General features: G+C 45.9%; 3 protein-coding genes across 4 annotated transcripts in view; 2 read left to right on the forward strand and 1 right to left on the reverse strand.

The window, feature by feature from the left end:
* Positions 1-3,268: 3,268 nt before the first annotated feature.
* Positions 3,269-6,908, reverse strand: LOC119383975 (AP-3 complex subunit beta-2). The gene has a single exon (XM_037652257.2). The coding sequence runs from the start codon at positions 6,737-6,739 to the stop codon at positions 3,572-3,574; it is 3,168 nt and encodes a 1,055-aa protein (XP_037508185.1). The 5' UTR covers positions 6,740-6,908; the 3' UTR covers positions 3,269-3,571.
* Positions 6,909-8,252: 1,344 nt separating this feature from the next.
* LOC119383976 (uncharacterized) lies at positions 8,253-29,157 on the forward strand. The gene is made up of 4 exons (XM_037652258.2): positions 8,253-8,375; positions 14,555-14,721; positions 17,532-17,888; positions 26,649-29,157. Exons 2-4 carry the CDS (start codon positions 14,555-14,557, stop codon positions 26,935-26,937), a joined length of 813 nt encoding a protein of 270 aa, XP_037508186.1. The 5' UTR covers positions 8,253-8,375; the 3' UTR covers positions 26,938-29,157.
* Positions 29,158-49,991: 20,834 nt separating this feature from the next.
* LOC119383977 (uncharacterized protein F23F12.8) overlaps positions 49,992-71,929 on the forward strand; it is a 22,590-nt gene continuing 652 nt past the window's right edge. Inside the window, exons 1-4 of one of the 2 annotated variants that reach the window (XM_037652261.2) lie at positions 49,992-50,126; positions 65,704-65,811; positions 66,631-66,929; positions 71,349-71,929. The exon at positions 71,349-71,929 is cut by the window's right edge and continues 652 nt beyond it. In XM_037652261.2, coding sequence (XP_037508189.1) covers positions 65,715-65,811; positions 66,631-66,929; positions 71,349-71,741 — 789 coding nt within the window. In that variant the 5' untranslated portion in view covers positions 49,992-50,126; positions 65,704-65,714 and the 3' untranslated portion in view covers positions 71,742-71,929. Of the gene's footprint in view, positions 50,127-57,152; positions 57,373-65,703; positions 65,812-66,630; positions 66,930-71,348 lie in introns of those variants that run through there. The other variant, XM_037652260.2, reaches the window with a different exon arrangement.

The following is a 71,929-nucleotide window of genomic DNA, read 5'->3' on the forward strand; positions in this document are numbered from 1 at the left end:
GTGCATCCTCTGTTTCAATTCATTCATCTTGCCTGGCTGGGCAAGATGAATAAGGGTACAAAAAAAAAACCAGTTTTCCCCATATTAGCAAATTACCCTCTCACAATACCAAAAGCACCACTCTTGCCACAAGGAGGCACTAGGCGAGCGAGAAAATATAGAAAAAGAAGATATACTATGCAGCAATGCCACCTTGACATTCCTGCCCCTACTTGCCGCAACATCATAGATTTTGACGGCATCTTTTAGAGACTACATACTTATTTATTGGTAAAATCAATTACACTGTGCCCTAAGGAAGGTGAAGGCATGGCAAGTTTTAGAGAAATTTTTTTAGCCCATGTATTTAAAATACATATACACCGAAATATGTGACATTACGCCGACATTCAGCCGCTCGGGTTTCCCGGCATGAAATTCAAAAACGAACCTCTGACCTTTTCTTATAATGAGCATACGAAGGTAAAATGATTAACAGAGTTCATAAAGAATAAATTATCAGCTCAACTGATGTAGTGCATCGAGCTTTGCGAGTCCAGACTACCACAGTGTAAGGGTTCTACATAATTAGCCCCCAGCCCAGTACTATTCACAGAGGAGGAAAATTGTGGATGGTAGCCAGTCGGGAGCAGAGTTTGCACTAGTACTGCTGTGTAATATGGAAGCTGCATTGAGGTTTTCATGCTCTCCACTGCATTTATCAAACTGTACGTCTTGTTCAGTCATACTTTTAGTCCCCCGACTTCAACAATGTCTTTAAGGCACTGCAGGTCTTCTCCTTAACAAAAGGTTGTTCTTTGCATGTGAAATTACAATGCTGATTGGAAAGCCCTGTTGTTCCTTCATGCAATTAGGCAGATTGAAATCAAAAGGCAGACAACCTTCTGCGCTGCGGCAGACTCCACTGAACACAGTGGAATCTCGTTGATACGATTCTGCATAATCTATTTTACAGAGAAAGCTGTTATGAGATCACAACAAGAGTGCCATAGTTGTCCACCACCGCCGATGTCCATAAGCGCTATCATGTGAAATAAGAAAAAATGAAATGAGAAAAAAATATCCAGGATCGGATGGGATTTGAACCTGGGCCCCCTGCGTGGCAGTTCAGTATTTTACCATAGAGCCACGCTGGTGCTTGAAACTCCTTTACAAAAAGACTCTATACAGGTGCCTTGTCAGGCAAGTAATCATGTTAACATATGTAATACAGCATGGTAGAAGAGTGAAATAACAACCAAGCGTCACACAATGCTAATTGCACAATGAGTGTGTGATTTAAAGCTTCCCGCCCACTACAAAGTGCTCAGCCATAATTCGTCGTCATCAACCACATGCAGCATCAACAAAGTGCACATAATGCCTCACAGATGTAATAATAATTGTTTGGGTTTAACGTCCCAAAACCACGATATGATTACGAGAGAAGCCATAGTGGAGGGCTACAGAAATTTTGACCACCTAAGCACATGGGCCCCTAGCATTTTCGCTTGCACCGAAAATGTGGCCACCATGGCCAGTATTCGATCTCGCGACCTGCGGGTCAGCAGTCAAGCATCTTGACCACTGTGGTGGGTGCCTCACAGATGTGTAGCGGGTACCTCGCTTATTCACAGAAAGACGAATAATGGCGTAGTGGGTGCTCTCCTGCTTCACAAAAATTATGATTTATGGCGTAGTGGAATCCTTGCATGTGTACTTGTATTAGTTGCCCCAAGAGAGTTTAGAACGGGCTCTAGAAAGGCCCCACCAGAGCATATGTCGGCGAAGTCATCACGCCGTCAAAATGGGAAGATGCTATTACAAGCTCCGGACTCTAAGCACAACTATGGGCAGTCCAACGGGCCCGCGATGCAGCAGAGAGACTTGGTCTTTCTGTTCTGACATAGGAGCGGCCCGCAACGTGCTAGGGCGCGTTCCGAGGGACCGAAATAAAGTTTATTCATCCATCCATCCATCTAGAAAGGCCGCTCTTCCAGCTTTCACTGCGACTGTGCTGCCCGTTCACTTTGCTGATGCTGCATGTGGCTGCTAACGATGAAGAATTATGGCTGAGCACTTCGTAGTGGGTGGGAAGGATTAAACCATACACTCATAGCGCAATTAGCATTGTGTGACGCCTGGTTGTTATTTTACTCTTCTGCCACGTTATATTACATAGGTTAACGCGATTCCTTGCCCAACAAGACACCTGCATAGGGTCTTTTTGCAAAGCTGTTTCAAGCACCACCGTGGCTCTGTGGTAGAATAATTTACTGCCACGCAGAGGGCCTGGGTTCAAATCCCATCCGGTCCCGGATATTTTTTCCATTTTTTCTTATTTTGCGTGACGGTTACGGACACCGGCGGCAGCGGACAACTACAACACGGTAGTTGCGATATAACGGCTTTCGCTGTAAAACTACCAGCCCGAAGGTGCTTGAAGCGGTGCAAGCCACACTAAAGAGTATAAATGTCTCATCTAAACTACGTGCTGGCTTTGACAAGTTCACTCCAAATTACACTGTTTAGGGCTTCTTTCTGTCATACAGCAATAACCTTGATCTGGCTTGCTTGCTATTCCTTTCCTGAAAACGTGGCACTTACTATGTCACACCGGTAATGCATATGCCATTCATGGCCTGGAAGTGCATGTTAAGTTTTACGTGCCAAAACTATAATACGATTGAGGCATGCCATTGTGGAAGGCTCCACAAATTTTGCAACTTGGGGTTCTTTGACGTGTACCAACATCACACAGTACATGGGCCTATAAAATTTTGGGTCCATCGAAATGCAACCTCCACGGCCTGGATCGTACCCGCGACTTTCAGGTCAGCAGCCGAGCACGTTAAAGCAAGGGAAGATGTGCAAGCCAGATAATGTTGTGCGGCAGAAAGAGGCTCCAAAGAGCGCAAGTGCTTTGAGTGTAGTGTTTCATTTGCATGCAAATGAAATGGTGGTTTTCCCATTTCCAACATCGTGCAAGACGACGTCTAAGCCAGTGAACATCACAGTTAGATTCACCACAATTCAACATCATTGCAATCTCTTGCAAAATATACAACTTTATATGCAATTAATACAGCTCGTTAGAATGTTCAAACTCCTTTAAGGAAAAATTCAGTCCCGTGCAGCCGTGGCCAAGAGCCCGACTGAGTTATCGGATAGATAAGTTGTGGCATTAGAAAGCCAACACCAGCCGGAGTCAGTCAGATTACATCCTCAGGAATGTGCAGCTAGCGATTCTTGCAGCGCTAGCAGAAAGTTACGACAGTTCGCCAAGAGATTCCGAATCCCAATTCAATGACAGAATACTTCGCAAGCAGTTACAGCTTCCAGGCATGTGCACCACTGTGAAGCAATCTTCCTTTAGCTAGAAGTGGTATGGATAGCAAAACCCAAGGCCACTGGAAAGCACTCTTAGGCTACAAGACATCACAGAACCCCATAGTGAGCAAAATAGGCCAATTCGTGTTTGATCAGCTCGTGCCTTGCCCGCTCAATAACCAAAAATTCTCAACACGTCAAAAATTTACGGTAAAAAAGTGCAGCTATTGCATCCGCCTGACCTAGAGCAAGGTGAGTGCACTCACGACAGGGCTGTGCGCAGCTCTCGCATCAGCATAGAGCCGACAACCATCTTGTCACAGTTCACAGTAAGAGTGGCCTTCGCCGAACCCTGCGCAAGGCATACAGTGACCAGCACCAAAGATCCCGAAGCCAAAGTCTGGCCTGCAAAGCGCACCCATCCGGGCTGTTCGTCTTCAACGGCCAGTACATTTGCAGCACGATGAATGCGCTGTCGCACTTCCTCCGCGGCCTCTGGCACTTTTTCCAGACTGCAACTGTGTTCATTCATGCCTCGCAGTTTTCCCTGCTGGGCAAGAAACTCGTCACGGTTGATACGCACTGGGCGCAGCATTTCACCAACAGGCGGCTGAAATGTCAGCGTGTGTCGTGCACCGTTTTCTATAACTACCTCCAAGGTCACCGGCTGCGTACTGTCGCCAAAATCAATGCCCAAGGTGGCGCGGCGTGTGGCACCGAGTGCCAAGGGTTCGGGTGCAATGCCTCGAACCTCCGAGACGCCGGGGCCGAGGCGGTCGGAAATGTGCACACCCGACAGGTCTTCGTCACCGTGGTTAGCCAGTGTCACCTCAACGGAAGCCATTTTGGGTGAGAAGAGGTGTGGTGTCCGGGTGAACCTGTAGTTGATGGCGAGGCCGGCTCCCGACACCTTGTTGAGGAGCTCCCTCCACTCGGTTGGCACATGAGCGGGTGTCGACACTGCAATGAAACGAGGTGCCTCTGTTCGTCCCACCACCGTTGCAGGTGTAATCGTGAGGGCATTCATCGGCTGCAAGGTGGCAGCAACGGGCACGGTGCTCATGTCATCCAGGTCCAGGAGAAGGTCGAGGTTGCTCCTCGATGCAGGCGGCTTTTTTGGCTTTGCCACTGGAGCTTCGCTGCTCGAAGTGGACGCATCCGACTCCTCGCTTTCACTGCTTGAACTAGTGCTTGAATTTTCTGCACTCTTGGCGTTTGCAGCACCATTGACGTGACTGCCACCAGATGCAGACTCATCTGAGCTCTCACCAACTCCGCTCTCCTCGGAATCGTCCGATTCGGTTTCACTTCCGGAAGCTGTCGCCTCGTCTGACGACCCATCGCTAGAACCCGAACTTGACTCGTCTGCCGAATGACTCGAGTCGGTCTCTGAGTAAAAGGATTTCTTCTTGACAACCTGCTTCTTCTTCTTGGAAGATTTGGTCTCCTGCCAAACCGAGGGAACTTCCACATTGCGCACCGATGCGTCTGGAGCCACTTCTGGAAACTCTGGGAGCTCCTGATAGCCATTTGCCTTGGCATTAATGAAGTGTGAGAGCGAACCAATCTGGTAATGGTCTCTGTCCTCAAACTTTGATTGCAGCACAGGCGCTGGCTTGGATGCAAGCAGAAACTTCTTGGCATGCTTGTGGAGCACTCCGCCAGTGTCGCCTTGAGGCATGACTAACTGACGCAGAAAGCGCACTCGGTCTCTGATGTCATAGTTTGGGTCGTACTTTGCGAGGCTAAACACATACTGCGTGATAAGCTTTGTCTGCTTCGAGTTGGTCAGGTACAGCTTCGAAGCGAGGTTGAGTGTCTGCAATTTCACAATGTCTTCTTCTTGAATGAACGTTTTGGCCACCTTCCGAAGCACGTCGGGTGCAATCTTGGGCACACGGTCTGCATACTCTCCCAGAAGCCACAGGATAGAGGCTCGTGCCATGGGGACCGTAATGTTATCCATGAGCTTAGCCATGTGGCCAATTATGTCCCGGTGCTCGGAAGGCTTCATCTGAAGTAACTTTTTAATAACGACCACACTTTCGGCAACAACAGCTTCGTTCCTGTTAGAGAGAAGCGCCACCAATCCGTTCAGGCAGGTGTCGGCCACCTCGGGGATGGTGCTGGCACAGCGTCCAATAGACTGGATAGTCGCCGCCACAAACTCGGTGTCGGAACTCGCCACATAGGTCTGAAACTCGCGCAATATCACTGGTACATTGGTCTCGCCAGCCAGATTGGTAAGAACTTCCAGCTTAAGCAACTTGATGTGCGTAGGGTCACTGGACCGCACAAAGAAGCTCCGCAAGAACGGCTCAAACAAGCCGCGACACCGAGTGGACATTGTGGCCACATTGCTCAGAACGACCGTCTGGATCTCGCGGTGGCTCCTCAGGAGACGAATCAAAGACTTCACCACTAGCGCTACCTCAGCGCGCGGCGCCAGGTGGTAGTAGAGCTGCGCCACCGCCATCACGACGGCCGAGTTGCGGCTCTGGAGCAAAGGCTTGCAGTTGCGCAGCAGAAGGCGCAAGTCTGGGTCGATGGCGGTACCGCGGTCGTCCTCGTCGTCCACCACCGACCGGCCGGCGTCGTCGTCGGGCCCTGCGGCAGATGAGGAAGCGTTGGGGTCGACGAACTGCGTCCTCGCGTAGCGCGTCAGCATCAGGATGATCTCGACCTGCCCCCACTCCTCGACGTCGACAAGCAGGTTGCACAGCTTGCGGTAGTTGCGATGCACCAGGTCGATGCGCTCGGGGCACACTTCGTCGAAGGCCATGACGGCGCTGCCCACCACCAGCGTCGTCTTGTCGGCGAGCAGCTTCTCGATCACTTCGACCAGCTGCTCCTTCTGGTCGGGATCGAGGCGGTACAGCTTGGGGATGGCGTGCGCCGCCGTCTTGCGCACGTACGGCGACATGTCGCTGACGGCGTCCTTGATGGCCAGCATCATGATGGGAACGATAACGGGCACGCGGATGCTGGACAGCACGCGTAGGGCGCTCGCCCGGATCAGCTGGTTGGGGTCGCGCAACGCCCGCTGGAACGTTGAGATGGAAAGTAGCGCCAAGTCCTGCTGCTCCTCCGCGTAGCGCACCAAGTAGACGTAGACGAGCTTTTTCACTTCGAGGTTCTTCGAGACAACGTTCTTAACCACGGCCGGGAACAGCTCGGATGCGTCTTTACCCTTGGCGATCATGCCGATGATGCGCTTCATGGCCTCCAGCTTGAGGCCGTCTTTGCTGCTGTCTAGCATGTTCTTAAGGTCCTCGTGCCGTCGCAGGTCCGAGGAGAAGAACCCGGGCACCGCCTCGGTCGCTGTAGCGTCGCCCGCCTCGTTGGGGTGTCTCGATGCCATGGCTGACACTTGCTGGCCGCCAGCAGATGGGGAGTTGAATTGATCCTTGTAAGCCCACGAAGCTATCATATCCACCGCCACGCAACACCACCGCGAAGCCCTGCGGGCGGGCTCCCAGCCTACGAAGGCAGCAGGCACGCCTCGGGTCAAAAGAAGTGCACGAGATACTACCGGTGGGAACAGCTCTTATCTGACGAGCCTACAGCCATGATCATGACGGTACGAGGAGTCTGAGGAATCACGGGAAAGTGACGTGTAATAGCCGGAAGCGGAAGTGATACTGCTTTATCGATGATCATGACGCTCACGCTGAAATTATGAGTTTTGTTTCGTAAGTTTCACGGTCAGCAGTGTGAGAACGCGGTCGATGCTTGGTCGATCTGTCAGCTCAACACTTTTAGAAGTGCACGTCTATGGGCTATGGGTTGACGGGTTTGACGTGTCCACAACCGGTGCAACCGGAGGTATCCGTTGCTTTCGTTTATCCCCCCCCCCCCCCCTAAAAAAGAAATGACACTGCGGTCTGAGCTTTTCATTTCTTCTTCTGTCTTCTACAATCCAGGTACTTCGGGCTCCATTCCATGCAGTTCTGAAGCACTGTAACTGTGTTACGTGGTTCTGCGCATTTTGTGCTGTGGGCTTGCACGTTTCAGCCTATCCTTTTTAGATCGCGTTGTAGAGTGAACTAGAGCGGGCACAATTGGAATCAATTTTTAGATGTGAAGCAGCTTTTGCTCGGGGCTGTGTCCGTAGTTCCATTGGCGACCGTCCGCTTTCTACCACCTAGCATAGACATCTGTAACATATCGAGCGCGCGCTGGCGCCGAGGAGAAGTCTTCTTGCTCTTGTTCTTCGACCGCCTTGATGATGGTACGTGCAGAGAACTTTAGGGGCCCGGGCTGCCGTATGCTGTCCTAGCTTGCAGTAACGCAGACAAAACCATGAGTGCTGCCACGTGCTAGCGCGTTCGGGCGTGTGTAAGGGGCTGGGTAAGACGCTGTGGCCTCTCCCCCACACTCTCTCAGCAATCATGTGATGGCGTCGGGGAACAAGATTCTGCAGAGGCGCGATTATAGTGTACTAGAATAATTTCTAGGCGCGATGAACCCGCGTGGCGGGCTCCAACAAGAGTTCGGGACGAGTAACAGCAACAGCAGCTACAGTGAATCCATGGTGTTCTCCACTTGCAAAGACGCGTTAATTAACACCGCTCATGCGCTGCTTCGCAGCCCCACATGGTTCCCTTTAGTGGGAGATGGTGTAATTTTTATTATTATTGTCATGCGTTCTTTGCGTTACGCAAGCTGCGGTCGAAAAAAAATTCGATCTCGATAGCGGGAGAAAGATCAGGTTTTAGTGTCAATTACTGTATTTTCATTTATTGGTACCTCATGGCTATTTCATGCCCTTTTAGACAACAATGTGGTAAGACAACAATATGGTTACAGTGTAATATGCTGGTGTTGCGGCGAAATCAAAGCAGAGTGCCGTTATTATACTCAAAACCAACGCCTCCTGTCAAAACAAGCCCTTAAAACACTTTTGGGTTGGCAACAAACGCACTTTCCAGCGAAATAAGGGCGAGCTTGTTTTCCCGGTTAATGTCGCGATGGCTGGCGGGCTGCGGCAGGAGCGCTAGAATGTCGGAAATAACGGTGGAATCTTCCTGACTGTAGTGCCTGGTTTACAACAACTTCGTCCAGTTGTGAGTACTTCCTGCTGCCACTGCACATGCTTTTCAAACGTTGTCACTCTGCTGTTACGGGCTCCGTTTTGACAGTGACCCACGGTTTCTGGCTACGAAGCCAGCGTTCCTCTCAAATTGCGCGCGTCCGGCCGATAGCGTCTCTTCGTTTGCGATTATACAGAAAAAGACCGCGACGCGATTCAACGGCCACTGCAGCAGTTTGAGCCGCCGCTTTGATTGTGCTCGTGTTTGTGGTATTGCCGCGATAGGTTACGGAATCGAAATGAAGTTCTGCAGCTAACGCCGCTAACTAAGTCGTTGCAACGGACGGTTGGCGTTGAAGCGCACGGGTTGCGGTCTCCCAAACGGTTCGCTTTGATGGTACTCCTTCAGTAGATGAACTGCACTGCCGGCACAGGCAGTGCACACAAGTGAAGTCCGTTCGTATTTAGTACTGCTGCGCTTCACCGGTCATTTCAGCGGTGCCAGTGCAGCGCCCCTTGAACGAACGACGCCTGTCGTTTAAAAAAGGGCGAGTGTTCAAGCTCAGTTCCTAAACGTTCTACACCGCTGATCTGCCGACGTCGTGTGCAGCGACGAACAGCAGACGATTTCACCGTTGCCATGCAGCAGACGACGCTCCGCATGGTCGGTACCGAGAGATGACCGTATGCAAACACACATAAAGCAACACTAGAATAACTACGCTCATGTTGACTCGTTCGTAGTCCTTACAACTCGCATATCAGCGAGATAGTTGGAAACAGCGCTTGAATTCGTATTCAGGTATTTTCTTTGGTAGAGGTTAGCGCATCACGCATGCGCAGTTGGATTATTTGGAACTGCAATAAACCAGATGGGAGACGAGAAAGAAATCGCTAGAAATTGAGCTCTAAATTTTTCACATCATCGCAGTTTACATCGCAATAGTTCGTAGATGTTATTTAATTAAAATACTTCGCACATAACTATTCTCCTCTGTCTGTACTTTCCACTTACAGTGTTGAAAATGTAGCGTTTTTCCAAAAGTCCCATAAAAAAAGAAAAAAAAACTTTGAGTATGTTTGAGCTTCTCCTTAAAGAGCAGGACACGATAGTGTAATCGGCTGCAGTTCACATTGCCTTCTCAATTGTTAGCCTGGCTTCACTTCTGGGTGGACACCGTGCCACCGTGTCTGTGCACAAAACATTGGTCGTTTCCAACTATCCTAGAATGCCTATTGCGAGTAGAGTGCCCACTGCGGCATAATTCTTTCTTTTGCGAATTGGCGAAGCACCCACTGCGCATCCATAAAGCAACACGCGCAGCTGCATGCTTCGTTGATGCTGTTGCAGCTGATGACGATTAAGTATGCCTGTGAACTTTGTAATGGGTGCACCCTTAAGGTAGGTCACCACCTTCGAAAACGCATTTTTTTGAAAAAAATTATTTTTTTGGATTCAACATTTTCAAGCTCCTTGTCCATTCAGGAATATGTAGCAAAAATAATTATGCAGTTATCTTGAGCTGTTCAAAAGTTATGACGATTTATTAACAACCCCTCTTAGACACATTGGAAACCGAAACTGAAGGTTTCCATTTCCACAACACTTGCCATGTCATCATAAATGTTTTTCCTTATACATATTACGTAATGCTAAGTTGTCTAAGTACCTTCCTAAACTTGTGGGGCATGAGGTTTTCGATTTATTTGAAAATTTCCACTACACGGCTGCGGCGCTCTGTTGTTTAGGTTGCGTACGTTTTCGCTCGGCTGCCTGTGCTTTTTCATATGCCACTTTGAGCTCTTGGACTTAGTTCTGGCTTTTCAAGGAAAAAGTTATAGTACTCCATGAAATATGGCATAGTATAGGACGAAAAAGAAGCATCAATGCAAGTTAGAAAATCAATATACCAAGCATGGACCCGCTGTGGTGCATGTAGATGAGAGTCAGCTGGAGGCGCAAAACGAGCTAGAAAAAAATATATGTTCTTCAGCTCGCTCAAAAGGAGAATGCGCCGCTTGAGAGGAGGTCCCAAGCTATGATACTGTAGAATTTCAGACATATTGAATGTTTCTTTATTATATGTACATCCAATTCAAATCTTTAAAGCCATTTTTCTCAAAACATGATTTTTTGCATCCTACACATACGCAAACAGTGATAACTTTCCTTCTGATAAACATTTTCACATACAACTTTGCGTACTATTTTTTTTTTTTTAGATTGAGTTGTGCATTCAAGCAGAATTATTGAAAACGAGCGGTAACTTTTTGTGCTAGGGCCAATTATGTGCAAAACAAACCAGTCAAATATAAACTTTTTCAGTCTTTTTGCGATAACGCGCCTTAGCTTAGAGATGGGGTGATGGTGGAGGTTAAATGCGCAGGATAGTGTCTTCACTACGTACCTGCCAAGTCGCGTTTCAATCGCACCAACCATATTGCAATGTCACTGTTGGCGCAACATGCATATTTTCGCACATTTTCATTTTTATTGATTTTGTTTTTTACATTTTTAGCAGTTTCATCATTCTAAAAGTTTAATTTACCTAAGCCCTAAAAGCCAAAACCATAATTATAACTTTTGGACTGCAACTGTAAAATTTTTTCTTGAAGGTGGTGACCTACCTTAAACCAACCACTTATTGCGCAATGCACATGTTTTGGCGCCTAGTGCGATTCGACACTTCTGCTGTGCAATATTGCATGCGCTAAGGGGACTTCCCGTACAGGTTTTTTTTTTTTTTTTTTTTGTGAAACAGTTTCAGTCAGTGGTGTGGCTCTGTGGTAGAACACCTGCTTGCCATGCAAAAGTCCCGGGTTCAATTCTCACTCGAACTGAATATTTTATTATTTATTTGTTTGCATCTCTTTCAAATTTTCGCTCACGGACAATGCTCATTTTTCGCTCATAACCAATGATGCCGACACCGGAATTGCTGCAAAACGAACTCTTTAATGCACATGTGTTAAAATGGTTGAATATATGAAAGCCAGAAGATACTCACCTATTTACAATATTTGGTGTCTGCCTGAATGTAATTAACAGCCCACAAAAACATGTTCAACTTGCTAAACAGTGTCAAACACTGTAGCACTCCTTGTAAGATTCTTGTTAATTGCAGTCATAATAGAGAATGGCCTCTAATATTTGTGCTGTAAGTGGTGTATTAAAGAAGAAAAAGATCAGTTTTAAAGTTCAGACCTGCGCTGTGAAGTTTATTGTGAGTTGGGTTTTCACTGCACGGACATTATAGAGGAAAATGCAAACCAAATCGATGCACACAGTACTGAAACATTGAATTTGAATTTGCTGTGTCTGAAATAAGAGCGAAAAGACTTAATTTTTTTTCAGCTTGATAGTAATGTGTTTTGCTTTTAAGAACTTGTTACCAACAAAACTTTTGCAGCGAAGCTGTATGTGACTTGGGTTCCGTGTATTTTCCCTGTGCGTAAACAAAAACTTATGTGCCACGCAAATTGTGGAAACCCTTCCACTCACCACCAGTGCATTAAAAAAAAATAAGGGAACACATGGGCGACCAACACCAATTAAGATTGTGCACCAAGTGCCAAGACCGTGCGACAAGCCAGACAAGACACATGTTGCAAAACAGAGGATGCGGCAAAAAGACGCGAGTACCATGCTGGTAAAATGAAAAACATTAAAGGAGCAGACACTACATCCAAAACAGATCTTTTGGACAGACATTTCAATTTAGTTGCAGTTCGTGTGATCAACCATGGTTCAGAATGCTGTGTCATGTGCTAAACAGCTTCGCTGTTCATCCGTCTTCACAGAATGGAATGGCTCAGAATTCTATGTATCAGTGGTTCTCAGCCATGGATGTTTTGGGGACCCCTTGTGGACCGGTGGAAGTGATGGGGGACCCCTTGCAGCGAGAGAAAGGGGGGGTCGGAAATTAACGCAACATGCAGCGTGAAATAGGTGCCTTTTATTTCTACCTCACAAAAAACAGTCAAACTAGAGGGCCGCGCCAATTTGATCTCAACAGGTTGCCGATTAGTTGTTCGGTTTGCAGCCACGTTCAACTTGTTTCTAGCTGCGTTTGCTTTTCACTGGACAAAGCATGCTATGCATACGTCATACAAAACTAAAACAAAAGCTTTACGACCATCTCATGGAGAAGGGGAAACCTAAGTCAGCTCCGCCGCAATGCAGAAACAGTATGCGGTGAAGATTACCAAAAATCGTAAGGGGCTGCTGTCGCTGGGCATAGTGTGGCTTCAAAAAGCTAGTTTTTTTTTTTTTTTTACCAAACGTGGGCTTTGTGGACCCCCATTTGTGAACCACGGCTACATATATATATATATATATATATAAAATGCTTTTGAAATTCCTTCCACATAGAAAATGTACGATCTAAAACAATTTCCTCGTCGGTATTTTTATCACGGAATCCGATGTTTTAGAATCCTTTGAGCTAGTAATTAATTAACCAATAATGTGAAGCAGACTAACTGCAGACGGGCAGTAGAGGCGTGGTGTAGCACCCTGCTGGTGGTGAGCGACATTGTGCTGCCAGTGCGTCAGCCAGATGGCGCGCGTAACGATGCAAATTGTAGTGAGTGCGGGCCAAGAAACCGCCGTTAACTTATTGGCCTACCGCTGCAACGGAGCCGGCGAGTCGCGGCCGCAGCTGATTTCGTTCGGTCAAACCACGGCTGAGAGCAGCACATTCACTGCCACGCGAATGCGCTAGTCGCATGGTTCTTTTTGTATTTCATGGGCTTTCTTTGCAGCTTGGAAAAAAATGGTATACGTGAGACTTTCTTTATCGCAAATAATGCAATGGGGGTTTCTGAAGACGCTCTCGAACTTTGCAAGTCGCATTTCTTGCCTAAAGTCAATATTTAGCAATTTAGTTAAATAATCCTATTAACAAATTAGTTAATTACAAAACAAAAAATTGTCTGTAGTGCGCAAGGTGGCTGTCAGCAATTTGCAACTGATTTCACTCGCCTGCCTTTAATAATGTATCTTTTAACCCTTGGCTAAAGATAGCTGGGACACCTGGTACACATATCTATATATTTCTTTCTATTTTTCACTGCTATTTTTCTTTGTTTTTCTTCCCTTTCTCTCTCTCTCTCTTCCTCTCTTTTCTTTCTCTTTCTCTCTATATATATATTTCTCTCTCTGATTTTCCCTCTTTCTGTTTTTTTTTGCCTGTCCTCTCTATTTCTTTCCTTCTATGCTATGCTTTACCCTCTCCCCTCCTCCTCACCCTCGCTACTCTTTCCCACACCCTGGGTATACTATACTATACAAGGCTATGTTATGCTCTGCTACAGTGCCCGGATGGCCGAAGGGTTACGATGCTTTCCTTCGGATCGTGTATATGCAGGTTCAAATCCCACCTCGTCAAGAAATTTTTTTCGCCAAGAATTTCTGTCTTTCCTTCTCTCTCTCTGTGCCTGTTCTGTCACCCATCAGAGTTGTTCCATCCCACGCCAGACAAATCGGCGCACGCGTTCTGGGAGTGAAGCAGAAGATGAAAAAGAGGACAAAGATTGTGCATGCCGGTTCATGATGATGATAGTTTTCTGTTCGTGGATTATATTAGACGGCTGGTACAAACAGCTCCGCTGTTCAAAACAGGAGGAGGGTGGTGTGTGCATAAACATGTGTTCGGTGGGTTGGGGAGGGCACAAATCTTTGTGCTGTTCTTCGGTGCACACTAGGATCTGGCCAACAGGCAACCTAATGAAGGACACGTATGGCACAGATTAATGAGGGTGGGGCAACTGCTATTGGCCCCTTAAGGCCCGCCAACAACTAAACGAGCCAAATGTTGTATGAACGCCAATAATACTTAAGCAGCATTGGGATGGGTCAGCACTTGTGAGGGAGACCACATGACACACTCAGCCCTGGAGCACCGTTTCCAGGCAATCACTTTCGCGAAATCTTGATGGGCAAGGCACCAGATGCATAAGCGTACACAGCCCACACTATTTTTGGCACTGGAGCAGGGTTTTTGTATTTGCACAGTGCCAGGGACACAGTTGGCAGCATGCTTCGACCCATTGTCTGGGGGTGATTTATGCCAAACCTTACAAAGTGATCGAATCCCCGAAAACTATTGCCCGAGAATATTGCCCCTGACTGCTCCTCTTTCCTGTGAGGCAAGTGCAAGGTTAAATTTCAGTTGACCAGACTATCTTTTATTTTTTCAACACTCATCCCAGATGGAAGCTGCAGCCTCCCCTAGGAGGCCCAGCAGCAACGATGCCTTGGCCTTGCGGCTGCTGCGGACGAACACATGGAGCTGCTACTGTGGACTGCCCTTGTGGGGGTTCACTCCTACAAGACTGAAGGAGATAATGCGGAGCATGCTGTCGGACCTTCCAGACAGGTAGGACACCAGCCTTACATCAGGCAGCACAGAGATGTTGCCATGTTCACTGTGTATCAGCAATGGCTGCTGCATGACTCGGGAAATTCAATGACCACTCTTATGGCCTTTTTCCATTAGTCGATCCAGAGGAGGATTTCTCACTCTGCTGTGGTGAATGCGTTTTTCGCTGGATGATCTGGAGTGGATTTGCGCACTCCATTTGTCATTACAGAACAACTCGCTCCACGCTGCATCGCTCTCATTTGCTCCGCCGCCAAGTCACGGATTTGGGTGGAAATAGGATGAGCAGCATACGTCACATCTGTCATCATGCAAGGCTCCAAGTATTTTTCGAGTGTGGAGCACTGAGTGTGGATTTCTCACTGGCAGAGATACGCGATAAAAGAGGTTTGCAGTAGGCTGCATTGCCATGGAAACGTACAGAGCGGAACCAGGAATAGTTATTGGAACCACTTTACACCGTGGAGGAATGAATCTGAGGCATTTCAAATCCAAAGGTGTATTTTCAGGCCTATTGCGTTGTTGGTTCACTCAATGGCCAATCGTACTGGGACCAGCCAAATGACGGTTGGCAGCACAGTCCGCTTCTGGACTGACAGGCGCTTCTGTCACCCTTGACGACTCGTGGTCGTCTGTGCCATAGTTGTCAGCATAGGCTGAAGAAATGGCCTTCCATTGGCACAGCCTGCCGACTATACCCAGTTGTTCATTGCCGTCAACATCTTGGAGTTGTAATTGGCCTTGAGTCAAGCACAGTCCATGTACCGTACTTTAAACAGGGACTTTAGATCGGGCACGTGCTGCCAGCACAAGAAAAAGCCACACTGCAGAAGACTTTGTCAGCAACATGTCATCTAGCTGCAAAATGACGAACACACTAATCCAGACAATAGCCACTTTGGTTTTCGGTAGCTGCTGTTGGTGGCAAACACATACAGTGTACTAGAGTGTTGTACGGCGCTGTGCAGGTAGCACTGCAGCACACATGCGCATGCTTTTGGCACCACAGTCCAATAATGAATCACCTAGCCCAAACCAAAGCACTGCTTGGCACCGCACATTGCAGTAGTACGTGTATGCAAGCTTCTGGAATCACTAGAATGAAAGGTTCCGAGATCGAGCAGTGTGCGGAGACTACCAGAACATTTTGCGACTTTTCTGCCAGGGGAAGGGCGCATGTGTGCTGCAACATGAAAAGGCGGATCACGCAGATGATTAGTTATTTCGCAGCTGCAAATAGGGTATTTATATATTCTTTGCCACAGCTTCAATGCGGATGAGAATGTGGGACTTCATTTCAGATGTGCAGCTTTTTTTTGTTACTTAATTTCATAATTGGCTGTGTGGAATGTTATTTAATTAAATGGATGCACTTATTCTTTGGAAAGAAGCTACATGAGTGGCATGTGCAACCAGTGCATAATGAACTGATCGTAATCTGTAAGCTGTTATGTGCTCCTAGTGGGACTGCCATCGACGTAGCTTCTTTTCTTTTATTGCGATAGCAATTATATGAACACTCTCGGTGGAATTTTGCCGTCGTCGTCATGTCCCGGATATGTATATTGTGTATATATATAGAAAAGGCACAAAGAAAAAAATTTGCCGCATATCTGCGTGCTTCGCTGCAAATGCCGTGTAAAGACGATAAAGGAGGCGCTGCGTCTACGCTGCGTGAGATATGGACGCCATCTGGCAATACATCGGGAAACATGAGCTTGTGCAGAGGGTTTCCTTCCTCCGTGGCAGAGGACGTTCGTCGGCACGCATAGCACGGCATTTTCAGCGCAGCCGCAGCCGCCGCTTAAGAAAGTAGGTTCTTTAGAGTTACGTATCTATGTATTTTCTATTAAAGGAACACACCAGCTAATACTTACCCAGTGATGTTGCGCCTCAGATATGCGTAATATTTACTTTTTGATCGACAACGTTCACAAGTATGAACAGCCGTACCAGTTCAAGATGGGTGGGCGGTAAGCAAGTGGTTCAAGTTTGGCCGGGTGACAGACAGACAGACAGACCAAAATTTCTGCGTTAAGTTCCCCAAGAAAGACTATCGTTTTTAAAAAGCAGAAGAAAAAAATTCCGAAGCACCCGACCGGGGATTCGAACCAGCGACCCCTCGCTCCCCAGCACTCTGCGTTAGACAGCTCAACCACGCGCCATGCATGCGACGGCGAAATAACGGCGAGTTATTTATATACACCATTTACCCTGATGGTACGCAGATCTCGAAGGAGCTTGAGTGTGTTTTCTATCACGCAACGCTCCTACATTTTCTTTCAATTTGAAAACTGCCCTTGAGACACACACAACAAAGTTGCCCCTTTCTGTACCCAGTCGTGATGTGGAACGAAGAAAATTAAACCTGGCACATCTTGCGTCAGATGCCCCCGTGCGGCAGGAGACGCAGGGGGTTACTCCACATGCCGCAGTTTAAAAGAAAAATAAATATCTAAGAGCGTCCGATTCTCCTATCTTGACACTTGCAGCGCGTTGCTCAAGCACAAAGACGTAAGAACTGTGACAGTTGTTAGTTCACGCTTGTCCTGTGTATACCTGTGTGTTCTTCTCAGTCGTCTTTCTTTGTGCTTCACCGGCACGCTGCGATTGTCGAGATGCTTGTCATTCTACGTGTGACATTCCAGTTTCTTGCTATCGCATTTATTGCTTTGCCCTTGTGGCGAAACTGTGACTTCTTTTCGCTGAAACTTACCCACGAGTACGGCTTCGTAACATTTTTACACACAAAGTGGCACCATGGTACTCTGTGCCTGCAGCCGAAGTATAAACGTTTCTCTTTCCAGCGAGGGGCGAAAACCACGCCTCTTGTGTCGGCCATGCAACGTGGCCAGCGATCATGGAAGGCAGGGTGAGGAGGCGTTCTTCTGCGTGGCAGCCTCGGCGTCGCAGAAGCCCCACGCCGCCGGACTGGTGCACTGCGGCGAGGACGTATCGCTAGTGTTGCTGTCGGGGTCACCAGGCGCACGGTCTCTTATGGCCAGTCAGCTGGGTGAATGCTTCGGAGCCACCCTGATGGCATTGCAGCTGGCACCCTGGCAGCTGTCCCTGGTCATGCTGTGGGGCTGCAACTGCATCGACACAGACGGAACGTCGCAGTGCTGTCTGCAACTGAACATGGACGGCATCACATTGGGCTTCAGGTGTGCTGACTGTGGCTCAAAACAAGTTTTTAGATGTGAAGCATCTTATAGCGGAGTTCAATCCGGTGGTGGTGGTGTGCGGCGTGACCACCCTTACTGCGCATGCGCAAGCCCTCTCCCCACACCTCCTCTCCCCTCTCCAATTCCCATTTCCCCTCCCAATTCCCCCTCTCCACTTCCCCTCTCTCCCTTCCCTATCTCCCTTCCCTCTCTCCCCTCCCCCTCTCCCCTTTGCCTCTCTCCCCTCCCCTCTCCACTACCCCTCTGAAATGCGGGCTCTACATGCCGAAACGCTGCTTCGCATCGCCTCATGGTCCCTTTTTATTAAGGCAAAAGCCTTATACGTCTCACGAGTAGAAAAATGTAGCATCCAGCAGTGAGGACATGAACAGTACCAAAATTAAATAGTGTGCTGTCATAAGTGAGATTGTGTTGATCACGTGACATCGTCACTTGGCTTGGGTGATCCAGGAGTTCGTGCAACACCATGTGAGCTGCAGAAAGCTTTGAAAGGGAAGGACGAGGAGAAGCAGTGCATTCAAATGACAAAGTAATTGAATGAGTGTGTTGTGAAAGCGTAGGCTGTGCTCTCCTTAGCAATGCCTGAAGGCACTGTGATGTATTGTTTAGAGCAGCGGCAGTTCTACAAACAGCAAAGCAAAGCAGATGAGCAGGGTATCTTCAATTTGGTGCTTTAAATTAATTTTATAACACTTTATAACTTCAATACTCTCAAGGCTATGGCCTGTTTTAAGAATATGCATTTTTGTTTTTGTAATTCTATTTATTATTTGCTTTCTCTTATGATATCTGACACTACTGAATACACTATTAAATAGTTTTGCTTTTATGAGGTATGTTATTTTGTGTACGACAAAATCCACTGTGATGGCCTTTTTGTTATGGGACCCACACTAGCCTGGCTGGCTGTGAACCCAGATGTTTTCACTGACATATTTTGAAAATGGTTGCCTTACTATTCAAAAAACTATTCGAACAGTATTCGATTTGTATTTTCATTCGATTTAATGTCATCACTAATCGATTCGTACTTGATTCGGTTCTGAAATTCACTCGGTCTGAGGAAACCAAATTTCACGAAGTTCACGATCTAACGAAGAAATTTCCATTCCAGCAGCTGCCCATAGGGTTCACTGTTGTCATCAACCTTAATTAACAAAACTAAATTGGCTCCTAACCCACTTTAAGTTTTTCATGAAATATAATTACAGTGCAGTCCACTTATAACGATATCGAGAAAAACGAAAAATATGATCGTTATAACCGATGATCGCTATATCTGGACTGCCGTCAAAAAAAAAAAAAAAAAAAAAACGCGGGACGTATCTCTGTAGCTCCGATCCCGAATTTACCACTTGCACTAAAGAATAGATGTTCTAGAAAGCAGGGTGTCAAAAACAAAGCTTTATTTGAAGCTCCAACGAGAGTGTCAAGCTTTAGGTAGCTTTAGGCGCACCTAAATAGTCTCAACATCTCAACATGGTCTAAAGAGTCTTGAAGTATCCGTGCGCCATTGCATGATGTACGAATGGTGCGTGCCGTTAACCACCGCGGCGGCAAGAGCGCACAACACGCAAGCACCACAAAAACTGCACACGCCGGCCAAAGCTCGGTTCATGTAACGGAACATCACGAAACTTCATATCAAGGCCGGCGACTAGGACGGGCTCCTGTACGGCGGCGGCGGAGCACGGCTGACATAACGACCACTCCGATAAGTCTCAAGAGCGAACAATGACCCGCCAACCACAACGGGACACTTGCAGCTGTCCGCCAAGCATAGTGTGCCTGCACGGCCAGCCTGGTGCCTGCGCTCAACACTCGCTTCGTGCTACAACGGAACTTTCGAGGAATTCAAACCTAGCATCGCGGCGCGCGCGCGGCCTCCGCGGCCGGCGCGGGGCACACAGCTAGAGTGTACTAGAAGCTTTTGAGTGGCGCGAGTGGCTGCTTGGGAGCGGGCGTTTCAGCGTGGAATGATGCGGTGGCGCTGGCGTCGACCAATCTTCCCGGGCGGATGGCTGGCAGGCGTTCCGCGTACGTGTTGGTGCCTCTCCGTCGCGCCTATAGTGTGCCGGCCAAGATGATCTCCCGCTTTTTTCTTATTCTTATACTTCCTCTCTTTCATAAATATTAATGCAAATAAAGATTATTTGACATTATTGTTATTGAAGTTGCTGCTGACCGCACTGAAGCAGCATAGCACATTATACAGTATAAGGAGCGCGTTTTTTTTGCCATGTTTTACAGTGTACAATTAAATGAGAAACCAGCTGGCTGGTACACAACGGAAGCCCCCCCCCCCCCCTTCCCCCCCATCTCCCCGAAAAAAAAATGAGTACGCTGCCCACAAAACGAAGAACTCTTGGCCCGTTCCATGTAAAACACTAAAGCTGGGATCAAAGGGCGCGTTGCTTGTGGCTGCGTGCACACAGGACAGAAAAGCAGGCTTTATTGGCATTGTTCGAAGAACAGCAGAGTTTTTCCAAACCTCCCTTTGATTTTGAAATATGGGATTAGATTCATTGTTGTAGGACCCACAAAAATTCAAATACGTAATACTGCAGAAGAAGGCTTTCAGTGAAACATAGTCATGGAAGATTTTGAGAGTTTAAAAAACGCAGCACCACTGCAAAGCACAGTCGTAACTGTAATGATAATAATCATTGATAACACAAAAATACAAGGTTTGCATATTTATGAAACAATACATTTGGGAATTAGCAAATTGTAAAAAACAAAATTATAGAGCCAGGATACAAAAATAACATAAAACAAAGAAAACACAAAGACAGTGTTTTTAGGTTGTTTTTCCAAAATACATTTAAATAAAAAAAATATGTTATGGTTGCATAGTCGTTTGAAGGGACACTAAAGTGGAACCATGAATCGGCTTAGATCGATTAATTGTGCTCCGACACCCATAATGCTGCTAAATTTACCATCACAGGCTTATTAATACAAAAAGATTCAAAATCAAAGTTTTATTTTGAGATATCGCGTCAGAATTCGCACGTTCTCTCACTTACAAGCCTGTTCTCGGAAAAATTGTTTTTCTTCTTGGTGTACCTTAAAAAAATTAGGAGTGCAATAAAATATGCACGAAAAATGACATCCTTTTTACGCCACTGTAGCAATTTATAACCTACTCAATTTCACGTAATGCTGTGCGCTTTGTTTCTCGTCCCGCGACGTGTTAAACCCATCACATAAACATGCATACGTGTGACCACATAAAAACGGATCAGCTGAGCAGTCAATGGCTTGCAATGTTCGTTGCAGCCAACACCCCCAAAATGCTTCTCCTGTTGATTACTGCCAAGACATCCAAGATGCTGTCTTTGTGTAAGTCACTCGTACTAAAACAACCAGTGAAAATTTCTTCAAGTTCACTAATAAAAACAAAAGCTTTCTGTGAAGGGTACAGAACAACACCGAAATCACAAGATTTTGTGAAAACAGCACCATTTAGGGACTGGCCATCTCATGAAGGCAGCAGAAGCTCATTCATGCATGCACTGCACTTTGGAGCACACATGTTCTAGCAACATAGCCTGCCACATAGTATGTACGCCTGGAGTCGCTATGCTGATTGACGTATGGGTGGTCTGGTGCAGTCAAAGAGCTTCTATGAAGCGAACCTTCAGCACCTTCCAAGTCTTCCAAGTATCCTTCATCAAGCAACAAGTCAATCAGTTGCTGCTGCTTATACAAGTTAGCAGGCTTGTCTGCGACAGTGAAAAGCGAGCTTACAACCCCCTCTGAAACGTGTGATCCAGCAACACTCTTGGCAAGATTATAACAGCTTAGACAATTAATGGTCGTGAGAAATTGTTGCGGAGTGGGATGAGCATTGCATTCAGATGACAGCCTGACAATACCGAAGAGGTTTTCAATTTTATCTTCGCTTAAGCGGCTTGTAATAAGGTATGCATAGGCAATCTCTGCATGTAAGTAGCTTCAGCAAAATTGATAATATGCACGTAGTCTCTCACAATGAAATGCGGTTCGAAATGTAATTCGCACACAGCACAATCGGCGTCAAGCGGTTTGTCAAGCCGATGGAGGTTCCGCTCCCAAAGGAGTCGTTGTTCTTCGTCATTCGGGGCCTTAAAAAGGGTTAACTTGAGACTTTGTTGCACACGCGGATGTCCATTTGTGCAACCTGGCGCGTAACAATGTTTAAACGCTGTTTTTTTTACATTTCGCGACCAAAAGAGAGATGCCGGCCATGCCGCCGAGCAAGCCAAGTGGGAAGATTGGGCGATGGCAGCGCCGCCGCTACTTTCGCCGCAAGTTGGGGATGGGAAAGCAAGGGGAGAGCGTTTCGGTCGCGCCACTCAAAAGTTCTAGTACACTCTAACACAGCTTTGTCGGCACGGAGAGGCGGGCCTGGCAGGCTGCCATTGGTTGCTTTAACTTTGAATCCCCATCGACCCTAGCGCCAATTTCGCCTTCAGTGACCGCCCCTTTCAAGCGGCCGCTAAACTAGCAAATTATTCAAGGTGGTGTCGGTGACGTAATTCTTTGGGACGCCGGAGCGGCGCGGCGCGCCAACTTGCTTTTCGCCTTTCTTTTTTTCTTTTCTTCCTCTCCTTTCGGTGCGATTGTAGGCCGCGCGCGAGCGGCGAGACGTGAAGCGGCTAGGGCCATCTTGTGGTGCGCTGCGCAAGCTCGCGATGGCACTCGGCGCGTGGGCTCCGCGGGCGGGCGCGCGGCGCACGCAGCGCGGAAATGGCGGCAGATACGAACTCGCGTAGGTGAACGTTTCGCCCCGTCTCGGCATCGTTCGTTTCAGGGGAACTTGGAAACGCATATGTAACGATTATTATACACAGAAAATGCCGGCCAGACGGCAAATTTCGATCGTTATATCAAATATGCGGTCAATAACATATCGTTATATATGGTTTTTTTCCTCATAGACTTAATGCATAAAATGACACACATAACTCGACCCATCGTTATAACCGATATATCGTTATATGTGGTATCGTTATAAGTGGACTGCACTGTAGTAGTCAAAATGTGGAGATTTCTTTCCAGTTTCAAAACAAAGTGGTTCTTTTCGAGCATGCACTCTAATGCTGTCAAGTTAAAACGTGTAGTCACCCTAGTCACAGCCCTAGTGTTATTTTGACGAGGCTGCATGCCACGCCTATGCACAAAATGGACTCGACAGTCGGTAGCGCTCTACATACAAGATGGTGCTAGGGGTGGTGGTGGTTTATCATCCACAGCAACACTGCGGTGGTTGCTTTAATTTTTTCATGGTTTATTCGAAAGACAGAAGCGATCGTCTCCTTGCAACTTTTTTACTGCGTCTGCTCGCACAACCACTGCATTAGTTCTCTCCAGTGGCGTAGCCAGGGGGGGGGGCTGACTGGGCTACAGCCCCCCTCGAAATTTTTTCGTACTGTCATGTACCGCCGACCAAAACAGCCACCTGCGCTGGAAATCATCTGGATTTTTTCTAGAATTCCTTTCCACGGTCAAAAAGACACTTCGGTGCGAACGTAGCTGATTTAGACTGGCTGTCCTTGCTGAGCCCATGGCGGCCCTGTAACTGGCTGCGCAGCGCATGACCATAACAGATACCCTGCACACAGAGGTGTAGTGCCACAGATTGCCATTTTGCAACGCAGCGACATGCGGATTAACGAGCTCCACTCTCCCACGCTGAGCCATGCTACCCCGAATGAGTAACTATTGTTGAATAACCAGACACTCAGGATTAAGCTATAGAGACAGTATTGTGAATACACCGTTGCAGCGGGGACGTCTTGAACACAAAAGGATTATATCGTGCTAATGGAAGGCCCAAAAAGGGGGTGGTCATCTTTGGCACAGCTGGCCATGGGCGTTTCGTTCCCTTGCCCCTGTATGGACGGCATGGAGCTGTTTTTGACACAGACTTCTTCGTCTTTTTACTTAGTACTCCTCACTCATGGGCAAAAGTACAGTACTTCACAGTAAGCCCATTTCGTTGCTCTGAAGTACCCTTTGCAGAAAAGTTGCGCCGATAACACACGGCACCGCGCTAAGTTCCTTAGATGGTTCATGGCCTCTGCAATTAGCTGCGATTTCCCAAATGAGTACCCAAAAAAAAAGAGAGTGAGAGAAAAGAGAAAAAGAGGCGCTGCAGCAGGAGAGAAAAAATTTTAAGAAGACATGCTGTTGTAGTTGGGGCTTTGTTGATGTTGCCCACTGTGCAGACTACAATGCACCGAACTATTTACGAAGCAAATGACGCTGTCAGAATTCAACATAGCGGTGCTAACGACTTGATGCGGGTGTACAAAGGGTGACATCACTGTTGACGTCACAGTTGAGCACGCTGTGTGCGAGAGCACCCTTTACGTTCGAAAAGTCGATGCGAGATCTGCTCTCCCGAAAAGGAACATTGCCAGGAGGGAGATATTCCTTTGTCGTGTGTCACTGCACATGAACGCCTTTCCGGGAGATGTCCCCTCACGTAAAGAATAGAACGGCAGTTTGGGCTAGTTGGTGATTTAGAATCAACATATTTTCACAGCACAAAATGGATGAGGAATGGTTGTAAACCAGAATTTAAAAGTGCACTGTTGTCGCGGAACATCATGAACAGCTCACACGTGAAATCATAGAAGCTAATCAAATGCAACAGCTGGATGACCTCTGTGCAAGCATGCCATCCGTTGCCCTCACCAAAAAGGAAATCGCGTATCTGGCTGTGATGCAATAGGTTGTGCGTTTGTGCTGATGCGTGCTGTTGTTATCATGTGTATATATTTCTTGCGTTTTCGCTGATAAAATTTAGTTGAAGCCCGTGCCTCTGTTGTGTCCTTTCATGTGCCCTCATTCATTTTGCACTTTGCAAATATGTTGAGTCACGTAAAGGACCTTGGAGTGGCCTTGTGTCAGGGCTATAAAACGAGGAAATGACCGTGTGCCTTGTGCGTTGGGAACGAAGATATCACGTTTCCGTGAGAAAATCGCAAGTGCAGGATGCATACGTATCACTAATCCCGTTAATGGGGATGGCATTCGCCGGGCGGATTCTAAAGGCGGACGTATCGGCCCCCCGAAACGCACCACGAAAGCACGGACAATTTAGAGTTGGGCCTTTTAGTGCGCCAGCGAACGCCGGTTGTGGTCCAAAGACCGAGTCAGAGCCGAGAGTCGATAACACAAACGAAATATATTCTCAGTTAAGGCAGTACAAACATCACAAACACATGCACACTCGGCTGGTACCAGTTACGACTTCACAATATAACTCGGATGGTGTTAACACAACGGGAACTAAACAAACAGATCACGCGCTACAAATGCAATCTCATGCATTACAACTATTCATGATCAGTTAAAGTCCTGAATATTCAACGGCGTATCCAGTCCACAGTTCTTGGACGGTACTTGAATGCTTCTCTTCTAGGAAACACTCACGCCAACTCCAGCGCTGTCTGTCGTTGCGTTCCTCCGTCGTCGTAACTTGTTTTTTCGTCGTTCGCGCTTCTTGGGCGAGCGGCTGAGGCCGTCCTATCCCGCTGCCGTTTGAAAGTGGCCGCGCGCACGCTTTGTTGACGCGCTCGTTTGTGACAATACGACATCTCTTTGATGCAAAAGTGTTCCAAAAGACAGGTGAATTCACGATCGTAAAAGGTTTGCTCCAATTTAACGAAACAATCATTAACAAAATGACATAGACGTTTCGCCACATAGGCCCCCATGCACACCCCTGCACAGCACATAGCTTTGACCTAAACGATGCGACGACGGCTCGTGAACTAAGGTGGGGCAAAAGAAAACTCCTGGAATTGTGGTTCATTCATCTTAAACCATCGGCTTGCATCAACAATTGCGGCTCCCTACTGGACGTTTACAAGGACGGATGTGACAGTGGTCGATCTCCGCTCATTTGTTGCCAGTGTATACAGAGAATGCCACCTGCATAGGTGGTAAAACTAGACTCCCGAGAAAAACTGCTCTGCAATCCCATCCCACGCAAGAAGACTCGCCAGCACTCTGCGGCACTGCTTGACTCCTTGGCTCTCTGGACTTACCAACGTGGTCTGGTCATTCATATGCCAGCTTTTGTTTACTTTTGAACTTTTGTTAGACTTAGCCACTGTTAAGTATATGCTTTTGAAATGATAGCTAATTGCAATTCGCGCGCTTACGTGTGTGTGTGTGTAAGAAATGTTAACATGCCAGCCAGCACCCCCCCGCCGTGAGAAAAATTTCTCTATGCCACTGGTTCTCCCCATCTTTGAATATCGCCAGCCTATCGTAGCTTTACATGACCATCTACCTGGTCTGCTTCACATGGACATGGAAGGGAGGCTCCATGTCCAGGCCGCCCTCAGGGACTTTTCGGACGTGCAGGCATTGGTTAGCACCAAACACAATGCCACGGTAGCTTTTGGGTATGGCTACATCACAATTCTTTAGTTCTGAAGACCTGAAAAATGCCTTTTCCAATTTTTTACAAACTTCCTGATTTAGTGAAATAATTCGAGTGTAGTCATCACTTTGTTAAACTGAGTTTTAACTGTACTGTATTTACCTGTAGAAATCAGCATAAACCTTTGGTTGGAAGTGGGGTCATGTGCGCAAAAGAGAAATGTAGTCGACAGCGCAGCCATAAACATTCTTTTTCCCTTCACATGCATGCACTTGTTAACAGGCATGGCAGCTTGTCAACCATGCGTGCTCGCTTCACCCAAAATGACACAGTATTATTCTGTGGTGTTTCAGTGGTGCGCAGGTGCTTGGCCATCTGCCGCGCTCGACGGGCCTCACATTCAACGAGGGAAGGAACCTACTGCTTGCTTTCTGCAAGACCGCATCGAAGCAAGTGCTGCCCTTGAACTACCAGGAACTACCCCTGCGGCGTGTGCACTTTGTGAACCTGTTCTCTCTGGATAACGAGGGGACAATGAACGTGCACAAGACTACCCTGGTGCCCGAGCTCTTCGATGTGCTCCTCTCTTTCGTAAAGAACTCGGTGTTGGGCATCCCACCTCCCGACCTTGAGGAAGAGTAGCAGCTCGTTGAGACCGAAGCAAGGTAATGGCACGAGAGCTCTCGGTGGACATTAGTGAATCGGTGCACATCCACTGGGCCGGGTCGACCATCACGAAAGCACGAGCATCCTTCCGAACTACTTGTGTGCACGTTCCTTTGCCAGTGACTTTCACGACAGACGTGTTCAGTTGGGCCCACCCGTCAGGGTTGCGGGATGCTCGCCCACTCGGTCGGCCATTCCTGCCCCATTTGAAACAGTGCCATCATACGAAGTGCATTAAGCGTGTTTAGTTAGCTTTTTTTCCCTATGCTCAGCCGTAATGGAATGCCTGACAAGCTTTCCAGGATGCGCAAAGGTGCAAATGTGCATCGTTGCTGCAGGACATGTCAGGTTCACTGACTACCCTATCATTCACGGAATGACGTTTATGTAGGCTGCGTCACAAAGCTAAGGCCGAAACACTCACTGGCCCATTTACTCATTAGAAGAGAGCCAGGACTTAGCGTGACAAACTTAAGAAAAGTTAATGAGAGAAAAGTACGAAAGGGGTGAACTTTGTGCAGTATTCAGATAAATATTGCCAAGAATATTTTGCACAAATTAAAAGGTATAAACACCTTACACAAGTGTCAAACACAGCCTTGCCACTTTTTAGCATGCGATGCCATCATGGCTTCAAGTAGGAAAAAAAGCTGGCTTCCTCAACTAAACAACCATATTTGTTATGAAGCTCCTGTCTCACTAGATCTTGCAAATGAGATATTTTTAATTTTTTATGCCATTGACATTCAAAAATAAAATTTCAGCCAGGCTCTGTTCCTTCATCACATTCAGGCCACTGGGCAGGCCAAATTCTTGCCACATTTTTAGGTGTTCTGGCTACTGTCATTGCAGTTTCGTATTTAACTTTTCTAATGAACTGTGGTGCTTGCATTGCGTATTCTGCCACCTCGATGCAATGTTGTATAGTAAGAAAGACCTTTGTGGCTTCACTGTGAAAAGATGGGTCCTTTAGATGTTTTATGGATTTCTTAGGTTTTGTTTTGAAAGATGCCTGCTGTGCATTACAAAGGAACACGGTGCTGAACTTGCTTCAGCCGTGACACATCCTTATTCTTTTATGTCATCGTCATCATCACAGCTTTGCATTCCCATCACATCCATGTCTTCGCTTCCCTTCTATGAAATCTAGCATGCACGCTATTTTAAGCTGACCCCTGTGTCTTCTGTAAAATAAATTTTCTCTTGGACACAACAGTTTTCTTACTCTGCCATTTACTCACTTGCATTTACTTATGTTAAATCACTGTTATTAGTGATTCTCAGTCATTCTACGGTAGCGAGTGAGTGCCCTTGAATTGTTTTATTACTTGTGCCAACAGTTTACGAGGTGTAGGCTCTGCAAAGAAGCTGAATTTTCTAGGCCAACTACATGGTCTTCTATGCAAACAGATATTGCTGGCCCTGAATTGATAGCTGTGTGTGCAGTCACCTCACAAACATCAGAGTGTTTTTTTCTTGAATTCCAGGTTTTTCCAAACCCACTGCCTCTTGCATCTGCATTTTTCACATCATGCGTTTTTAGCCCAAACAAATCGCCATGTTTACGTATTGACCTGTCACTGTTCTGTAGAGAAGAGGAAAAGTCATAGCACAGATGCCTTAACTAAATCATATCATACATCATGTGTTTTTTAGCATGAAGTAATCACCATGTGTATGTATTGGCCCATCACTGTTGTGCAGAAAACAGTAAGAGTCACAGCACAAATGCTTTAACTAAATCATATCATGCATCATGCGTTTTTTTAGCACAAATAAATCTCCCTGTTTTTGTATTGACCTGTTACTATTGTGCAAGGAAGTAGAGTTGTTTCTTTACAACATACATATTTGCCATTTCTTAGAATAATCTTGTGCGTTTTATTTCTACCTGCCTCGTCATCTACAGAGCATGCAGTGTTCAAAAATTTTTTTTTATATAAAGCCCTATCAGGCATTTTGAATGGTAGCCAAAAAGTATCTAATTGATTAAACTTAATTAACTATAGATTGTTGATGTCACACTTGCAGTCAATGTTTACTGTACCAGAAGCTAGACAACAGTACTCTCCAAAAGCAAGTTTGCTCCAGTAAACTTTTCTACGAGGGTGGTCTGCAAAAGATAATTCATTCCCACATTTCACTGCCATTTCACTGCCACTGCAAAGGAATCCAAGGCAATAAATTGAAACTTCTGCTGGCACTAGTAGTCATGTGGTTGACTTGCATGCGATTTTAACAGTGGAGCATGGGGTTATTCCGGCGTGGGATGCAAGAACTAGCTAAGGGTACGTGCCACAGAAAGCGAGTATGTGCCAAGCAGTTCCTAGCATAGCATAGCCATGCATGGTATAGTATACCAAGGGCCTGGGAAAGGGAAGTGAGGGTAAATCATAGCATAGCCTTGTATAGTACACTTCAGCAAGAGATGGGAAAGGGAAGTGCAGGTGAGTAGAAGGGAAAGGAGGAGGTGATAGGGGTATACCATAGCACAACCATGTACAGTATAGCATAGCAAGGAGTGGGAAAGAGAAATGAGAGTGAGGAGGAGAGAGGGCAGCATAGAAAGATTTATAAAGAGCGGAAGAAAGAAAGAATATGAAACTCAATCGACGGCTCGAGCGCAGAGGAAACGTGCTGGTCGTCTCTCGTCAAGCGAAAGGCTCATGAGCAGTGGCGTAGCCAGAGGGGGAAGGGGTACACCGGGTCCGTGCCCCCCCCCCCCCCCCCCCCGAAATTTTTTACAGCGAAAGCTGTTACGAGATCATTTCAACGGCCGATTTTGACACCGTAGTTGTCCGCCGCCGGTGTCCGTAACCGCTGTCGCATGAAATAAGAAGAAAAAGGAAATAAGAAAAAATTTCCAGGATGGAACGAGGTTCGAACCTGGGCCCTCTGCGTGGGAGCCCAGTGTTCTGCCTCAGGGCCATGCTGGGGCTTGGAACTGCGTTGCAAAAAGACCCTATACAGGCTTCATGTAGGGAAGGAACCACATTAACATATGTAATGTAGAGTGGTAGAAGAGTAAAATTACAACCAGGCGTCATACAACACGAATTCTGTAACCAGATGTCACACAATGCGATTTGCGCAACGAGTGGGTTATTTAATGCTTCCAACCCATTACAAAGGGCTCTGCCATAATTCTCCATCGTCTTCAGCCACAGCATCAACAAAGTGAACATAATGCCTTACAGGTGTTTAGCGGGTACCACGGTTCTCCGCAGAATGACGAAAAATTGCAGTGGCTGCTTCCCTAATTCACAAAAATTATGATGATTTATAGCGTAGTGGGTTCCTCGCAAGTGCACTTCTATTGGTTGCCAAGAAAGCCAATAAGGCTCCCATGATCCGTTTCCTCAGAGTCTCAGTAAAGTTAATTCCCTCTCTCTTTCTCTTTCTCACGTTAACGTATGTTATAAAGCGTGATGGGAGAGTTAAATAACGACCGGGCGTCACACAATGCGAATTACGTAACTAGGGGTCGTTTAAAGCTCCCAACCCATTACAATGGGCTCAGCCATAATTCTTCATCGTCATCAGCCGTTGCATCAACAAACTGCACATAATGCCTTACAGATGGTACCTTGCTTCTCCGCAGAATGGCGAATAATGTCGTGGTGGGTGCTTCCCAACTTCACAAAAATGATTTGTGGCGTAGTGGGTATGTTGCTAGTGTACTTTCATAGGCGTGCGCACGGTTCCCCATAAGGGGGGGCAAAGGTTCATCGCAGCGCCCCCCCACCCTACTAAGCCAATGTGTGGGGCAGATTTTGCGCCCCCCCTCCCCCTCGTAGGTGACTAGAAGGGTCAATGTACGGGGTAGATTTTGCGCCCCCCTTCTTAGGTGATTAGGGGGGGCGGCTGCTCCCCCCTGTGCGCACGCCTATGTGTACTTGTATTAGTAGCCACAAGAGAGTTTACAACGGGCTCTAGAAATGCCGCTCTTCCAGCTTTCGCTGTGACTGTGCTGCGCTTTCCGCGCAGGCCTGCCGTTTTTTTTTTTACCTATAGGATACAAAGCACAAAATGACACTCGACCCCACTAATCTGCCCAGACCCAATGTCGGATCAAAGAGGTGCCACCCCCCACCCCCCCACCCCCCAAAAAAAAAAATTCTGCCTATGCCACTGCTCATGAGCGTGGTCCCGGAGAGGTGGCTGCGTCTCTCTGGCAGGAACTTTGATTGGCGAGGTCGCGCACGTCTTGTAGTGACTAGTGATTAGCAGTCGGTTCATGCCTTTGTGTGTGCTGTGTATTTCGCGTTGAAGTGAGGACAGCACGAAGGTTGTAATTCGCTCGCTGCAGCAACCGCGTACCTTCATGACAGATCGGATGCCAAAGGAGTTTGTTACTCGTACCTTTGGTGCTGTACTTGCATTGATTTCTTCGCCCTTGCTGGCTAAACCGTGACATTTTGTTATCCCCACGTGTAAAAGTAACAGGCGTGAGTAGCCGTAGCAGTAAACGCAGCGAGCTCTCAGTCATTTTGCAAGTGATTGCAATCAGTAGTGCCGAGCTTATAATCACTATTTTCAGATTTATAGTTCTACGAGGCTCAAAGGAAAGATAATATTGGATGTTCAGCTTCCTTAACGGCACTGCGCGAATGCCAGCAGCCTTATCCCTGTACGGATCGAAGTGCAAAAATTGGTAAAAATAAGCATGTCCCAGACAACCGCCTTTGGAAATGTTTTACATGCTGGCCAGGCTTGTAGCCAGGGGGGGGGGGGGGGTAGCCCCCCCCCCCCCCAATTTTGGTGTAGTAGGTGTTTTTACCAAAAATAAATAATGAAAATAGGTGTTTTTCTTAAATAGTCACGGTTTTCAGCAATCCCCTCCCCCGAAAATAATTCCCGGCTACGGGCCTGACGCTGGCATATTCAATTTGCCGTTTATTATAAACGTGCGCTGCTTAGCAGTACAGTTTCTTGGTCCTGTGAAGCTGCTTCAAGATTTTTTTGTAAAACATTGCATGAAGGAATAAACATAATCACTGTTGATGTTATTTATTTCATTTGATGCTGGATTCCTCCAGCTGAAGCAAGGAAACGGCATATATGGTGCCTTCTCACCCCCAGCCCCATTCCGTGATCTTTTCAAAACTTTACCTCTCCCCCCACTCCCCCCAGCCCGGACAGAAGTTCTGCTCTGACCATTCCAGCCCCAGCCGACCGCGAGCACTGCCTTCGCTGTAACAAAATGTGACACGCTTTAGGCGTGTCTCTCCTCAATTGAAATTCGCCATGGCAGGTATACGAAACCAATGACCCCACGTGCACGCAGGCTACCCAACGCCCAGCGGCGGAGGCGATGGGGAAGAACCATAGGCGTGCTTAGGGTTTCCCTTTGGGGGGTGAGGGATGGTGAAGGTTTATCGCAGCGGCCCCCCTCCCTATTAAGTCAAAGTGTGGGGCAGACTTTGCGCCCTCCCCCACACTTAGGTGACTATAGAGCACCCCCCCCCCCGCTCCCCGTGCGCACGCCTATGGGAAGAACGATACAAGGCGACAGGGACAGACTGTCACCCAAAGGGAAGTATAGCCAGAACCGCTCAAACAGCTAGACAAATCTCAAAAAACAGATTGGAGAAGGTTGCAAACGAGGACCTTCCAAAACACTCTGCAGTGCACCTGAGCAGAGTAAATTACAGACAATACCCAGAAGCGAGCTGCAAGCTCGAACGTGCAGACATATCTTATGGAAATTCACGGAGATCAGATAACTATACAGAGAGGACAACATAAAGAATTAGCGCAGCTTGCACAAAGTCGCAGTAGGCTGGGTCACAGCAGAGCTGCGCTCTTTCCGTTGTTCTTTCTGTTTCTTTATCTATTAATCGCTTCCTCTTTCTATCTTCTTCTCTCTCTCTCTATTTCTCCATTTTTCTTTGATTCTACCTATTTCTTTCTCTATGTCTTTCTTGCTCTTTCTCTTCTCCTCTTTCTTTCGATGCTATGCTTTACTCTCTCCCTCCTTCCCATCCTCCTCACTTTCCTTTCCCATCCTCTTACTGAACTATACCAAACTATACTATGCAAGGCTAATTCAGGGGCGTGGCCCAAGGGGGGGGGGGAGGGGTTCCCACGAAAATTTTCAATTTTGCTTGCGTATATATACACACATACGCGTGCACGAACACACATAAAGTATGGTTGAACCCCCCCCCCTCCCCCCGCCCGAAAAATATTTATGGCTACGACCCCCACAGCCACGGCCGCTCGAGCGGCCGTGGCTGTTTATTCATAAATAATTCTATCTTTCTCTGTCCATTTTTCTTTCTTCCTTCCTCCCTCTCTCTGTACTCGTTCTCTCGCCCATATCAGAGTTACTGCATCCCACGCCGGACAAATCGGCGCACGTGTTCTGGGAGCGAAGCACAAGAAGACCAAGAGAGCGCTGCCGGTTCACGATGATGACAATTTTCTATTTACGACACACGGTGAACCTTGAGCATAGCAACTATTCTGTGAAATCGAACCTTCTCGAGGAGCGATGGCGAAGCGCTCTGACCCTCTGAGATCCTCAACCGACTGTGGGCAATTTAGCGGGCCCTGGCAGCGGGAGAAAGGCTGTGCCTCACCGCATATAATATATAACGCCCGAGTTGCCTGAGCGCAGGCCGGCAGCCTCGCAGGTGCGTTTCTGCATTTTCCGTCCGTCCCTGCTAAAACAACTCCACAATTGAAATCCGCGCCTTGCCAGGTACGAAACGAATGACCCCACGTGACTACCCAACGTCACCAACGTCAACCAACACAACCGCGCATGGTGCCGTTTGTGTAGCGGGTGACCGGCCGAACTGTCAACTTGGCCTTTTCTGGTGAGTCTGCTACCTCAGTCGAACCCACCGAAACACGTTCGTAGCTTCCGAGTTTGCGGAGTGAGAATGCCCCAGCGATGCTTCGTGCCAGGTTGCTCGGACGCGCCGACGAGCAGCAACGGCGAGATGCGCCATTTCTTTCGGCCTCCGAGGGACGACTCCCTGCTCGAAGCGTGGCACGAGGCGATCGCCAGGCCCGACGACAAGAAGATGAACTCCAAGTCGCGGGTGTGCCACATTCACTTTCACGCCGAGGACATCATGAAGGAGTTCGTGCACAACGTAAACGGTGAGCTGGTCGTCATACCGCGCGAGAAGTGGGCGCTCAAGGAAGGCGCCATCCCGCTCATATTTCCCTCCTACCCGAAGTTCCTCTCCAAGAAAGTGTTCCTGCAACAGCGTCAAAGCCGCACACGCAAGCGTCCGTCACTCTTCGAAGACCTCGAGCCTACCCCGGACGAGAGGCTCGACGACATTGAAGACGACGCGACGCCAGAAGCCGCGCACCAGCGTGCGATCGACGAAGCCAAGGAGGCCGCGCGACGTCGGCTGTTCGAAGAGATATCGGCCATAGCGGAGAAAGGGGAACGATTCCACGGCTGGTACGTCAGCAAGGCGGAGGACGACGCTGTCGCCTTCTACAAGCTCCGAGTGCGCGACCGATTGGTCCAAATCGACCGGGCCGTCGTGGTGGCGAGCGACGCGAGACTCACGCTGAGCGCCTCCGGCCGCTCGGTTCCCTCGAACACCTACACGAACGCCGACGGCACGCTGTTCACGGGCCTGGACGGGCTCAAGTCCTTCCTCGACTTCGTGGCTGGTCTCAGGGCGTGTGCCGGGTGCGCCGCGGAGCTGTACCCGCACGTCAAGTGGTCCCTAACCGCTTCGAGGCACGGCGGCTCGTGGCACCACAAGTCGTGCGCCGTTCTGGGCACGCGGCCCGTCTGCCCCCCGTGCCACAAGCTGCGCAAACTGTTCGGAAAGCGGGTGCAGACGCCCCACCGCTGCCGAAGCGCCGGTGTGAGCGACGATGCGGCTCTTGCGAGGCTTCTGCGCCGCAAGGTGATCCGGGCGACCGTGCGCAGAGAGCGGATGAAGCAAGAGCTACGCGCCATCAAGAAGGAAGTGCAGAACGTCAGCAGGCACATGGTTGACAGGGTTCTCGAACTCTTGCCGAGCGATCAAAGGGCCTCCGTGACGGCTGCTCTCAGGCAGGGAGAATGAATGTGTGGTCGGTGTTCCCATATGTGCTCCCTTACTGATTAACCTGTCTATTTCGTGCAAGATGAACCTTTCTATTTCGTGCATTCTGTCGTGGCCAGAAAAAGTAATCACCAGCGACGGTATACACGCCTTGTGTCCAATGAACCAGCGTTCTCATGTAGCCTCAAGCAATGCGAGTATGAGTCAACTCTTATGGTACCGAGTTTGATGTTGGTAAACGTCAAAGGAGGAATTTCTTTTATGCCTTGACCTGTATTTGCTAGTCAGTGCAGTTTCTTTGCTAAAGCACAGATTGCAACACCATGTGCTGGTCTTAAACATCATTGTCATTTGCGCGTTATCTAAACTATGACTTTCCGTATCTACTTTGGCCACTTGTGGTGATTGAACAATCTCACTCAATAAACTGCAGTACATATCCCAGTGACCTAAGGTGTCTACTAGCTTGAGCAACAATGCGCTGGCTGCTCTCTTGGCAAGGAAACTATGGTCAGTGTGTATGCGCCAATCCCCCAGGTGCATGCCATCCTAAATCCTTCCATGCCATGCTGTTATCTTGAATTCTGTTTCAAAAAATGCCTGGTTTCATTATTGTAAACTCCTCTTGCCAACTTTTTGTTTTAACGAACTTATTCCTGTTTTCGCTAAAGTCCCATACTTTCGCTGTCTGACAAGATGCGTGGTGGCATGGCAAAGTGTTGAGATGAAGCCAAGCTCGTCCATGACAGTGCAAGAACAGGAAAAGTACTCCACGAACTGAGCTTCTCCTAGGTCACTTTCACCAGACACATATACGAGCTCAGCTCACCAGTGGCATATAGGAGTTTAATTATGTTCTGGCGATAGCAGCCGATCCGCAAAAGACATCTCCATTTCAAGTGTGGCCGCTTGATTTAAAATCACTATACAACAAAACAGCCAGGATGCTAGAGGTACTGAGATCTGCTATGGAGTTTTAGTTGTGATTCAGTGACTGCTGCAAGTGTTGTGGTATCATTTAACATTGTGGAAAATGGATTTTCATGGTGCATATATACAGACGATGCAGTGAGGTATACGGGTCGAACTCCATTGTGCCTGCTGACGTACCCACAAAATTTCGGGATCAGCAGCTGATGGCGTGGGTGATATGCAGTAGATATCAAAAGAAAGCTTGTACTGGTCTAGCAATCATCTTTGATGGCTCTTGGCACGATTTTTACCTGCTGGACCCTCTGATTACCTGCATCAGTTAAATCAAATTTCGAATGACAAATGTCTGAAAAACATTCGGCAGATCCCACGCCTTGTGGGAATCGGTTTCATGCAAAGCAGTCAGCGAGTACTATGCTGCATTTTTAAAGACGATAGTCTTTCTTGGGGAATTTAAACGCAGAAATTTTGGTCTGTCTATTTGTCTGTCCTTCTGTCTGTCTTTCTGTTTGTCGGCACGTCCCTCGATTCAGCCACTCGGCCAAAGTTGAACCACTTGCCCAAGGGCCAGCCGTCTTGAACTGGTACGGCTGTTCATACTTGTGAACGTTGTCGATCAAAAAGTAAATACCATGCATATCTGAGGTGCAACATCACTAGGTAAGTATTAGGTGGCGTGTTCCTTTAATAGAAAATGCATACGTACGTAATTTTAAGGACCCTAGTTTCTTAAGCTGCGCTGAAAATGCATAAGAATGGAAGCTTGAGCGAGTTGGTATGCGTTCATCTTTGTTGAAACAGCGCTCACTAGACGACGACGAAGTAAAAGAAGGCACAGGACAGGCGCTGCCTGTCCTGTGCCTTCTTTTACTTTGTCGTCGTCTAGTGAGCGCTGTTTCAACAAAGCTGAAAATGCGACTGTGCTGAAATTTGCCTTCCTCCATGCCCTTCGCACGAGCTCATTGTTGTGTTTCGGTTTCGGTTCTGTATTGCACTGTACGAATGCCATGGGTTGGTGTTGAAAAACTTTAGTTTTGAGAAGGCCAAGAAGGTGAAAAAAAATATTTTAAAAATGAAAAAGCAGCGTTGTGGGCGGCCTTCAGGCTGCTGGTTGTGGGCGCCGCTCTGGCGTTCCTGTTTTACCCAGGTGACGTGTAAATAAAAGAGTGTGTGGAGAGTACTCGTTGAGTGCGAACGTTTCTCTGCTTCAGCGCTTCGCGCCAAACCGTGTTTTCGGGCTGGCTGGCGTCCCCGCCGGTCGCGTTGGTCACCGCCGGTCTTCGCCTGCTGCTGCGCGGGGACTACCAGCACGCAACACAGCACTCATGTTTCCCGACGTATTGCCAGATGGCGTCCATATCTCACACAGCGCCTCTTCTATCGTCTTTACACGACATTTGCAGCGAAGCACGCAGATACGCGGCCAATTTTTGGCTTTGAGCCAAGCGTTATAAGGTGTATCGACGTGTTTTTGTAAGTGTAGTAGCTGTGTGCACATCGTGGTCTTACCAAGCACGTCGACAACACTGGCATTCAAAGGGTAACTTATGGTCTAACGTAATGTCAGCACTCACGTTACAGCACACACGTCAGTAATATTGCAGCAAATTGCATTTTAAGGTGCGATGATGTGAACATCACACGCAACTTTCTTTAGCGTATTCCTCCGGTGTCGAGCAGCGCTTGAATATAGCTTGCTGAATCGTATAGGAATACAGGTGTAATGTTTAATTCACTGCTATAAAAGATAAGCCAACACTGGAACCACAGACATTAACCTGACATGGCGCCTGTACCATAGGAGTACATATGTAGTGTTTATTACTTTGTTATAAAATTAGTTAGCCAGCACCACAACCACAATTGACATTGCACCAACATTACGCCTGCATAGGCTGTTTTTCCAAAGCAGTTTCTAGACCTGGCATGGCTCTGTGCTAGAATACCCGATTGCCACGCAGAATGCTTGGGTTCGATTCCTGCTGGGATCCAAATTTTTATTCTTTGCATTCGTCGAGTCAATGCTGATGGTGTCGATTTTTCTTAACGCTCTCGCATTTAAATTACCAATGCCTGTTCTTGCCATTCCTGGGTAGATATAAACTGTCAATCATCTGTGGTGCGTACTTGTACACCTCGGCCCATCGAAACGGGTATGCGCCGCACGTGTCTGGAGGAACGGGTTTGACAACATACGCGACAGGATTGTCACTTTATTCATGTCGTGACCAGACAGTCATATTCGTCAAATCCTCTTATCCTCCCATGCCAATTTTGGTCTAGACCAAGTTAAGGAGGCAATCATGAGAGCACCCAGACGTAGGCGGCTAGATAGATAGATAGATCGATAGATACGTAGATAGAAACGCTCAAACAGAGTTAAGGAGTATGCAGTGCTTGATGGAACGGAAAATGATAGACATAACATTAAAGGATAGGAGTACTGTAGAGTGGACCACAGGACAAACGGGAGTAGCTGACATTAAGAAAGAGAAAACGACCTGGCCGGTGACATGATGCCTGGGTCAGTTAGAGTGGTGGAATGGATACCGAGCGATGGGAAATCCAGCCAAGGATGGCAGAGGGCTTGATGAAATCAAGAAATTCACAAACATAAAATGAAATCGTCTTGTGCGCTGCAGGTTAAATAGGAGACCGTTGGGAGTGGCCTTTGACCTGCAGTGGTCATAAAAATAGGCTGATGATGATAAAATTCAATCTGATCTGTCACATGAAGATTGGTACTATTTAAACTGAAATGTATAACTTTTGCTATTCAAGCAAAGAATTCACTATAAAAATTCTAGGGACATTTGTTTTTGCCCTAATGTAAAGAATAACATTTAGTGGGACCCTACCATTAAGGACACAAACATGGTGATGGTTCAGAATAATTTCTCTGCAAGGTAGCCATGTTTAATTTAATGTGAAAAAGTGCTAATTCCTGAATGCATGGCAGCTACCTTCTGCATAATAATTTCTGGTCATTCAACCAAAATTTTCTCCAGGCATTCTATGAATCCGTTGTCTCAGATTTGACGAATCACTTCTCTTGCCTTATTATTCTACCATGTTCACATTCCTTTAGATCTTGTTACTATGACTGTTCAAATTGATCACTGGTGGTTGATGACCATAGATGACAGTTAGTACACTGAGGCAGTTTAGAACATGCATACCTTCATCAAATACCGAGGAAAGAGAAAAGGTTTCATAGTTGGACATGGTTTTGTTGCTGTAACAGAATTGTGAATTTTGTATCAAATTATCGGAAAAAGAAGTGTGTACATATAGGCGTAAATTCACATGATCGCAATTTGCCCAATATACAAGGAAAGCATGTGGATCGTAATTATGACAGATCCACAGTCTAGTTTTATAGTTAGATAATTAGCAGCACGACAATACAACACTGTCTAATTTGGAGTAGGTATGTCAGGTGGCAATGTAATGGTAGTGCCGTGTATTTGCTGTAGAATGCATGGAGTACACATGTTAACCACTACTCGCCTTGCCAACAGAAACACTGGCATCAGAAAGCGGTGAGGTTAATACATCCCACAATGTTCTGAGGAACTGCATTAGCTTATTGATGACCCTTTTCTTTTTTAATTGTATTGATCTCAGTGTCATAAGCATCTTATTTTTTTTATAGCACTGCCAGCATCACACGAAATGCCACAACCACAGTTTAATAAAAATTCTAGATTTAATGAATAGGTAGCAGTTGTTCTCGTAATCACTCTATCCTATGTCCACTGCCACATGAAGGCCTCTGCTGCCAATGATCCCTAGCCCATCCTTACAGATCCTTCTGTGCTTTCATTAAAGGCTCCATCACAGCACAATCAACCAGCAAATGATAGCTTAAGCCTTCTGAGAGAGGTTCACCTAATGTAGGTAACCTGTTGTTTCTTTTTACCAACGTACTTGGAAGCGAGATGATTTGTCTTCTATCATTGATGATTATGCCACAGATGTGGTCATATCAATAGAAACTTGGCTCACAAGTAAAATTGTTGATAGCAACATGTTATGCTGCCACAATAATTACTAGTTCTTTAGATCTGATAGAAGTGGAAGAGCAGGTGCTGGTGTTCCAATTGTTTGTCAACACGTCATTACTGTTGGGCTATTCCAGTCATGCCCTCGCTACAAATTGTGCGCACACGCATTCATTTTGGATCACAAGAAGTTATTATTTATGCCTGCTATTGTGCACCACATTCCTGTTCGACATTTTGCGATTCTTTACACGACACCCTGAATAGCATTGTCATAAGATACCCTAAGTCTAGTTTTGGGTGAATTTCCCAGATGTCCTGTGGGACAGCAGCAGTGTGGCTCCGTATATCTGTGTACTAATGAAAGCTCGAATTTCATTAATCTCTGACATGATTATAACTTAAGACAATTAAAAAGAACCTATGCAAACTTATGCTACCTCATCAAATGAGTTAGGTTTAGTCCTTACATCAGTTCCAGATGTGTTTTCAGCATTTACATATTTGGCAGGGCTAAGCGACAGTGTCGTCTTACCTCAAGACTTACACTTGTAAAATTTAAACTAGAATGTGCTTCATCAATTTGGGATCCATCTACAACACAACCAGTATACTTGAAGCCATTTAGAACCGGTACGCGCGTTTTGTTGTATGCAATTATTCATGCATTACTAGTATATCCACTATCGACGCTAGCCTTGATCTGCCGGAACTATCATCAAGATATCCCAAGATGCCCAGTTATCGCTCTTTCATAAAATTTATTTTACCGACCCAGAATTTAAAAATGACCTTCTCATACCACCTCTTTATGTATAATTACGAATCAACCACAAGATCAAGGTAAAAGTACCAAGCTGCCAGACGAACATTCCACTCAGTCCTGCCCCCGAGAGCATCCGAATGGAACCACTTCTCCACCTCGGTCATTAGCAACCCAGATCATGAATCTTTTCAAGCTGCTTTTTCTAACGTCGTTTACTATATATGTGGCCACTCCTCTCTCTAACATCATTAGGCATTGAGAGTATTTGAAATAAATCCTGTCTCATGCAAGCTTATTCCGTTTTATGGCTGCAGACTTCTTTATTTCATCAACCTACCTAACTCTCTGTCATCGTCAGGTGCTTTTCCCATCCCTTTGTGTCCATTTCCATTGCCCTAAATGACCATCAGTTATCTGTCCTGTGCATTGCATGGCCACCCAGATCTATCTGTTTGACATCAATTAGAATGTCAGCTGCTCCTTTTTGTTCACCGATCTGAACTGTAGCTAAATAAAAAATCTAAAGTATATGCAATGCTAGCCTACACTCCAATATCCAGTCATGATAAAGAAATCGAGCAGCTTTTGAACATGTTGATTACATAGCCATCATGGGCAACCTCAGTTCAAAAGTGGGGGAAAAGCAGGTTGGAGAACAGGCAACAATGACACATCAACTCTAGACTAAATAGTAGAGGAGAGATGTGGACAATGAATGCCTACTTTCAGAAGTGCCATCACACGAAGTGAGCCTGGAACACTCTTAAAGATGAGACAATAAATAAAACAAATTTTTATTGTTTTCCATCCCTAACATAGCACAGGATGTAGACACGAGGTAAGGGGCAGTGATGATAGGTTAATGAGGTCAAGGATTGCTCTCGACTTGAGAGAAAGGTGCAAATCAGTCCATAGGAGACAGGTTAGTCTATATTCACTCATTATAAATGCAGATTAATTCAGGCTAGTCCTTGCAAATAAACAGCATTAGAACAGTTAAATGGGTGGTAATTAAAGGGCTTGTGAACCACACCTCGTCCTTAGTGAGAACACACATACAGTGCAAAGCATACACTGCTGTGAGTGACTGAGCCAAATCTTGCAGTCATGCGCAGCAAGGAGAGTTCACAAGCAAAACAAAGTCGCCACTTTTTGAACCCCTTCTCTTCATACAAATGCCCATACTCACTCTTTTCGGAGGGCCATCATTCAGCAGATTTTAACACGACAGCGTTAAAGAGCTCGTTTCCCAGAAATTCCGGTGCCAGCTTTGATGTCGGTGTCAGTGTCGTTGGTTGTGAGTGAAAAGTCATCGTGTCCGTGACCAAAAAAATTGAGAAAGATGCAAATAAAATACATAATAAAAATCTCAGGTTCGAGTGAGAATTGAACCCAGGCCACCTGCGTGGCAAGCAGGTGTTCTACCACAGAGCGACGCTGTTGCTCGAAACTGCTTCGGAAAAAAAAACACTATATGAATTTCATGTAGTGGAAAGAGTCTCCTTAACGCATGTAATATTGCGTGGTAGAAGCGTAGAATCGCACCAGGTGTCAAAACATGTGAATTGTGCAACGAGTGGGTGTTTTAAAGGCCCACCCATAAAAAAGCCGTGTTGCCTTATGGACACGTAGTGGGCCCTTCGCTGATTCGCAAAAGGAAAATTATGGCGTAGTGGGCACTTAACAAGCGTACTTGCAGTAGGCATTCTAGGATAACTTGAAACGGCCAATGTTACGCACGCAGTTATTCGTTTCCTTACGGTACGGTTGAGGCATGCGCTGAGAACCGAAGCCAGGCTATCGCATTCTACTCTTGAAGGCGAAGCTCAAGCATCCTCCAAGTTTTTTTCATACAACGGATTGCTGCTGTTGCCCGATAGGTGACATAAAGCAACACTGTCATTTGGATCAGATGCACTTGTTGCCACGGGGTGCCAGCCACCGAACTCTATAGTGTGCTAGAATTACATTGCAGCAACACTAGTGAACACTGGTATCGAAGCGGGAGAGAGTAATTGCGTTTCAAGACGTGCACTTAAGGTCGTGTGTGCGTGACATAGCTTCTCTCCCTTGTGTCATACCTCCCTGGGTCGCTTCCAGCGTGCTCGTAGGGACAAAAGAAGAGAAAAAGCGCTCAAAGTGTGCGAGAAGTCTCTCTAATTCAGCTCATTCTGGACAGATAAAGAAGTTTTTGTGGCAGTCAGTTCGTGAGGCAATGAACTCTGATACTGAAGTCAATCGATGATTACTACTTGCAAAAGGGGTTCAGGACTCCTTCAAGTATGTACCTAGTTTATATCTAATAAACAAGTGAAAAGGGATGGCTAACGCCAAGAAGTGGCAACAACTCCTATTATACTTTTATGAAATCTATTAAAAATTCGACGAAGGATCTAAAGATGAAATGACAAAGCATGAGAGTGTCCAACTCAAGAGATTAGGCAGAAGTTACTAAGTTGCCATAGCCTATAAAAAAAGTTTTAGGAGAGATTTTTGAAGTTATAGTGCCAGAAATATTGAGGAAGCAGTGAAAAAGGGAGCACCATCAAACTAGTGAGAGGAATACTTGGTACAGCAGAGAGAAAGATGTATGCATTGAAGAATATGCAAGGTTATTTCATCAGCAATTTTGGTGGCACAGTATAGGAAACAGACAGAGAAGACATGCAGCCATGATAGTGAAAAGGATACAGAAATTATGTGTGTCACTAGCGATGAGGTTAGAAAGGGCCCCACAAGGCATGTCCCATGGAAAAGCAGCCAAAGACGGCCTTTGTAATCAAAGGAGGAAGGGCATTTATATTTGAAAAGTCCCTTCGTATACTCTACATATATTCTGTGACTCAACACTTCAGTTGCACGACAGCTGGAAGAAATATGCCGAACATTACATGAATTCACAAGAAGGGAGACGGCAAAGGACTGAAGATTAATAGGCGCATCAGGAGGGGGTGCCTACATTTTCAGTAAACACGGGTAATTGAGAAATACGCCAGTTACGACATCACATCGCATTATGTCCACAAAAACCCTATAGGGGTGTTGCATATGGGGTTAATACACATGCAAAAGGGTATTGCCACAATTTCACAAAGATAAAAGAAGCTGTTTCATTCAAGAACCAACCCCTTCATATATATGGCTTTCATAGATTATGAAAATGCATTTGATTAAGTAGAAGTACCAGCAGTTGCGGATGCATCACACTTTCAAGGAGCACAAGAAACATCTTAATACCTTAACAAACACTGACAAAGACTGCATGGCTATGTTTATTTTCTACCAGAAAATTCAACCAAATTCCGATCAAGAAGGGGATCAGGCAAGGAGACACAATCTCTCCAATGCATGTGTTCTTGGAAGGAATATAAGAACCATTACTTATGTGACATTAAGAGACATACACTCTCAAGTTACAGACTTGCCAAAGCAAATATGTGGCTTTGGCAAGCTGAGCTGTTGGACTGGGAAGGAACTAGTACTAGGAGCGAAGATCAACTTCAGGGTGAACGTCTCGTGACAACCTTGAATATGATGGCCTGTTTAATAATACTGAGGATGACTTGTAACATATTATTGAGGACTTCAGCTGAAAAAGTGTGAGAGCATAGGGTTGAAAGGTTATTGTGTGAAAAAGAAAGGTGGTGCAGTTCAACAGCCCGGCAAGAGCACTAGAAATCATACATTGCAGTCAGCCTCTATATAAAAGCTGTGCAAGAGCTAGGTCGAATGTACAGACAGTGGATCCTGATTATGAGAAGCAGCTAAATTCACTCAAGGATAAAAATGGGTTGGAATTCACAGCTTATGGCTTTTCTTCAAGGAAATAGTAGACAGTCAGTGCTTCCTACTGGTTATAACGTACGGGGCATAACCTTTTAAGTACTGTGTAGCAAGTGATAGAATGAAAAATGTGAGCCACAGTATTCAAGACATAAGAATAACAGTGTTGATGAGAGAAGAAAGAGCCGTGGCCAGTGTTCTAGTTGACATTACGAGAAATAAATGAAGCTGGGTAGTTGGTCTATTAAAAAGTGACGTGCCAAACCACAATAATTAATTAGAGATCGTTAAAAGCAGCATTAGTGCAGTGGCATAATAAATAGGCTTGTGATTGTGATGAAGATGTTTATAGTGTAAAGATATTCACATTTTTAAAGCAGCACAGTTATGTCCTTGCGCATCATATGATCCAGGCCAGATGCTTTCACCCATACATATATATACCATTTACCTAGACTTGTGTTTGGGCCTCACCCCCATCTTAGGCAGCACAAAATTTGGGGCAAACAATCCAAGTGAGAATGAAAAGATTGGGCAATTTAAATAAAAGTTTGCTGCCTAGTATAAGTAAATTCTAGCCATTATATAAGCAACAAACCAAGCAAATTTTGTGTATCTAAAGAGCTTTCTAGAGAAACAATTTCTCCGTTTTTATACTAGGTGGTTACAATATGATTCATTGCTGTCTATTTTGCCATATGCATGTACTTGAGATCATGCCGGAAAAATCTTAGGCATGAAGACAGATGCTGGGAATGGGGCAATTAAAAGGCTGCAAGAGCGGCTAATAGTTGTGAATGTTAACTAGAGTGTGCTCTTTGCATGTCATACAAGTTGGTTATTAGATTAGAGAAAGCACATAACAATTGTGCACATCCACAAGACGTGTGTGCATAAAAGTTCGAGAAGCTCTGAGGCTGTGAAAAGAGAAAGCTTAATTTTTTTCCCTGAAAATATCAGAAAGACCAAGAGATGTCCTCACCTTTTCTAATATAGCAGCATCCAAGGTTGCATGTAAATACATGTTTTCGAGAGTCTTGGCAGGACAATAAAGAATGTCGTTTTATTTGCTTAGGCATCCTTGCTAGCTCAGATTCCGATCTGCTAACTGTGAAAGCTGTGCTCCCTTACTCTGTCAGTAAAGAGGTCAAAGACCGTGTACTGTGCGGTACATTTCTAGAAGTTAAGTTTTCAGCTGAAGGTCATGTTGTAAAATGAGGGCTCTTAATTAGTTGATACAGTATACAGTCATTGGCAAATACACGCATGCAGGATGAAATGTTATTAGGCAGATCATTGATATAAATAAGATAAAGCAAGGGTCCTAGCACACTACCCTGTGGTACACAGGAGGTTGCATATGTAAGGAATTACATAAAATTACTAACGATTGTGAATTGCTGATGGTTTGTTAGAAAGTTTTGGATCCAAAAGAGTGTCAAGCTGTCTAATTTTAGAAATGATAATTTTGACATTAAGCGGCAGTGAGCCACGCGGTCGAAGGCTTTGGAGAAGTCAAGAAAAATGCAATCTGTTTGAAGGCTACGATCCATGTTAAAATGTACGTTTGTAGTAAATTCTAGTAACTTGGTCCCACATGACAAGCCTTTCTTAAACCCGTGCTGGTTAGCAAAGAAAAAATTATTAGACTCCAGATGGTGATATACGTGAGAAGCAATGAAATTGGACGGTAGTTTTCTGGGAATTTTTACTGCCATTTTTGTGTACTGGTACCACTTTTGCACTTTTACATACAGCCATGACGTGGCTTTCAGAGTCACTTTTCCTTAATCATTATGAATGAGTGTTACCAGAAGTGTGCTCTTTTTTGTTGTTGTAAAACGTTAGGTCTCTGTGATGTGGCAAGCTATGTGATGTGTGTCGAGGTTGGGTTTGTCTGCAACAAACGATAGAAATACAGCACACCACTGCCGCCAAAATGTTATACAAGCCGGATGAAACAACTAGATCAAAAATGATAACAGCCCAACTTTGTTAATGGTATCATTGTATATTATTAGAAAATATGGACCATTCGATATCCCTCCACTTTTTTATTAGAAACCAAGGAGAAAATTTCTTTCTTTTTTTTTAGAAAATTCCCTGTATTTTTTTTTTTTTTGAGCCCTGACATTTCTGTGTTTTGTGCCAAATGCTGCACAAATAAATGTGGCGTAGTGTCCCTGTATATGCTGCAGCGCATACAGCTAAATGGCTCACCATTTACACTGAGTAATATAGGGGAGAAGACACATTGGCCTTTTTTACGTTTGCTTCCTGCCGTCATTTCCACTTGTTTTTTGTTTTTTTTTTTTGCATGGCAGTTTTCATTGGTATGAATAAAAAGATTGCCAGGTAGAAGGAACGAAAGCAAGCGCTGAGGTAGCAGAAGTTTGAGCCATCGTGAAGGAGGCTGTTTTGACAGGGAAGTTCTACAACACACGTAGCTCGTTGGAATAACAAACTAATATTTATTAACAGCCTGTGGAATTACTTGTCTTGGTAAGACTGCCTTGGACATGTTAGTGGGCTGGCCAGACATCTGTTGAGGTTGGTCACTCTGTCTGCAAATAGGTGGAAACTGCTTGACGGTTAGGACTAGGCGACTAGAGCATTTCTTTAAGAGCACTGAAGAAATGAGCGCTTTAATGAAAATGCATGAGATGTCGGTTTCATTATCATTTTATAATCATAGAAACCATCGTAAGAGTGCAACTAGACAGCACAGGCAGCAAGGAACAGACGAGCAAGCAACAACGAACAAGGAACAACGCGGCAAGGAACAGACGAACTGTGTGTCGTGTCTAGTTGCGCTACTTACGATGGTTTCTATGTCAAAACACCAATTTTACACATATGACACCACTTTAGCTGTTGTTCCTATCTAACAGGCCCTGGTAGAAGTACTCCGTTAAAAATATGGGAACGGTGGCCCGTGGGCTGGTCATACGGCGCACCCATTCTTTATGCGCTCCTAGCCACACTTCTTGCTTGATATAACACTGACAGGCCTCCTGGTCAAGGTCGACAAGTGGGCTAGTTGGTAAGGTTCCATTATGGTCAAAGCAGCAGCAAACAATACGGATGGAGAAGGCGACACAACTGAGTGCTTAATTGCAACTGAAAGGTTTATTAGAAGAAACATAAAAAGAAAATTAAGAAACATAAAAGAAAATTATGGAAGCCCTCTTCATTAAGAATGCTGGTGAAAGCTGCATCAGCTCTCCTTCAGTGGCATTATCGTGAAGTGAAATCAGTTTTTTGGAGGCGGGGTAGACAAATACTTTTTTGTAGAGCTGTGCGAATAGCAAAATTTTGGGTGCAGGAGCGAATTTGAATATTGAAGTGTGAGTGCGAATCGAATCGAATATTTTTCTAATATTTCTCGAATATTTCTAGCAATGTTTCTCGAATACTTCGAAGTGAAATTGCAGAAAAAAAAGTTGGAGAAGATTCCTAAACATATTCTTACGAGAGAGCAACATGAAAGTATTACTTTTCACTAGGTTGATGAAGCACTGGTGCGGTGGTGTTTCATAGTTGTCTTATCAAGAATGAGGCAATGTAGAGGCCGAATTGTATTTATGTACATGATTTGGTGCAACCAAAGTGTTGCCGACAACACTTTACACGTGATAGGCAAAGATGCCATTTCCTCAGCCTCTCCTCCTCTTTCAACTTCTGTGGAAGCCCAACTGACGTGGCGGACAAGGATGTGCTCCCTTCAAATCCGGAGTTCCAAATCTGCCTCGTAGACGTCGATATATATAAGAACATTTGAAATTTTGAATGCTAAAAAGCTTCGGCTTCTGATTTTTTGGACTTCCTGCCCAAATGTCACGTTCAAAACAGCATTTATTGAGCCCCCACCTCTGCCACATCTTTCATCTCCATGTTGGAACCAGCGTTTTCTTGAGTTAATACATTTGCGACCGTAGCAGAGCTTGAAAGGCAGCTTTGCCGCAGTACCGGGGTGTGATGAGGTGAAGCATATTAAAAAAAAATCTAGGGACCGCTTCAAATCGGACGTGACTGTCTCTTGACAAAGTTCGACCGTAGCGGAACTTGAAAGGCAGCTTTGCCGCAATACCGGGATGTAATGAGGTGAAGCATATTAAAAATCTGAAGGGGGCACTTTCAATTGGACGTTGACTGTACTTGTTTTTGGGAAGTTCGAATAGTAAAATTTCAGTGCGAATCGAATCGAATAGCAAACACTATTCGAAAAATATTAGAAATTTCGAATATTCGCACACCCCTACTTTTTTGTTTTATTGCGATTTTGAAGGTTTATGGAATATATGTTGGCATTCCTATGTACTACCTTTCTGTACTGTTGCAAAATGTTAAGTTTGTTTAGTCAAACTTTTTGCTTTTCTTGCCTTTTTGCAAGTTGGCACGCTTTATACGTGGTGGCGACTGTGCACTATACGTGGTGGCGACTGTGCAACGACTGTGCACTCGTTTCAGTTCACTTTCTTTTTATGTTTCGCGTCTAGTAAACCTTTCAGTTGCGAGTAAGCGCTCCTTGCGTCTCCTTCTTCGTCCGTGATGTTTGCGCTGTTTTAACCATAATGCCCCCTGGTCCGTGAATTAGCGGTGTTAAGTACAAAGCACCAGTGCACGTACTTTCAAAGTATTTTAGGTTAATTAGCGGGACCGCAAAAGTAAATGTAAGCATGGAAACAAGCAATAAACAAAGCAATATTGCATGAACAAAACACAAGCAATAGTGTAACATTTGCAAAAGTGCATTACATGGAACTGAATATGATAGTAGTACTTGACTGGTAATGCTGCCTTTCACTCTTAAAATTCTTACTTTCTAAAATGGCTCATAGAAGCATGCATTGGGAGTTGTTTGTTTGACTCTATTTTTACTGTAACAGGCAGGCCTAGCTCACCACAGACAGGGTAAACATTTCATTTTAAAAATTTGAAAGCTGCACATGCACTTGAAAAACATGAGCACAGTGGAACAAAGAAAGATCAAAACAAACCATTCACAAAAGTAAGCAATACTTTTGGGTAGTGAGTGAGGCACGGCTGCAAAGGGACAATTTTGTACTCAAAGTAATGTATTGTAATGTCCGAATAAAGACTTGCACAATTTACGGGGACTTGAAAAGCTTTTATATACAAGACAAAGCGGCTAGCCTGAGATGTTATGCAGTGAGACAGTTTCTTCACAGCTGGAAGTATGGCTGCCTCGGCGTATCATGCACCACGCTCTGGGGTTTTTCGTCAACATCGTCATCAGTGCATGCCACAAAACGTAGCCACTACAAGTGCTCAACAGATTGTTCTTTGAATGTGCAGATAATAATAATAATAATAATAATAATAATAATGTTTATTTCCACCAATACAAGGTTGATGGAGGGGGTGAGAATAAAAGCGACTGTCCGCTTGACTACGTTCTCACCCCCCTGCCAACGTGGCAGTACTGGGTTGTTTATTTTGGCCTTTGTTAAAGGATTTCCTTTACACAGTACATTTCCAGTGATAGAACTCAACCTGCATCTAGTACACAGCAGTGCAATAACAATGTAGACTACTTAGACAGTGGAATTTCCAATGCCTTTCTTTCATGTCAGGTCCCTTAAAACATATCGGCAAGGTCCTACTGTACAGAACGGCACTGTCAAACTTGTGAGTGTGATGTACCCTTTGTGTGACATGCTTAGTCAGTGCTGGTGGTCAGTTGTGCAAGCAGAAAAGAACCAATGCATCAAACATCCTGTAAGACGGGTAGAGGTAAAATTGGCAAAACAAAATTTCTTCCCACAGTCTGGGAAGAAATGGTTGGTTGGGGCATCATGCAGTGAGACCTACCAAGATGCAACGTGCATGCAGAACAGTTCTTAAGATAGCATTTCTTGAGCTTTTTGGTTTGCGCCTCAGTTTCATTGGTCGTTGTGAATTGGAAGATCGGTTGAAGAGCACATCACCCAACTCTGCCAAAGTGACATCCACTGGCAGGAAAAATAATGCTGAAGTTGCTCGCTGTCTTGCCAGGCAGATGAAGCTTGCAAGTTGTGCAAGGCAGCTTCATAGTCAAGTAGCATTGCAATACAGGCTTGTTCGTGTGGCATCTACGATATCATTCAAAGAGATTCATAGTGTTCTTCCTCCATCAGAGCTCAAGCAGTCTAGCGCAGGAAATCTAGTACTTGTTGTTCATCAACATCGTTTTCTTTGCGATTGCGCCACCTTTCCCATGCCTGCTGGCGATAGAAAATCACAAATGGCAACGTGTGCTTCAGGAAAAGTTGCTCTGATGGCATTCATTTCTGTGAGGCTGCAGTCAACCATCCAGTGTTTTGAATTCATTTCTGGGCACCATTCCCAAATTATCGATATGCCAGGCAGTCTCAAACTGTATGCAATCAATGCACCTGTAGTCATGTAGGCTACAGGGGTGTGTGCAACAGGCAAAAACAGCGGCAACGCATAGTGTGTAGTTTTATAGGTAGCATGGGAAATTAGATTTTTTGCATACTTTGCAAGCATAGACACGAATGATGTCTGACTGGTGACAGAATATTGTCTCCGGCCAGTGCAAAAGCTTGGTCATCTTCCACAGGCGCACATGTTTTGTCCTCCCTTTAAGTCCTTGTTTTACTTTGCGCTAAATATCGCTTCATCTTCCACAGCTTCCATGCTCAGGCTGTCATTTGGCATAGTGTTGCAGATTCGGAAGGCACGGAAAAAGAAGTTGGCTGTGGGCTCCCTTTTTTTTTTAATTCTCGAGAAAGGCCATGACTTTTTGCTGGTCTTCATTGCTGAATCATTCTTTTCTTAATACTGTTGGTTTTTGATTCTCAAGGTGTTCTCTAGCCAGAAAAAATGCTCCGGAGGGTTCAGGAGGTGGTGTTTCATCAGCGAAGAGTACGTCTTGAACAAGGAACTCATGGCATTTTCGCATGTCTTCGATAGATGTCATTCCACCATTGACCAGTGTCTCGATAGGGTCAAGACAGCCCGAAGTTGACTGGCTGGGCATGGCTTAGTGCAGTGTCAGTGCTGTGGTCTGTGTGTCCCTCTTTGCTTGTCTTTGCTTGTGAGGGAAATGTGGCAGCACTTTTCACTGAACACCTTGGATGCGCCTTTGGTTGTTTGCAGCTCCTCAGCCAGGCACAACGGTGCAGCCTTGGAGGCATGTTTCCGTTTCCTTTCACGTGCATGAGCTGTCAGACTTGCCCAAAATCACAGCCAGATGTGTGCTCGTAGTTTATTGCACGATTCACACCCAGGGTGCACAAGCTACCGATAGTGCTATCATTTAACACGGCTTCGATGTTTACTCTTGCCCGGTTCAACTGGTGTGCCCGTGCGCAGCAATGTTACACTGGACACTTCCTTCATTTACAAAACAACTTTATGCCCTTGATCATGGTGAAAGTTCCTTTTGAAATGTGGAGCAGGATTCAGTGTGCCTCTATATGTGACACCCAACTTAAGTTACTACATCATTCGTCTAAATGTTGTTCTGGGGCACATAACACCACGTTGCATAAATTAATCCAAATCTGAATGTGGGAGCATTGGTGGCAGATGCCAGAGTTGCCACTAGTTGGTTCGGCTGAGCAAACCCATGCTGTTTGGTACAGAATGTGTCACCAAGTTCCGGAGCTCTCTAGTACCGTGTGCACCATAGCCTAGCTATTGCTTCAACTCCTTGAACCAAAAATTAGAGTTCTGTTGCTATCATCTGAAAGGATGGTGGGTGCTTACTGTGACATATGCGGCTAAGGAATGAAGAAACAGTGAAAGCTGCTTGTCCAAATGTCTAAGGAATGCTGAGGGATAACTTCTGTAAATCCACTGAGTGCAAATTTAATTTCATCAATCCGGCTTATGATTTTTTTTTTGCTGCTGTTCATGTTAACACAATACTCTTCAGAAACGTTAGGGCAACAGAGTTACAGAACAGGCTCGGCAAGGCAGTCACTGTGCCCGAGCCTAACATGGATTTTGACACAAGGAAGCAACTTTCGAGATGGTGGCTGCTAAATTAGAAGGCTGAGAATAATCACCATCTGGTGTTGTGACAACTCGTGCAAGCCACATACACAGGTGTTCTTTTTCATTTTGTCACTGTCACAAATGTCCTCAGAAGTTTCATTGGAATTGTTTTAATTTGCAGAAACTGAGGTTATACTCTACATCTAGTGCTAATTGTGTGTTGCACACAAAACATGGCAAGGCAGCGAAAAAAATATGCCTCACAAGATTAGCTCAGTCTGTATTAGGGCCTCCGTACACTCAAGCCATAATGTGCCACTGCGCAGATAAGCCGCACACGAATGGTGCATGGAAGACAAGTCTGGTTACAAATAGCTCTGTATACTGGAGCCGCACGGGCAGCTTAGATGCATGCTCTAACTGGACAAGCTGCCATCTGTTGAGTGCTGGCAAAAGTTCGGCAAAGCGAAGGTGTTCGAGGTGAAATTACAGTTGCCGACAGCAGATGACACTGGCATATTCTTGTCAGTGTGAGTTCAAATTTCTACTGGTCGTGTATGGCTGTGATGGACTGCAAGCTTACGTGTCCACGTGCACACACATATACATACACCCTTGAACCAGTGAACAAGGCGCCTGTTGCTTCAACAGCGTTGAGCACTATAGCGCAACGGCATTATCTACGAACAGTCCTGCTTAGAAATGCTTTGATTATTGAGTTACAGCTGTAGATTGACAAGTTGCTGTGAACACAGGATGTAGATTTACATTTGCACTTTCGTGTTGACATTCTTTTACTCTGTGAAGTTGAAAAGTAAGCACACAGTTCTTGAATGCAGGGTATGTTCTTTTTCCTTTCCCTTCACATATAAAACTACCACAGGAGTTGAATAATCAAACATTAATTTAGATTTGCCTGCTACTAACAGAATCCTCCTCTCTATCTGCATACCACTTGGAAACATTTGAAAGAAAATAAAACCCGACTCAACCATAAACATGAAAGATCTGTTCAGTTATGCACAATGTCCTTTGCGGTTCTAAGAAGTGCGCAAGTGGTGAATATTTGGCAACGAATAGGAACCGAAGCAATGCACATATAAAATTTATTGTATGTCCACAACATACAATAAAGAGATGCCTACGAGATGTTTTCAAGAGCAGGGCATTTGATTGAAAGAAAATGTTAACTCTTACTGCTAATAAGAACCTTGTTAGGAATGAAACCACAAAATATAAAAATTTTTGCTGGTGCAGAATATGTCACCATCACTAATAGCAGAGTTATCTCATCCATGTATTAAGAAGCAGAATAGCAATCCTAGGTCTCATGCACCGCTTCACTTTGAGCAAGCACGGCGCTATAGCCATGAAGATGTCGCGCTGGAGCTGTTCGTCACAGCCAATGAGAACAAACGGATGAGCAGTCACCGCTCGCAAGCTCAGGGCCGTGTTGCATGATGTCAAGAGCGGCAACCACTCGTGGCAAAACATGGGCCACCCTCCATGGAACAGCAGCGCAGCTCAAGCGTGCACAGGTTCTTACTGGTAGCGTTGATTCCTTACACCTACATGGTTTCTTAAATATCACTTCTGAAATTCAAACAAACTCAGCTAAGTTCAACTCTGCTGTCCTTAGGTCCACTTATTCCTCAGCCTCATTTTAATGTCTGTTTTGTTCTGGCTGCGACTGGTGCAACATAATGGCAATCCTTCCCAAAAATGCAGCCCTTAATTATGAACAGAATGGATGATTTGCAAAAATCTGCATGATGGCTTTCCTGCAAAGTTTTTTTTAACCACAGCACTCTCGTTCACAAACTACTTTACTTGCTCATTGTGCTTTTGCCGCTCCTAATTCCAGTGAATTAAGGCATGAGAATAACACTACTAATGCTTTTAAGAAATTACTATGGCCTTATTGTCGCCTCTCCAACCCCCTCATGGAGAATGAGGAGGCTGTCGTTCGGGGGACGCACCTTCACTGTAACTGGAAGCCGCAAAAATGCAACGAGCGAGAAAAGCAGTCTGCGAATGAGAGCCAGGGGGAACGGGTTAAACCTCCCCCGCTTTTAGATTTTGCATGTGTAGGCAAATGCGCGAAGGGAAGACAGAAACTTAGGTGGGCAGCTGAGATTAAGAAATTTGCGGGTATAATGTTGCAGCAGCAAGCACAGCATGGGGTTAATTGGTGGAACATGGCAGAGGCCTTTGACCTGCAGTGGGCATAGTCAGGCTGATGAGTATGATATACAGACACGCATACAAACGGGTGCACGAACATACATAAGGTATGGCTGAACCCCCTCCCCCCCCCCCCCCCCCCGAAAAAATTTCTGGCTACGCTACTGAACAAGAGGGCTCGGTTGAAAAAAAAAAAAAAAAGCTTTGGAGGAAAGCCGTCTTGCAGATTCTTGCAAATTGTCCCTGAAAGGAGCTGTGAGATATATTGGAACTGCCCATTTTGGCACAGATAACACAAGTTTTGCTGTAAAGAGAGACACTGAAATTCCTGGCAGCCTGTTTTTTTTTTAAACTTGCAGAGAAGTATGAAAACCTCCTTCGCTGTTTTTCCGACTTGTAATGCGATGACAGAACACTTAGGTAATGCTTAGTGTTCGTGGCATGCTTAGTAGCATGCTAAGAACAGGTCTTCCCACACTTTGCACTAACAAAGCAACATGGGAAACCAAACCCACCGACCCGAAGCCAAATACAACTGTGAGAAACACCTCTTTTTTTTTCCTTTGCATGCCTTCTGTATGCTTTTTCGAAAGGATGGACATCTTTCCTGTTATAGCGGTATCATATCTTTCACACGTTTGATCACAACATCCGCAGTCATCACATGCATAGAAGAGATATGTAAAAAAAAAAGTTGTGTGGCTTTAACTGATTTAACGTCGTAAGGTCCAATGTACAGTGGAGCTGAGGGGAAGCCTCAACGATGAAATGCAAAGTGATGAACAGCTAGGTGAATATGGACATGGTTTAGCGCTAAAGAAACCTCCTCTCCCCTCCTCTTCACCACCTGCATCTCTCTGACCTCAACTCACCTCCCTCCTCCACTCGCCTTCGCTACACCCTTCCTCCTCTTCACTCCTTGCTATACTATACATGGTTATGCTATATTGCTTTACCCTCTGCTCCTCACCCTAACATCACTTCCCTTTCACACCATTTCTCTATATACTATATGTGGCTATGCTGTGCTTTACCCTCTCCTCCTTTCCATTTGCCTCACCCTCGCATCACTTCCCTTTCCCACCACTTGCTATACTATGAGATCTCTTCCCTCCTCCTCACCCTCCTTTGCTAGGCTGCGGACGATACTCCTACCGTTTGAGCTCGCTTTTTCAGTTCTGCATGTGTGTAATATACACGCGCACATACGTACCCCCCACCACCACCCAAAAGTTTGCGGAACGCGAAATTTCCGAAAAAGGGATATTATCGCTTTACATGAGAGCATAGCCTCCAAATAGATGTTCCAGCCTGTAGTAGTCCTTGCGACCTACGCACCTACCTGCTAGGTTAGAAGTGCCATGCACTAACAGAGCAGAAATTCGCATTTAAGTTCCGAAAACTTTTGTGGGCGGGTGTACATAAAGTATATATATGGTTGAACCAGCCCCGAAAAAAATTTCTGGCCACACCACTGAGCTCCATTCTCCGGTGCAGCTCCGGAAACGAGGACCCCAGGGCATTGATCGTAGAGTGCTTCGATGCCAGCGGTATCCGGGTATCCTAATTTGGCGCCAATTGTGGCCTCCCCTAGGGTGCCTAGGGGGCGCTAAAGAAGGAGGCGCTCGCTGTCAACTCAGTCACTCAGCGGTCAGTCAAGCCAGTTTTCTGGATGGGTGGCGACGTTTAATTTTCTGCTCATGAAACGGTGAACATGTGACATGCCGCACAGTTTTAAATGTACTACGCAACCCTACAATGGTGCACTGCTGCGTCCCCTATTGTAAATCGGTTAGCGGGAGGTCGAGAAATGTTTCTTTTCACGAGTTTCCAGTCGACGAGGAGCTGTGCTCACGATGGAGAAGAAACATCGGCCTGGAGAACCTCGTCATTAATGACAAGTCGGCGTCGACCCTCGTTTGTGGAAAGCACTTCCTTCCGACAGATTATACGTCCGATTGCCGCTTGAAGCGACTACTGCCAGGAGTTGTGCCGACCGTATTCGAAGATCAGCCACCACCGATCGACACAGAGCCTCGCCGAGATCGAAAGCCGAGGAAGAGAAAAGCTGCGGTGGCCGAACGCACCTCGGACGAAACCATTAGTGCAGACGACGACGAACTCGACCAGAAGCGCCTTCACCACATCGCAAGCGAAGACCGATCAAGTCGACTGTCGTCGCTCGTGGCGAAGCTCCGAAGGCAAGCCGCGTACGAGCGCTGGAAGTGTGGGATGCTCGAGCAACAACTTGCCGAGCAAAGAAAGGTGAACAGTTGTTATCACGACGACAGGCACCATGCCTCAGTCCGCAAAATTATCGCGGACGCGGAAGCGGGAAACAAGAGAGCTCTCTCGCTGCTCGATCAGCTAGAAAACTACGGACGGGATCGAATGCGCCGGATGCGAGCACAATCTAGCCCACCGGTGCTGTGTCGCACCGCCAGCACCGCTGCCTGCGTTCGGAAACCGTCCTGAAACGACTCCGGCACAGAGCACTGGGAGCAGCCGTCAGGTGCCACCAGTGGTCGCTAAACGCGCACGCTCTACCCTCGCCCACTGCAAGCGCCCATTTTGCACTCGCTCGGAGCACACGCTTGTTAGGCCTTTTCTCGTGCATAGAAGCGTACGTGGAGTAGTGTGTCACCTGTGCCTTGCCACTCGGAGCCTCGAATTTGGTCATCGCTCACGTTTCCGAACATGGAGGAGAGCGATCAACAGCCGCAACTGCTGAGCGTCTGCATGGAAGGTGAGGCCCGTGCGAGTGTATCAGGTCGGTTCGGGTGGCACTCGGGGCGCCATGATGGTCGCATGTTGATGGTCGTGCGACGGGTGTGACCGTGGTACAGTTCGCGTGTGCACTGTGTGTGTTTTGGTATCTAAAGGCGTTCTGGTTATCGTTGAAAACACTCTGCGAACGCCGTGCGTACCATGTGTGATGTGTTCTGGTGCTCGACATGTGTTGCCGCATAGCGCGGGCTGGCTTTTAATTTGTTCATGCTTTAAAAACGCGCGGATGAATTATGCACCAGAATGCCAACCTCACGTTGTACACTCACCCGATTTGCGACATCTGACGCCGGGAAATCGAGGCGCAAAGCAAATGCTCTCTCGAAAAGTCTTTAATACGATCGTTTCTGGGGAAAATGTTCTTTCTTCACCCACTGTACTGTGAAGCCTGTGATGATTTCTTTTAACAAACCAGAAACAAGCGAAGAAGATGCTACACGCATATTCCACGAGAGGCAGCTAGTTGGTCAGCTGTTACTGACACTGATGAATTAGTCATGCCCTTTGTAGTGGGTAGGTATATCTCAAGTGCCTTAACCAAAAGAAAAGTAGAGGAAAGAAAAGGAGGAACAGAAACTCAGAAGGAGAGAGGGAAAAAGAAATAGACGCACACACACACACACACAAATCATGTTCGCAGCTGCCGTCAAATGTCACCTCGTAGATCAACTACACCGTTTACACTAGTCCATACTGTCTGCGCCACCACTGCGCCAATCTCTGTTTTGTAATGTGCTCTGCTCTGGCCACCACTGCTCCTCCCTTTGGTATCACTTCTAAATCCCACTGCCAGTTGTATATGCTACGTTTGCTACTACTGTATATGCTACCTTTACTGCCAGTGGGAGAGTGGTGTCCTCTACATGATGTGGGCATAAACCAGTGAAACAGAAAACGAGGTGTGCCGTGTTAGTCTCCCCAACACTGCATATTCGGCTTTTGGCTTGGGTTACGTCAGCAGATGTGTCGAACCTGCGACGGTATCCCAGTGTATGCAGCGCTTCTGCACGTGCCTCAAAAATAAGTGCACTGCCACCGCTGTTGTAGTATAGGCGTTCCATGCCATATGCGAGCAACGTGGATTTCTCTTCCATTGCACGCCACTCCGATTCCTCCTCACGCACCCATGTTTTGCCGACATGGGCCACTTGTACATCTTGACCTCAACCCACGGGTTTTGCAATGAGACCAAGCTTTCTTTTCATGCTGCACAGGTGTGTGTGCACCACTGCGTTTGTGATGATGATTTGCTGCTGTTTCCTTCATAGGCGGAGAGTTTTCATTTTACCGGAGGGGGCGGGGGCCGACTTGCTCTTCCACATTTCTCTCTCACTCTCCCTATATATATATATATATATATATATATATATATATATATATATATATATATATATATATATATATATATATATATATATATATATAGAGAGAGAGAGAGAGAGAGAGAGAGTGTGTGAGAGAGGAGTCCAACTTCCAAATTAAAGAATTTAATGTAACTTTAGTCTCTTAGGTGCCCGCGATATCGTAATGAAGATATGTAAGTGGAAGACCCTAGATTTATTTTTCTGTTTACACAAAGACATCGATCCACCTCGTAACTATTGGCTCGAAGCGGAAAAGGTTGCGTAGGCGACCTTTTACGTTGACTCGTTGACTGCGTCGCGTAGAATCGATTTGCGAAATGCGTGGGCTTAGACTTTACTTTGTTAAAACATGCGCCACACAGGAGAGAGTAGGCTAACGCTATCACGGGAAGCTTTAATTATATGCCAGTGAGTTCAATTCAAGATGGCCAAAAGTAATTCTGAGATGGTAGCAAATACCATTTGCTACCACTACACCTTGTGCGAAGCTGCGGTTACGAATCTGGACGAGTAATGGAGTTGCTCATTGGTGGCCGAACTGTTAGTAAAGCCCTTTACTGATAAATCAAAACTGCGTACAATCTTTTCTCGGCACTTTTATAAGCAGGCATGCCGAAGGGTACCAATGTGTAGGCAACCAAGAAATTACCCGTTTTTTTATTGGCGAGTAACTTTGTGCGAAAGCGTTCACTGACTGACTGTGTCGGGATTGCTTTGTATTCTCAGTATCATTTTTGTGTTCTCAAAACCATTCACTACGGGGTTCAAGACAATTATAATAGAGCGCAGCTCTTAGGCGTCCGTTCCTGCGTTGAGCGACATCGCCATTGGCGTCGGCGGCGTAACCGATAGCGCGAACGAGGACGAAGGAGAGCGAACGCGGAGTCTGTCGATATCACGAGATACTGGCCTCTAACCTCACTTTCTTCCTGTGTCGCTCGTGCGCATGCAGGGCTGGCACGTGCACTGCGGCTGGCTTCGCTTGTCGTAACGGGGCTGTGGGCGTTTCACTTGGTTCGCGACAGCTGCAATGCACAGAGTATACAGTGTGCGTAGCACTCGAGCGCTGGCAGTTTCTGTGGCAATATGTAACGAATGTTACATTGCTACAACTGCGGATACCCAAAACATCAAACACACCTGGCGTTGCCCGAACACGAGGCTGCGCTCAGCGACTTATGCAGTATCGTAATCACCGGTGAATTTTTTAATTTGTCATAGCTTAAGTCATCGCTTCAGTTGTTCATCAGCACAACATATTCTGCACGTAAAAATCCGTCTGAGGGGCATTTTTCCATTGAATGTTTGACTTGTCTCTGGCCCATGTGCCGAACTTTAAATGGCTTAAATGAAAAAGAAGCAGGCATAAAATTAACAGCCTCCTGTGAAATAGCTGCCAGACAGGACGACCCGGGGATCTAAGCCAAGCTCTTAAAAAATACCCTGGGCCGGCACCAGGGGGGGCTCTGCTTCCCCATGGGGCAGTCCGGGGGGGGCCCAAGCCCCCCAGCCCCCCCGTACTCTTCACCTATGGTTTCCTTCCTAATGGGCGAGTGTAGTGACACCCTAGCACATATATACAAGAGGAAGAAAAAAAAAAGACACATCACACTGGAGAGGCCCAGCAAAAGGAAAGGAAAGAAACGAACAAACAAAGAAAAAAACAGAATACGCTAAAACACCCACAGGCACGCTCGACTTGCGCTTGTTGAGACGACTACACTGCTTCGGGCCACCCTGTGCTCTCCTCCGTTGAGAGATAACCACTGCTCTCCAGCATTCAAGGCTCCGCATCGTCACATTTGCAGCTCGTGGATCGCCCACACCATGTTTGCCCACGAAGCCCAGCGCTGTGCACCATGCCTCTGCGCATGGGAGGTCTATCTGACTGCACTCTAGCACAATAGGGGGTATGCACTGAGCCTTGATCCGCAAGGCGGCAACACTATCGCCGCGCCATTTTGGAGGTCCGTTCGCACACGCCGTCCGTACTGTTCATGAGTCGGCGTGCAGGAGGTGTTCCGGAGGTCTTTAGTCATTTGTGGCCTGTGGATCTCGGACACAGCGCGTGCAGGGAGTTTTTTTGCGCGTGCGGCGAGTGCGTGGACCGTAAAAATGGCGACCCCGCTGCTAGCGCTCCTCGCGGATGACGTCAAGTGCATACCCCCTATACGCACAATTGTTTCGTCTGCACGGCCACACGCGCGACACAACACCGAAGCCACTGCATGATCGAATGTTCTGTATGTGAGGATTTGAAGTGCGCCTGCGCGACCCTCAAACAGAAGTGAGCTCCTGGTGCCGTTTTCGTGAAGACAAACTGTGTTGATGGTACCACGGTATGTGCGGTAGAGTTTGAGGGTGGTTTTGCCATTCATTGTGTGCTGCCACATTTCCTCTTCCTTCTCACGCACCCGTTCTCACACTTTCTTGGTAAAGCGCCTTATGGTTTCAGCCTGTACAGGTTCTGTAAAGGTTAGTGGTGGATAGATGGATGGATGCTATGAGCATCCCCTTTATAACGGGGCGGTGACAAGTGTGCAACCAGGCTCGACAAAAAAAAAAAAAAAAAAATTTCCCTTCTTTTTTTTTAATGTTGGCCGAATGCCTCTACTTTGATTAAATATATCTTACTACAGGAAAAAAAAAGTAAATTCTTAGCCCAGTTCTCTGCCCTTTACGGCAGAATGTCTTTATTTTTTCCAATATTTATTTTTGTAATTCTAATTTTCTGCCACCAATACTTTGTCTCTTACTTATTTCAATGGCGGGTGTGTTGAGCTTTCCATTGTTGTCCCAAAAATCCAAGGCTTCATGTAGGCTCTTGCCCAAACATACACCTGGGTGGATATACCCATTTAATCAGAGCATGCTCCGCGGTTTCTCTATCTTTCCCGCAGCATGTGCTTTGTTCTTCTTCTTTACTGACTCTCGCTTTATAACTATGCATTCTAAGGCAACCCGATCTCGCTTCAAACGGTAAAGCGCTTCCCCTTGAATTATCGTAAAATGCCTCCCTCCTTATTTCATTTTTGCCCTTTCGGTAGTTACACAGAGCCGGTTTTTTCTCCATAGCTGCCGTCCAGTAAGTCCTCTCCGCCTGTCTGACCTTTCGCCTAACGCTCTTTGTTGACATATTGCTTACACTACCAGCCGTATATTTACTAGTGAGCCTTCTAGTTCTTTTTCTCCACTGTGTGTCCACGCTCTTCCTATGCAAATAACGGAACACCTTCTCTGCCCATCTACTGTCCTTCATATTCCTTAGCCTTTCTTCGAACCTTATTTTGCTCTGAGCTTCCCTTGCCTCAAAACTTGCCCATCCCATATCGCCCTTTACAGCCTCATTTGTCGTCTTTCCGTGAGCACCCAACGCGAGGCGTCCCACAGTCCTTTGATTTACATCCATTCCTGATTGCACCTCTGACCTGTTAGGTCACAGGTCTGGGCCAGTTAGTGAGCGCGCCCTGGTGTATGCTTTGTGAACATCTGTAAATTAACTTTCCTGCAAAAATATTTTTCACACGAAACCTCTTGTAACTGGACTGCTTTTCTCACTCTAAGCACGTTCACCCCCTCCACATTCCAGTGAAAGTGTATGAGCACCACTAATGCTTTTCAAAAAACTGCATGAATGTCATGCCTCATTACAAGCTTCCTAGTGTGCAGAGAGAAACTTAGAAGTGAAAGAAAGGCAGGGGAGTGTTGAATGGAAAAAAACGGTCTGTTCTGCCAGCCTGTGGTCGAGGCTGTTCATTTCGAAAACATAACTGCTAATAAAAGCATCACTTGTGCTCTTGTTGCAAACGATAGTGCCATTTTCCTCACTTTCAAGAGCCACTTTCTTTCTCAGCTGAACCCACTTATGATGCAACATGCCGCAAGAAATGTCGCGTAATTTTATTACAGAGTCTCGCCTGTAGTAAACCCAAAAACATTTATGATGCGCTAGTATACGCATTTGTACACAACATTGAAAATAAACCGCGTGAGATAAACCTTAAAATGTCCCTTAGCATAACAGCCGTCCAAGCATAGCAGTGCAAATTTGTGTAGATATGCTGCAGTTGGCTTCCACCTACTGTCGCACGGTGTGTTGTTCAGGCTATTGGCGAAGGCCTCCGCGATTAGCTCCGCCAACGCACCGTTGCCTCAGCTAATAGCCTCAACACCACGCTTTTTGACGGTAGGTGGTGCAGCAATGAAGTTTTCCGCCGCTCTGCCACGCGCTGCACATCCCGCAAACTTTTGCGGCTGACAGTACATATTAACCCTTTGCGGTCTTACGCCCTTACCCAATATGCAGTCCCAGTCAGGAGGCACAAGTTTTGGTTGTCATGTGACAAAAATGCTCAGGTACAAAAAAACATGTTGGGGGATTTATTTGATAATTGTTTCTCTGTACCCTGGGCTACCAGCGGTACTTGAGCATAGTTAGTATGGTAATGCTCGAAGCATTCGCCAAGGTGGAGGCCAGGATTTGCACTACACGTCTTTCAATAGAAGACAGTCTCTTACCTGACGCCTTTCTATCACTGCACACAGTGCTGTCCTTACCGTTGCCATTCGTAGTCTTGTATATGGAGTGCGGCGCTAAAATGAAGTCCTCTTTGCGCTAGAATCATCGTTGAACTCACTAAATGCACGCGAGTCCCATTTATACGATGCCCGCACAGAAAGCGTCTGCATCCAGTCAGCAGCACGTGCTACAAATTGCATGGGAAAATCTAAAGTGCCTTTGAAGAAGTGCTGCCCTCAACTGGAGTCAAGAACTGCAATGTAATTGCAGAACAGTGCCGAGAGTTTACGCAGCCCACGCAAACAGAAAATGTGAGCAAGCGTGCATGTCGGGAGGCTCCTGACATGCACGCTTCATAATATAATGCGAATACCCTCGCAATACCCTTTGTAATAAAAATAAACATGAGTGCAAAACTGCTCAATATATCCAATGTAGCCCCCAATCGCCTTTTATATATGTGGCCCTAAATCACCTTTTTTTGTTAAAAATGCTTTGGAAGGGGTAATGTGCCTTTCAGAAATATATTGCCAAAATAATTTTTTAAAAAGATCTAGGATGAGCACAGTGTTTAACTTCATCAGCCGTCCTCTAGTTTGCACCTCGCCTGCAACATTTCGTTCTGATTGAGCAGGGGCACTAATGAGTGGGAGAACATGACAGTTGGTTTCTTCCGTAAGCGAGCAGTTTTTGTCAAAATTCAAAATGCAACTTTGGCCACTCTTTAGTCGAGTGTACTTATTAAGCATGTACTGACAGAAAAGTTTTATACCTTGCTTTCTCTCTTACAATTAATAGCTTGTGACATAATTATGACATCTGGGAACCTCATTTGCTCGAGCACATGATAGTTAATTTTTAGGATAGATGTTTCAGCGCCTAGTCAGAGGCAGGATCAGGTTTTTTTTTAACACAGCTCGACAAGTGATCACACAAAACAGTGATGTGCTGCACGCAGCAACATGTGCATGTGAGCGCCGCATTGTTGTCTTTGTAAAGTCTGTTTAAAGTCCTTGTTGTATTCATTGTGCATCAAAAACAAGTGCAACTGCATTGTGCATCAAAAACAACTCCGGTCCCTTAGTCACCACAGTGCTAGCGTAGGCTCTTCAGCATTGAGTGCTAATTATAGAATGGAGTGTAGCACTTTTTCATAAGGTTATGACAGAAATAGTTCAAGGCTGACTGATAGTTTGTAGAGAAACAAGGATTTCATTGCATTCTAAAGGAGCCAAGGTCTGAGTCAGCCTGGTGAGCTATGAGAACATTTTCTCAACAAAATTGCAAAAATGCTTGAAAGTCTGTGGTGTACTAACATAGTGGAACTGGGTTTTGACAACATGGTGATGACGAGTAAGTGTTTATTGAGCAGATGCTTCCACATATGGTGGGAGGCCCACCTTAGTTCTGGAAGCCATGGTGCCTCGTCGTCCTGTTCACTCGGTCCACAAGCTTGGACTGGTTATCTGGGTGGCTACTGGTCAGTTAGTGCTCCCGCACTGGTGCTCAGAATTAATCTGCTGTTTCCCATTATGAGGTGTCCTGTGGTGCCAGTGATGCCTCAGAACATTTAAGACTTACTAATGAATGAATTAATAAATCATCAGAGCTAACACCGCGAGAGTGCTTGTTCTGGTGATGCCACGTTATTTATTGCAATCATTGTGAGAAAAATTTTTCATGATTGTTCTGCACATCTGTGAGGTAATTGCTGTGTATTCAAGTTGGTATAGTTACGTTTAGTGCATCTGAAAGCTAGCGAGTGACTACATGTTGTACTTGACTACTATAATCTGCCTTTATCAGTTTGGGCATGCAAATTGCCTTTCACTGAGTTCATTCCCGACACGAGATCACCGTGCTGCTATGAACTAAAGGGATTGAATGAGCACTATTTTGCATCCATAAAAGAAGGGCCTGCTGTTTCATATTTTGTACCGTTCATATTCCAAGGTACATTGCCGGAATGTCAGCCCACTTGGTGTTACCTGTGTGTATACCATAACTCTGTATCAGTGTGTGTACGATACGAAATGATATCATTGTCTTCGATAATAGCCCTGTAAGTTAGGTATGGATGCGAACACTCAATGGAATGAAGATGTGAACACTAACAACTTTAAAGCGCTGTAACTTAAAAAAAAAGACGTGAGCATATGACAACCCGAAGCACAAACTAACAACTCTTTTAAAAGAGTTTTTAATTTGTGTTGTGTGTTCACATTTGTCCCTAAGTTACTGTGCTATTGTCCAAGACAATGTGTAGTCAGCTAGCCCCTATTGCAGCACTTCCTGAGATATCACTCTGCACCTCTTGGCTGTGGAATTTCTGTTGGTTTTACAACCTAGTTTCACGATTATAAGTTTGCAGAGCTCAGCATTGTGTTCACTGCTACCATAATTGCAGGCGAGCAGGAGATGGTGATCCAGGTGGAGAATGCTAGAAGCTTACAGGGAACCACACTGGTGCCTGTACAGGTGATCCAAGACGTGTCAGCGATTCCTCGCAATGGTGGTGAGTGAAGTCTCATTATTTCTCTTTGTTGATGTACGTCTTGTCGGGCTGCTTGCACCCCCTAAGGAGTTGTTTCCACTTCATTGCACTTGCGTGTCTTGTGGGCCGGCTTCACCATGAACGCTATCCCAGCTGTATTCGCTGCTGTGTAAGAGAGGGCACTGTGTTTTCACGGTGGCACCACCTGGCAGCGAGGTTGCACTGGGCTATCAGGAGTGGCACTCGCTCTTGGTCGTGGACGGTCGACACTTGTGGGAGGTCCGTTTGGCGATTCTACAGGTCATCCCCACGGCTCCATCGCACACAAACAACGCGTTGCATTCGTGTTGTTTGTGTGTGTTGCAGGGGCGTAGCGGGGGGGGGGGGGTTCAACCCCCCCCCCCCCCGTAAATTTTTCAGTTTTGCTTGCGTATATATACACATGCACATACACACGCACGAACATACATAAAGTATGGTTGAACCCCACCCGAAAAGAATTTCTGGCTACGCCCCTGGTGTGTTGTGTTGTCTTGTGTGTGCTACATTATTTGTATAATTTGGCTAGAGGGCTCATTATGTAAATACATTGGCGTGTTAGGGTTGGTATAATTCCTAGTTACTGGAATTCCTGTTATACGCAGGTGCTACCTAAGCTCTCTCTCTGCCATAGTTCTCAATGCGTGGCTCATGTGGATTCATGTTGCTTGCATTTTTTATATATGTATAGGCACAATAGACCCTCTGCTTCTATTTTTCGCTGAAAACCACAAATTGCTGTGTGAGCGTGTCATGGCCCCTTTAAGGTTTGTGTGTCACATGATGCGCTCCACATCGCAGGTATTGAGTGGAACAGCCGGGAGAGCAAGGTCCTGCTGGAGAACTACGTGCGCTACGTGCCGCAGGTTGGGCCGGACAAGACGTTCCGCAGCAAGAAGGACATGTTCAAGCGCATTGCCGAGCACATCTTCGAGGAGACGGGGCAGCGGCGGACAGGAGATCAGTGCGAGAACCGGTACAAAACCATCATGCGCCGAAAGAGGCGCAATGGAGAAGGGCGCACCACTGGACTCGCCAGGGCTCGCATCCTTCTGCACAAGGCCGCTGTAGCAGAGGACGGGGAGGAGGAGGACATAATAGTGAGTATCCTGTAGTCCTCTGTATGCTTCAGTGTTGTGGAAGCAATAGACCTATCTCGCCATATGATCTGCATATGTGTGAGTTTCCAGCAGCGGATGCGTCTGCTTGCTGCATGATTCAGGTATATCGGTGTTTTCCATGAATCCTCGGCACATAAGATGATTTACTGCAGTGGAATACTGTGTCCATACCTCCAATGCAGTTATTTTATTTCAGCTTAACTTACATGCCAGTGCTGAGGAAAAAAAGAACAGTCAACAGTGCTTACATGTGACCAGGTCATCTCATTGTCGTTGATCTGTGCCTATGTTGCTCGATGTTAGTTGATATAAATACAGTGCCTTCGCTGCTTTGTATAGCAGTTAATAATAAAAACAATGAGAAAGCATGTTACCATCATCATGAAAGCATAGGTGTCATGTCATGCACTACACATCACAGGTATTGAGTGGAATGGCCGGAAGAGCAAGGTCTTGCTGGAGAACTATGTGTGCTGTGTTTGCTCAATCTGCTTGAGTGAATGTTGGCACACAAGCAATACACACTACCGTATGCAAAAAAAAAAAAAAACGCCAGGCCTGCGCTGAAACCGCAGCACAGTCACAGTGAAAGCTGGAAGAGCGGCGTTTCTTGAGCCCGTTAAGCTCTCTTGGGGCTACAATACAAGTACACTAGGAAGGTACCCACTACGCCATAAATCACAATTTTTGTGAAGTTGGGAAGCACCTACTAAGCCATTATTCGTCATTCTGCGGAGAAGCGAGCCACGAGCTACACGTCTGTAAGGCATTATGTGCACTTTGTTGACGCAACGACTGATGACGATGAAGAATTATGGCTCAGCCCTTTGTAATGGGTTGGAATCTTTAAACGGCCCACCAGTTATGTAATTTGCATTGGGTGACGCCTGGTCACTATTTCCCTCTCCCGTCATGCTGTATAACATACGTTGACGTGGCTGATGAGAGACGGGGGGGGGGGGGGGGGGAGAACACTGAGAGCCCGCGTCGACCGAGAAAAAAGAAATGGATCATGGCGCTTATGGGCTTCCTTGGCAACCAATACAAGTGCACTTGCGAGGAACCCACTACGCTATAAGTCATTGTAGTTTTTGAGAAGTAGGGCAGCAGGCACTGTGCCATTTTTCGTCATTCTACAGAGAGCGTTGGTACCTGCTAAAGGCATGTAAGGCATTAACGCACTTTGTTGATGCTGTGCCTGATGACGATGAAAAATTATGGCAGAGGCCTTTGTAATGGGTTGGAAGCATTCAACAACCTACTCGTTGCGCAATTTGCATTGTGTGACGCCTGGTTACAGAATTCGCGTTGTGCGACGCTTGGTGCTTATTTTACTCTTCTACCACGCTATATTGCATATGCTAATGTGGTTCCTTCCCGACATGAAGCCTGTATAGGACCTTTTTGCAAAGCAGTTTCCAAGCACCGGCATGGCTCAGAGGTTGAATACTGGGCTCCCAAGCAGAGGGCCCAGGTTCGAACCTCGTTCCATCCTGGAATTTTTTTTCTTATTTCATTTTTTTTTTCTTATTTCGAGCGATACTGGTTACGGACACCGGCGGCGGCGGCGGACAACTACGGCGCCAAAAACAGCCGGTGAAATGATCTCATAACAGCTTTCGCTGTAAAAATAACTTGGCCAAACTGCACAGAGCTCTCCCCGGCTACAAAGCTGCGCTATATAAATAGGAAGAAAACAAACCGAGGGGACAAGAAAAAGATAATTCGTGCCTAATTTTGTCAAAGCGACACATCCCACAAACACTGTAATGTCAGCACAGGACTTTGGTCATACTGATGTGTTAAATGTCAATGGAGATGAAACTGTCACCGTACAGCTTTGGACAGGAGGCTTTTCACGTCACCGAAATTTAATATCCAGCACTCGTATAGTATCAGACATCACGTACACGCACTGTGTGTGATAATTTGTTAGCTAAAGTGGCAGCCATTCAGCACTCGATGGGATAACGATAGGGTGGGAGAGAGGAAGTTTCTCAGATTTTACTACAAGATAAGCGTGTGGTTGGGCAGACCAAAATTGGCTGCTATTGCAACACAGTCATTGCATGGCCTTCAACCACAGCTCCTGTCTGCTGGGTATTCACTTCAGTTTGTGATACCGTGTGACTGCCACCTTTGCTTTCAGTGATATAAATACTGTATTTTAACCCATCATGGTAACCTAACAGGTAAGGTGCAGCACTGCTAAGCTCGAGGACGCAGGTTTGATTGTTGAATCAATGGTTACATTTTTTATAAATAATAAAAAAAGAGAGAGACGACCTTGCGCCCACTAGAAGTCAGCGTGAGTGAAACTTTGGCGAGCTGACAACACAAAACTCATCATACCAATATCCTGCCAAAGCAGTGGCTGTCTTTGTAACTTTGTGTAATGTGTTCCATCATGCCACAACATGAGCACCCCTAACAGAGCATCTGCTCCCCCTGATGTCAGGGAAGATCCTCGTGTTGAATTCACACGTGGTGGTGAGCTTAGTTGCGTTGTCAACTATGTGAGCATGTTGTTTGTAAAAAGGTGGGGATATAAACTGTCCTGCGAGATCCATCTTCTACACTGCTTCTTCAATTAAATACATACTCTTCGCTTTGGCTTCTTTGCACCAGATTTTTTCAGTTTAAGATAAAAGTATGGTATAGCTGAAGGTGACCGACTGTAACTCTTTTGCGCTACCTGGAAAGCACCGAAACTGGTGTCCTTTAAGGTGATATGAGGAAACTGGCTGTGCCTTTTTATACTTATGTATGTACAGTAGGTGATTATTACACCATTAGTTCTTTTTTACTTCGAAAGACTTTTAAAGGAATTACTTTGGGGGTTCCAATTATTCACTTGTAGTCACATGTTGCTATTGCAATACTAGAACTGAATATACATAGACAAGTCATATCAACCGAACGTAAGCCCTAGGGCTGCCACTAGGTATTTGTCCTTTAATCTTGCCATGATGTACATTGGCATTTCTGTTTACAACAGTTTCCCAAGATTGTGTCTGTTGTAATTTCGTAATGTAATTTCTACTGTAATTGTCATAAGTGGAAACATAGGATTGTTGGTGGTTTTAGTTACTGGTGTTTTGGGCAAGTCAGGGGAGAATATGTGGTCAATTTGATGGCACATTGGACTAGTATTTCTAGAGCTAGGCTTTGCTGCTGAAGTTTCTAAATACATCAATAAAGTGTTATTTATTTATCAGGGCAATACAAATTGCCCAAAGGCATTGCTGTACAGGGATGTTACATAGGAAGAAATGCAAATAATAGTTGCAAGGTGAACACACCAAGAGTAACACACATACAGTAAACACACGAATGGCTTAGGTTCTGCAAGTCAGAATAAATGCTATGCGCCATCACAAGTATGCCATCTTAGCACACTCACAAAGTCTTCCAAGAAAAAAAGGCAGATCAGGGGAAGATGGAAGATTGACGAGATGAAAGATTTGTGAACACGTGGTGTTGCTGGAGCTAGCGACAGTCTGCAGTGACTCCTCGTGTTCACGAATTTTTTCTCTCACAAAGCCTTTGTCATTTGTCGACACCACAATCAGAGGCAGTTTTTTCTATTCTTCAATCCTGCGGCGAAAGAAACACGATTGAAGTACTTTCGTTCGGCAAAAGCTTTTGCGTGTTTTTCTGTTATGGTCATGTCTTTGTGACATGACCATAACAGTTAATGGCGAAATTATTCGAGTCAGTTTGATTTAATAATGAACACATATATACAGAAAAATGGGTATCAAGTGTGTCCCAGCAGAGCATGTTTTTCAGAGTAGTGAAGGTAGTGTTAATTTCATAGGAGTTTGTTGAAAACCGCTTTGCATTATTTTGGATCCTTCCTACAGAACGTAGTGTGATAACACTTGGAAATATTTAATGTCGTGAATTGTAAATGTCGTAAAAAATAGCTTAGTGGTGCCTACATGCCAGCAGTGTCTGTGTCAGTGTTCATGCTCCTATAAGTCACACAGTCACTGGTGTATAATCTGAACAAAATTGCATGGCGATACGGCTTCATTACTGTTGCTGGAGCTTGCTTACATTTAATTGGCAGCTAATGTACTGTCTTTCATGACATTTGAAGTGTAAGGCGCGACGACGACAACAGACAAAAGGGAGAGTACACACACACGGAGCGCCACTCCCTTTTGTCCGTTGTCGTCGTCATGCCTTAAACTTCAAATATGCTGAACCAACACATCCAGACTGCCATTATTACGTTTCTTGTGACTTTTACAGTGCTTTTAGATTACTCTTGAATAATCATTCGTTGAAACCAACCAGCATATGCTGTGAGTGCTGGTGGAATGGCTGCTGGTCTTCTTTTTATTTATGTCTTTGTGGTATGCACTGATGTTTGCTCCTAAATGTACCCAGGAGGAAGAAGAACCAGAGATTGAGGATGAGGACGATCAGCCTAAGCAGGAAGAATTGCAGCCAGAAGTGCAGCAGGAGGAGCCCGAGGACGACGAACCAGAACTGCTGGCTGAACTGGCCGCAATGGGTGATCACGAGCAGCAGATGATCCGACGGAGCTCGAGAAGGCGCAAGAACACTTCGGCAATTGACCAGCAGCTGCTGCTCGACCGGCTGCACGAACTGCACGAGCAGCGTGAACGAAGACGGGACGAGCGTGAACGTCGCAGGGACCTAAGGCACGCCGAACAAATGAGCCTGCTCCGAAGGATCCTCAGTGTGCTGGAGCGGCAGCCGCTTACGACGACGACACCGACCGTAAGTCGCCTACGAGTGGCTGCGACTCACCGGTGACACCTGCCGCCCACCGGTTGTGTGCATTGAAAATTGTGTGGGTGCTGTATTTATATCTTGCTGATATTACAGTTGTGAAAGACATTGATCACAAATTAACCTTGTCTTATGGAGAGTCAGGTTGTTGGTTGCCAATAAGAACCATGGCAAGTTTTCTGCGTGAATGTTTTTTATGTTGCTAAAATGCC

This window comes from Rhipicephalus sanguineus, chromosome 2 (assembly GCF_013339695.2).
Source record: "Rhipicephalus sanguineus isolate Rsan-2018 chromosome 2, BIME_Rsan_1.4, whole genome shotgun sequence".
NCBI lineage: Eukaryota > Metazoa > Arthropoda > Arachnida > Ixodida > Ixodidae > Rhipicephalus > Rhipicephalus sanguineus.

Bases quoted from the DNA above. Each gene is read 5' to 3' on its own strand.
- LOC119383975 (XM_037652257.2), bottom strand. From the start codon at position 6,739: ATGATAGCTTCGTGGGCTTACAAGGATCAATTCAACTCCCCATCTGCT.
- LOC119383976 (XM_037652258.2), top strand. From the start codon at position 14,555: ATGGAAGCTGCAGCCTCCCCTAGGAGGCCCAGCAGCAACGATGCCTTG. The intron at 14,722-17,531 runs GTAGGACACCAG...TTCTCTTTCCAG, and splicing joins CTGTCGGACCTTCCAGACAG to CGAGGGGCGAAAACCACGCC. The intron at 17,889-26,648 runs GTGTGCTGACTG...GTGGTGTTTCAG, and splicing joins GGCATCACATTGGGCTTCAG to TGGTGCGCAGGTGCTTGGCC.